The 72,089-nt window shown below is 36.2% G+C and overlaps 1 protein-coding gene and 1 pseudogene across 5 annotated transcripts; one reads left to right on the top strand and one right to left on the bottom strand.

Annotated features, from left to right (window-relative positions):
• Window positions 1-20,428: 20,428 nt before the first annotated feature.
• On the bottom strand, window positions 20,429-34,682 carry LOC101971953 (ETS-related transcription factor Elf-2-like; annotated as a pseudogene).
• Window positions 34,683-41,160: 6,478 nt separating this feature from the next.
• On the top strand, window positions 41,161-57,968 carry Lrif1 (ligand dependent nuclear receptor interacting factor 1). 5 transcript variants are annotated; one of them, XM_040287410.2, is made up of 4 exons: window positions 41,161-41,679; window positions 51,714-53,206; window positions 54,331-54,603; window positions 55,428-57,968. In XM_040287410.2, the coding sequence occupies exons 2-4, from the start codon at window positions 51,719-51,721 to the stop codon at window positions 55,863-55,865; spliced, it is 2,199 nt and encodes a 732-aa protein (XP_040143344.1). In that variant the 5' UTR covers window positions 41,161-41,679; window positions 51,714-51,718; the 3' UTR covers window positions 55,866-57,968. The 5 variants fall into 5 exon arrangements, with proteins under 5 accessions (XP_040143344.1, XP_005338183.2, XP_005338184.1 ...); XM_005338126.5 differs by having other exon boundaries at window positions 41,162-41,679; window positions 51,706-53,206; XM_040287409.2 differs by lacking the exon at window positions 41,161-41,679 and adding an exon at window positions 41,708-42,111 and having other exon boundaries at window positions 51,706-53,206.
• Window positions 57,969-72,089: the final 14,121 nt, after the last annotated feature.

Here is a 72,089-nt window from a genome sequence, read left to right as displayed (position 1 = left end):
GTTCCCAGAAAGGCTTCCGCTGGATCACTGGATAGATCCTAGCTGAGCACCACTATTCTGGTCTCTATCTTCAGGATCCACAGCCAGCATCAAGATCAACATGTCTGCTTAGAAGACTCAGGTAATCATATTGCCCACTGTGTCCCTGTATCAGTGGCTGAATTAATCTTGGGCCACTTCTTAGAGGGGCTGAGGTTGAGATTTAGAACCATTTCAAGATCCACTGTGGAAATGGTTTAAGGACTGCCAGGTCTGGCAAACACATCTTTCTATGGGTCCTTGGGCCTGAAGCTAATTCTCAGTGCTGCTTCAGGTCCACAGCCTTGGATGCCAGAAATCCTTCCATGATTACTCAAGTCAACAAGTCTCTCCTGGGTCCCTATTCTGCTAGTAGAACCAAGATCATAAATAATTTTAAAATCTCAGCCATTGCCTATAATTCATATTTCTAGAACCGGGACCATTTCCTATAAGGTTTCTTGCTTATGGTATTAATTATATATATGATGTCTTGAAAAGGGAGTGCTCTAAAAAAGGAAATCAAAGAAGATTTACATTCACTTTTACACTGTTTCCAAGAATAAGAGTACTCAACAAATAATTATATACAAAATCCAAGTTCTGTCAACCTCAGTCAAATTCTTGGGCATAATCTAATCTTCTGACAATAACAAAATACCTGCAGTTGGACATGATCTTTTACAGCTCTGCCCGCTTCCAAAGACTTTGTCATGCTCAAAGCTTGCTAAGGTTCTATGTGTTGGGGTGACAATACATTTCATACCTTTTAGTTTTACTTCAGTCTATTTACCAAGTTCATCAACTTCCACTAGGGGGAGCACCAGCAATAGGCACTGGAATTAATTCAGTAGACTACACAAAGCCAGGCAGCTGATTTTCTAGAAAACTGATTTTAGATTTGAATCATTAACCACCACTGGCTAAGTATTTTGTTGCATTTGGAATAAGCATGATAAAAAATGGCTTCTTGTGGGCTTTTGGACTGGAGGCTACTATCAACTGCTGCCTGGCACACAATAAATATTAGCTGCTCCCTGGACCCTTATAGTGACTAAAGTGTACATTATTCACCAGCAGATGAAACTACACCCAGATTCCTACCCTGACATGGGTAGGGGATTAGTTAGTCCCACTAATAACAACTCAACAGAGGCATAAAATCCTCCTTGCTTAAGTGGAAATGGTACCTCCAGTAGCAAGTTACCTTGAGCCAACAGGTTCTTTCTACCTTCTATGAGGTTGTATCTTCCTCCATGACAAGCCCTTGGCCCATGACAAGACATGAAACTATTGATAATGGCACCCCCTAGGCCTCATCTTCTGGAAAATGGGAGCCCCTTGGAATCATCTATCATATATGGAAATGGAGTTGAAGTACTTTACTGATAGTAGTGACAACATTTTATGCAATTCAGTCCACTGGAGAGCCATGACTTATCTCCTGGCTTAGAGTACCCCTTTGATAAGTGTCAGTATCTTTATGTTTTCCCAGATTGCAGAGTTATAAATGCTACAATTGGCCTTATAGGATGCTCTTGCTACACAATGTCTTCACGCCTGGAGTTTTATTGATTGACAGGTAGATGCTAACAACTTTGTATCCCAGCCAAGCAGGTGCATAATCCATTTCAGACTGCTGTATCCAAGGAAACAGGGATATTTTTTCTCCATAGCTACCACTAGAAGGCTTTCTTTCTGAGAGAATAAAGAAGTCAGAATTTCTTATCCTGACCCTAGTTACCTGTTGCCGAGTTACTAAGTTCTGCGAGAGCAGAGTTGAGAAGATAATCCTCCCTCCTGCTTCCTATCCCTGATTTATGGAACAGAATCTCTACCTTGAGTGTTGCCCTAACAAAAATAGTACTCTGAATACCCTTTCCAAAGCTCATGAAGTGGTTTGACAAGAGGAGAGACAAGCCAAGAAAATCTTAGCCAGATGCCCCCACCATCACAGAGTTTAATTCCCATGGAAGGTTGACATGTGGCAAGATTATTGCTATTGTTTTAAAGCTACATATAGATATTCCTGTCTTAGAAATTTTCATGGGGGAGAAACAGGAATAAAACAGATAACTTCTAAATTTTTCTCAAAGATACTAATTTTATTTACAAAAGAGGCTGGAGAAATTCAAGACTTAGAGCATCTTCAAGTTGAGAGTTGAAGACAATTTGGACAGATAAAGACATAGTAAATTGTAGATTGTGACTAGTTTTCAAAGGAGAACAGATCACAAGATAATTGGGAGAAGCCTTCCTATACTCTGAAAAATGTCATGTGTGGCATGTGTTGACCTTCTAAGGAGCCATGATTTTATTGGATTAGTTTGCAAAGCAATATGCACTTCAAGGCATCATGAAAACAACTGAACAATTGGTCAAAAATTAGTGGAGTTCAGCAGGTATATATGGTCATGGAAAGAATGGAAGAGAGCCCTGAAAGTCATATTATCATCTGTAATGGTTAATTTGAATTGTCAACTTGGTTGTATTAAGAGATGTTGAAGATTCAGAGGCTTCTGGGTATGTCAAAGAGGGTATGCCTAGGAATAATTGGCATGTGGGATAGCCAACTAAAGTGGAGATCCTCCCTAAGTATCGGCTACATCATTCAATAGTGTGGTGGCTTATATGGAATAAAGGTTGGAAGAACAAGGAAGCAGGAGAACATGCAAGCTCAATTCTTGAATGAGTTATTTATTGATTCTGTGATCACCTGCGGATATAAGACTCTTATTCCTTTACTCTTCCAAAGCAGACTCTGCCAGTGATTCTCTAGGGAGTTTCCAGAAACCTTCAATTTTGGACTAGGGTAGCATCATTTATCCCTCTTATTCTGAGGCTTCAGCCACTTGGACTGTGCAGTTATTGGTTCCTCCAGCTCTTCATTCTGCAGATAGCCATTGTGGACTATCCAGCTTCTGGTTGTGTAAACCAATATAATAAATCCTTTTTTTATAATCATACTTCCTATTGATTCTGTTCCTCTAGAAAATCCTGACTAATATAGAAGTTGGTAGCAGGAATGCTTAAAGAGAAACAGAATTGTAAGGATGCATTTTCTTAGTTGACTTTGGGGTTTCTGGAATTGACTGTCTAAATTGGTTAGGTCTAAAGTTGCTAAAGCCTCTCCTACTGGTACTGATTATACATGGCTGTGGACTGTTTAAAATAAAGAGACTCATGAAGTATACATTTGATGTGCTCAACCTGCCACTTGTAAAAGCAAGGAGTTTAGTGACTCTATACATGATGCCTTTGAAACATTCTGGAAAACTAAGAAATATTATGATGTTGGTTGGTTGGTTCTGGCTTCACTGGAAATGTAAGAAAGGAGGATGAACTAGGAAATTCAGTTTCTCCGCAGAAGATATGCATAACTGATCTGTGCTCTAAAGGAGAATCTTCTCTCTTGTAGTCACAGGGCTGAGGTTGCTGAAAACAAAACACAAATCCTCATCCTATGATCTGCTGCATTAAATGCAAGCTTAACTCTCAACCTCAAAAGAAGTCTGCAGTTCAAGTGAAGGCACTGCTTGGAAAAGAATGGGATCCTGTAAATTGAGATGGTGATGACTTATGGGGACTGACATATGGGACCCTGTAGGGGCTGGGGACACTGACCTCTCACTTTATGATGAATTTATTTTGCCAGAAGTTCTTGAGTTCTCAAGGTCTTGAGGCATCCCTACCCCCATCCTCTGTGGCATTGGCTTCTCCACCTCCCCTGGAGGGAACTAATCCTGCTTTGCCTGTGAAAATAGTAACAACCTTTCATGATTCAGTTGTTCAGCATGAAAATGTTGATACTCCTCAGGACCCACCCCTACCACCCAGTTTTGCCTCCAGTCTAATAACTAGATCCAAGTCTAAGCAGGTCTCTAGAAGTGAGGTACAGAATGTGACCCATGAGGATGTACACTACACTCTGAAGGAACTTCTTGAGTTTTCAAACTCATACAAGCAGAGGTCTGGGGAACATGTGTAGGGATGGACTTTAAGGGTATGGGATAATGGTGAAAGGAACATAAGATTAAATCAGGCTGAATTTATTGATATGGGCCCAATAAGCAGAGACTCTAGATTTAATGTAATAGCTTGCAGTGTAAAAAAAAAAGATACTAATAGCTTGGATGGTTGGCTGTAGTGTGGATCAAAAGATGGCCTACTGTGAATGAGCTGAAAATGCCTGACATCCCAGCCAAGCAGGTGAATAATCCATTTCAGACTGATGTATCCAAGGAAACAGGGATATTTTTCTCCATAGCTACCATCTGAGAGAATAAAGAAGTCAGAATTTCCAGCTCACTCACAATAGGCCATCTTTGGTTTACTGCTGATGAAGGAATTCAGAGGCTCAGAGAGATTGGGTTGCTGGCATGGATCTGTCATGTATGACCTTCTCCTCCACACTGGGAGGGAGAGTCCAGAACATGTACCTTTCACCAAAACTGAAAGAAACAGATTTGTGAGAGGAGCACCAGCATCCTTGAACACCTCTGTCATTGCTCTTCTCCGTATGCCAAACCTTTCTGTGGAAGCTGCAGTCAACCAACTGGAAGACTTACATATGATGGGAATAATTGGATCCTGGGGAGAAAGGGGCCAAGTGGTAGCCCTCAATCTCCAAAGACAGTTTGGTCATAGTTACCATAGTAGACATCAAAGGGGAAGAAATGGACAATATGTTCTGGCTTGTGTAGATCTCTGGCATTGGCTAATTAATCATGGTGTTTCTGTAAGGGTACGGCGAAACGTCGGAGACCACAAGAGACTCTCTTATGCAACAGCAGAAGGGTAGGTTTATTTGGAGACCAGCATGCTGGGGCTCCCTCTGTAGCAAAGAGAGATAGAGCCCTGAGAACCGCTTGAGCAGAGCTTATATACTTTTCTTGGAGAGGGCATGGAGGGAAGTTCATTGATGGGTCAGGGTGAGTGGGCAGTTTGCCTGCAACCGAGTGAGGGAGTGCATCCTGCAGTTTGGCAGTTGGGGACAGCACATTCTGGGAACAAGATTAGCAAAGAGTTCACAGTTGGGGACAACACATCCCGGGAACAAGATTTCAACAGTGTTTTGTTAAGCATATAGAAAAACAGAGTGACAAGTACCTATTTTATTAACCTTTCATTTCTAGAAGCCAAATAGATGGGAAACCCATCAAATTCTTAATTTGAGTTATGCAAGCAGAAAAATTCCAGGTAAAATGTACAAAAGTTTGCCCTAGATCATGACAGCAGAGAATCATGGCCCCTCAACCACTTCCCAAATTTGAGTCAATTTACAGATCAAGAATCTCATGAATGAAAGGGGAAGCCAGGTACCCTTGAAGAATGACCCTGGTATAGTACCAAAAATCTTTACTGTCAATCTTTCTTCCCCTCGTCATCAATTGTGTTCTTTCCTGTTCCCTGGCCAGTCACCCAAACCATTGGCTATGGCTCATGAATCAATATATACTCATACATCTGGCCATTTTTCCTTCCAGGCAAAACCAGAGGCACTGCTCAAAGTGCAGTCTTTAACTTTCTTTTTTTAAATATATTTTTTTAGTTGTTGATGGACATAATACCTTTATTTTATTTATTTTTTGTGTGGTGCTGAGGATCGAACCCAGTGCCTCACACATGCTAGGCAAGTGCTTCACCATTGAGCTGCAAACCCAGCCCTGGAGCTGATTCTAATAAGCTAAGATGTATGTGGAAAATTCTGGAGCAACCACTAAAATGCTGCAAATAAATACAATGAAAAACTCCTTAAAGATATTATAATGCTATCTTACAAAATATTTACTTAGTGAAAAAGAAAGCAATAATGGGAGAAAAGAGAAACAAAAGGGCATGAGACATATAGAAAGCAAAAAGTAAAATTATAGATGTAAAACCAAATCAATAATACCATTAAATATGAATAAGATATCTAGAGCAAAGACTGTTAAATTAGATAAAAATAATCCAACTATGTATTGTCTATAAGAGATATACTTTAAAGATACAAATAGGTTGAAAAGTTAAGGGCTACAAAAAGACATATTAAGCAAAGAGGAATCACAATAAAGTTAAAGTGCCTGTATTAATATCAGACAAAATAAATTTTAATAGAAAAAAGCTACTAAAGATAAAGGAGACCTTTTATAACTACAAGAGAATAAATACCCCTGAAAGATATAATGATCATAAATATATGCAGGCATTTACTAATATACCCGAAGTAAAACTTGAGAAAAATGAAAGGAAAAATAGACAATTCAACAATGTCAGTTAGAAACTTTAATACATTGTTTTAAAATAAAGGGGAAAACAACAATACTGAAAATCAACAAGGAAATAAAACACTTGGAAAACACTAAATCTCAATCAGAATTAATATAAATTTTTAAGAATACTATGCTTAACAACAAAAGAATAAATGCACCTTTCAAGTTCACATGGAACATTCTCTCGATACACCATATGCTGAGAAATAAACAAATGAAAAAATTTTAAATAATGAAAGTAATATGAACTATCTTCTTCCGCCAGAATGGAGTAAAATGTGAAGTTAATGTTAGAGGACAATTTGGGAAATTGCAAAAATGTGAAAATTAAACAATACAATAAGTTACACGTGGATCAAAGGAATAAAAATGGAAAAGGAAAATCAGAAAATACTTTAAGATTAATTAAAATCAACATATGATTTCAAAATCTAAATGATGAAGATTGAATTGCGCCCCAAAGAAATTTTATTGGTATGAATGACATTTAAGAAAAGAGAAATATTTTAAATTAATAACCTAAAGTTCTACCTTAAGACATTGGAAAAGGGATAGCAAAATAAACCTATATCAAAAAGAAATAATGAGAAAAGACAGATGAAAGAGAAACTATTGAAACAGAGAATAGAAAGCAACAGATAAAATCAATGAAGTCAAAAGGTGTTTCTTTGAATAAAAAAGAACAAAATTGACAATTTTGATAAAGAAAAAAAGAGAAAACAAATTACTATAACCATAGATGAAAGAGGAAATATTACTACCAACTTCAAAAATCAAACAGAATCAGAAAAAATAATGTGAACAATAGTATGTCAAACAATTACCTTCAATACAAAAAAATCCTTTGAAAGATACAATCTATCAAAACTAACCCAAGAAGAAATAATTTAGATAAGTCTAAAATAATAGATTATAATAGATTAATACCAATAATAAACTACTCACAAAGAAAATCTCTGGCCCAAATGGCTTCACCATTAAAGTCTATCAACCTCTTAAAGAGGAGTTTATAGAAATTCTTCTCAAATTCTTCCTAAAAATAGAAAATAGGGAACACTCTGACTTCATGAGTCCACCATTAATCCGTTAAATGTATTGTCTCAGATGCAGAACACCTATTAAAACCTAAATTTAGCAACAAATATAACACTTATGCTAGCTTTTAAAATAAATATTGTGTTTGTTTTTTTAGAATTCTGTTTTTGAGAAAAATGATAGGTGAATGATTAGAGCTTTTGAATATAAATGAAGTATATGTAAAAGATTATATATATATAATTATGTAATGTAAACTATAGATTATTAGATTATTGTTTTCAACCTTTTCCAATGTACCTGAAGCGAATTGCATTCTGCCATTATGTATAACAAATTATAATAAATAAATAATTTAATTTAAAAAAAGATTCAGAGGTGGAGCTTTTAGGCAGTGATTAGGATGGCAATCTCATCAATGGATTAATCCATTTGATTGATTAATAATTTCAATGTACTATGAGTGGTTTCTGTGCAGGTGGGCATGACTAGAGGAAGTAGCTCATATGGGGCATGGCCTTGGGCTGTACAGTCCTTGCCCCCCTCCTCCACTTCCTGACTGCCCCCCTCCTCCACTTCCTTCACCATGCCTTCTGCCAAGATGTTCTACTTCACCTTGGACCCAGAGCAATGCATATGGCTGACTATGGACTGAGACCTCTGAAACCTTGAGCCTGAGTCAAAATAAATTATTCCTTGTCTAAGTTATTCTTGTCAAGTATTTTGGTCCCAGCAATGAAAATATGACCAACACAGAAATTAGTACCAAGAAGTGGAGTTGTTGTGACTAACCTGAAAATGTAGTTCAGAAGTGTTTGGAACTACTTTGTGGGAGAAGTTTATAAAAGTTTGGAGATGAGAGCTGAGGAATCCTTATAATGTTGTAAGCAGAACTTAAAGAGCAATGCTGGTGTGAACTCAGAAGAACAGAGGCATGATACAACAGTGGACAATAAAATCTGTACTCATGAGGATCCTATTAAGAATTGAACTGGAAATGATTCATGTTCCATTATGACAACTTGTCTACATTATGTCCATGCCATGAAACTTTCTCTGAGGCTGAATTTAAGTGGATGGACTAATTAATCTTGTGGAGAACTTTTTAAGGCAGCATAGCATTGAGGAAGCAGGGTGAGTATTTCTTAGGACTTTTAGCTAGGTTCACTGCAAGAATTGGGAGAAAAGGCAAAGAGTAAAGATTTTTAAAAACTTGTAATTTGACCAGAGAAGAAGCACTTATAAAATTGGAGCCAAGGAAAGTATGCTTGCTGAAGAGACTATAACTAACTGAAGAGAAACTAATTAATTTTAACAGGAAAAAATGCCTTGAGGGCATCTCAGGAATCATCAAGACCACATGCATGGCAGGCTCAAGTGTGTGAAAGTGAACATGTGTTTGAGAAGAGGCCACAAGAGCATTCTAATTGCATAGGAGTTCCCAGAAAGTTGTTTCACCAGGATTTATTTCTTCATGCTCAGCCATTCAGGAACTCAGAGCCTGCTATCGCCATGGTCCAAGGGGGGGCCTGGATACTGCTCCAGCTGGTGTCAGATCTTGGCTTTGTCTGCATAATGTTGGTTCTGCAGGAATGCAAGATGCTGAAGGAATGCAAGGGCCACAGAGGCTTCCACTGAAATTTCAAAGGATGACCTGGAAGTACTGACAAAGTGTAGCAGGGTTAATATCCCTGTGGGCAGCCCCTGAAAGGGTAATTTATGAAGCTGTGAGAGTGAAGCCAAAGCTGCAATGGAGACCTCAGGAGTTAGGTTTTGCTGGGAGACCTCAGAAATTAGGTTGTGCTGGGAATGTAAAACATTTGTAGAGGAAAGCTACAGGCAGCAAGCAAAGTAGCCAGCCCAATAAAAAGTCCATATAAGCTGCAACTGGCAAGGCCATAGGGTTAGGACTACAAATCCCTTTGTGGTCCATAGTTCAACAACATGTGCTCCAGATTCCAAACATGGAGACACAGGGCTTAGTATTTTCCCCACTGGGTTTTTGTCTTACTTTTGACCCACCCCTTCTTCCTACCCATCCCTCTCTTTTATAGTGGGACTTTTTACTCTGTGTCAATGTACATTGGATGTATATTGGATGTATGCAACTTGCTTTTGATTTTTACAGAGGCTTGTAGATGATAAGTCTCAGAGGAGACTTTGGAATTGGGTTTTTGAGTTATGCTGGGACTGTGGGGATTCTTGGAGATGGATTGAATATATTTTGCATTCTGAAATGGACAAGAGTTTTAGGGACCAGGGGCAGAATGCTATGGTTTTGATCTATAAATCCTCCCCCCAAAAAAATCTCACGTCTTTAAAACATAATCTCAAGTTCAGCAAGGTTCAGAAGTGTATTTTAGGCAGCTGTTAGGGCTGTAACATCTCAGTGGATTTATCTATTTGATAAATTAATAATTTGAATGTAGGAAATGGGCATGGATGGAGGAAATAGCTTATTGTGGACATGGATTATATATGTCCCTATAGACTCTCTCTCTCTCTCTCTCTCTCTCTCTCTCTCTCTCTCTCTCTCATATTTGCTTATTGACTGCCATAAATTGAGCATATGTCCTTTGCTGGGCCCTTTGTTATGGTTTAGATGTGGTGTCCCCCAGAAGCTCCATATAAGACAATGCAAGGGTTAGAGGAGAAATGATTGGGTAATATCCTCACTTAATCAGCAAATGAACCCCCTGATGGGATTAACTGAGTGGTAACTGGAGGCAAGTGGTGTGTGGCTGGAAGAAATGCTTCATTGTGGATGTGGCTATGGGATATATATTTTGTATCTGAACAGTTGAGACTCTCTCTGCTTCCTGATCATCCTGTGAGCTTCTGTCCTCTGCCACACTCTTTCACATTGATGTTCTGCCACACTTCGAGCCCCGAGGAATAGAGCCAGCCTTCTATGGACTAAGACCTTTTAAAACTGAGATCCCTCAGTGAACTTTTCCTCCACTAAAATTGGTCTGGTCATATCTTTTACTCACAGCAGTGAAAACGCTGACTCATACACCCTTCTTCCATGTTATTCTTGTTTATCTCAAATTCATAGAAAAGGAAGTCAGCTAACCATGGGTGAACCTTTGAAACTAGGAGCCAAAATAAATATTTCCTCCTCCAAGTTGTTCTTGTTATGAATTTTTCTCAGTGGTAAAAAGTTGATGGACACAAACATCAACAACAACAACAAGTTAATCTAACACATTAATTAGTAGAATAAGAAACAAAGTTTACATTATCATCTAACTCAAAAGATGCAGACAAATCACTTGACAGTACCCCAATACTCTTATATAAAAATGCCTTAAATAGAAGAAAGTTCTACCACCTGATAAAGTTCTACCATCCACAACACAAATGAAAACTATGAAAACAGTTAACATCATATTGAATGGTGAGAGACTGTACGTTCTCTCTCTAAGATCTGGAGAAAGACGAGAAAGTCCTCTTTGGACTGTGAACAAACCAAAGTAAGCATTCAACATGTCATGAAGAAGATACTAGTTAGAAAATTAGGCAGGAAATGAAAATAAAATTCACCCAGATGAGACAAGATGAAGGAAAATAATTTCATTCAAGAGAACATGATCACAATCCTAATAAATCCACTAAAAACTATTAGAACTAATATATGATGTTAACAAGGTTACAGTACACAAGGTCCATATACAAAAATCAATTGGAGAGGTTTCTGGGAAGATGGAGGAGTAGGGAAACTGTAGAATTTTTCTCCTTGCCCAAACAACAATTACACTAGTAGAATCTAATATAATTATTTTATAATTCTGTTTATTGTAACTTCTCTTCGAAAGCTTGGATGATAAATAGTGGTTAAATTTGATTAATATATAAAAGTCTTTCCAAAGTAGCAGATTCCCATACCCCTACTCTTGAGCTCTAAGGCAGATAACAAAGCACAAGTTCATGGAGATCCAGAGTGGGCAAAAAAGAATCCTGTTGTCCAAATATCAATGATTTATGTGCTGGTTGCTGCTTCTGGTCACAGAGATGCAGACAAAAAATAGGAACAATCATTGTTATAAGATCCTTTCTCTCTGGCTGACCAAAGTTAGTTCCAGAAAGCACGAAAATCCAGTGTTTACTTTTCTCCCTTCATTTTCCTCTTTTACCCTTTTGGGAGCAAGGTATTGGAGACTTGGTCACTCACATTCAACTGCATGTACATAGAAAACTAAAAAGTCACTGTGCATGCCCAGAGGGAGATGTATGCTCACAGAACAGAGAAGTAAGTGCTGTGACTTGTATCCAAAATGTCCCTCAAGTGGCCATGTATTAAGGGCTTTGTCCCTAGGCAGTGTCACTGGGGGAACTTTTAATAGGTGGGGCCCTGTGGAAGGAAGTTAGGTCACTGGCGAAATTCCCTTGAAAAGGATACTGGGACCTAGGATCATTACCATCTGTCTCTATTTTTACTTACCAGTGCATCAGGAGAAAAGGCATCCTCTACCACATGCTCTTACCATAAGGTACTTGGCTACCACAGGCCCAAAGTAACAGGGCCAAGTGTCCGAAACCATAGCCAAAATGACCTATTATGGTTTAGATATGAGGTGTCACCCAAAAGCTTAGGTGTTAGAAAAGAATTCTCAGAGGCAAAATGATTGGGTTATGAGAACTTTAACCTAATCACTACTCTAATCCTCTGATATGGATTAGCTGGGTAGTGAGTTTAGGCAGGTAGGGAGTGGCTGGAGGAGGCTGGTCACTAAAGAAATGCCTTTGGAGTTTACATTTTTGCCTCCAGTGAGCTGAGCTCTTTCCTTCCTAATTGCCATGTCCTGAGTGTCTTTCTTCCTCCACACTCTGCCACCATGATATTCTGCCTCACCTTGGGTCCACAGCAATGGAGTTGACTATCTAAGGACTGAAATCTCCCAGAAATTGTGAGAAACAAATAATCTTTTCCTCCTCTAAAATTGTTCTTGTCAGATATTTGGTCACATCTGTGAAAAAGCTGACTAAAACGTGAAATTTTCTTCTTTTTAAGTTGATTTATCTTAGGTTTTTCTTAACTTTTTCTTTAATTTTTAAATTTGTTTTAATTAGTCATACATGACAGTAGGATGCATTTAAGCACTTTGATATATCATACATAGATGGGGTATAATTTGTCATTTTTCTGATAGTACATGTCATAGAATCACATCAGTCATGCAGTCATATATGTACACAAGGTAATAATGTCTATTTCGTTCTACTATTCTTCCTATCCCCATATCCTCTGAACCCCTTCACTCCCCTCAACCTAGTCTAAGGTAACTCTATTATTCCCTAGTGCCCCCTCCATTTCGAATTAGCATCTGCATTTCAGATAAATACTCAGCCTTTGGTTTGGGGGGAATGGTTTATTTCACTTAGCATGATATTCTCCAATTCCATCCATTTACCGACAAATGCGATAATTTTTCTTTAAAGCTGAGTAATATTCCACTGAATATATATACCACACTTTCTTTTTGTATTCATCTATTGAAGGACACCTAGGTTGTTTCCATAATTTAGCTATTGTGATTTGAGCTACTATAAACATTGACGTGGCTGCATCACTGTAGAATGCTGATTTTAAGTCCTATAAACCAAGGAGTAGGATAACTGGTCAAATGGTGGTTCCATTCCAAGTCTTCTAAGAAATCTATTTGCACCTACTTGCAGTTCCCCCAGCTATGTATGAGTGTACATTTTTTTCTCATATCCTTGCCAATATTTATTGTTGCCTGTATTCTTGATGACTGCCATTCTGACTGGAGTGAGATTAAATATTAGAATAATTTTGATTTGCATTTTTCTAATTGCTAGAGATGTTGAACATTTTTTTTTCATATACTTGTTGATTGATTGTATTTCTTCTGTGAAGTGTCTGTTCAGTCTTAGTTCCTTAGCCCATTTATTGATTGGGTTCTTTGCTTTTTTTTTTTGTTAAGTTTTTTGAGTTCTTTATATATCCTAGAGATTAATGCTTTATCTGAGGTGCATATTATGAAGATTTTCTCCCAATCTGCAGGTTCTTTCTTCACATTATTTATTGTTTCTTTTGCTGAAAAAAAAAAGCTTTTTAGTTTGAATCCAGCTCATTTATTGATTCTTGATTTTACTTCTTTCACTTTAGGGTTCTTGTTAAGGAAGTCAGATCCTATGCTGACATGGTGAAGATTTGGGCCTACTTTTTTTTTTTTTTAAGTGGGTGCAGGGTCTCTGTTCTAGTGCCTGTCTTTGGTCCATTTTTTGTTGAGTTTCATGAAGGGTGAGAGAGATTTAATTGTATTTTGTTACATGTGGTTTTCCATTTTTCCCAGCATCATTTGTTGAATAAGCTATCTTTTCTACAGTGAAGGTTTTTGGTACCTTTGTCTAGTATAATATAACTGTATTTGTGTGAGTTTATATGTGTCTCCTATTCTATACCACTGGTCTGCATGTCTGTTTTGGTGCCAATACCATGGCATTTTTGTTACTATGGCTCTGTAATATAGTTTAAGGTTTGGTATTGCGATGCCTCCTGCTTCACTTTCCTTGCTAAGGATTGCTTTGGCTATTCTGAGTCTTTTATCTTTCCAAATGAATTTCATGATTGCTTTTTCTAGTTCTATGAAAAATCTCATTGATATTTTAATAGGAATTGCATTAAATTCGTATAATACTTTTGGTAGTATGGACATTTTAACAATATTAATTCTGCCTATTCAGGAGCATGGGAGATCTTTCCATCTTCTAAAGTCTTCTTCAGTTTCTTCCTTTAGTGTTCTGTGATTTCCATTGTAGAGGTATTTCTCTTCTTTTTTTTTAGATTGATTCCCAATTATTTTATTTTATTTTACTTTTTAGGTTATTGTGAATGGGGTATCTTCCTTAATTTGCCTTTCAGTGGATGCACTGCTGATGTATAGAAATGCATTTGATTTATGGGTACTGATTTTATATACTGCTACTTTGCTTAATTCATTTATTAGTTCTAAAAGTTTTCTGGTGGAATTTTTTCTAAATATAAAATCATATCATCAGTAAATAGTGATAGTGTGTGTTCTTCTTTACCTATTCATATCCCTTTAATTTCTTTCTTTTGTCTAATTGCTCTAGCTAGAGTTTCAAGGACAATAGTGAATAAAAGTGGTGATAGAGGGAATCTTTGCCTTGTTCCAGCTTTTAAAGGGGATGCTTTTAATTTTTCTCCATTTAGAATGATGCTGTCCTTGGGTTTAGCATATATATCTTTTATGATGTTGATGTATCTTCCTACTAACCCTAGTTTTTCTAGTGTTTTTAATATGAAGGGGTACTGTGTTTTGTCAAATACTTCTTCTGCATCTATTGAGATGATCATATGATTCTTGATTTTAAGTCTATTGATATGATGAATTATGTTTATTGATTTCCATATGTTGAACCAACCCTGCAATTCTGGGATGAACGTCATTTGATTGTGGTGCACTATCTTTTTAATATGTTTTTGTATGAAATTTCCCAGAATTTTATTGAGAATTTTTATATCTATGTTCATCTGGAATATTGCTCTGTAGTTTTCTTTCTTTGATGTGTATTTGTCTGGTTTTGGTATCAGTGTGATACTAGACTCATAGAATGAGTTTGGAAGGGTTCCCTGCTTTTCTATTTTATGGAATACTTTGAGGAGTATTGGTGTTAATTCTTCTTTGAAGGTCTTGTAGAACTTGAAAATCTGTCTGGTCCTTGGCTTTTCTTGATTGGTAGGCTTTTAATAGTGTCTTGTACTCCATTATTTGAAATTTATCTGTTTAAATCATGTATGACCTCCTCATTCAGTTTGGGTAGACCATATATCTCTAGAAATTTGTTGATGTCTTTGATATTTTTTATTTTATTGGAGTATAAATTTTCAAAATAGCTTCTAATCATCTTCTGTATTTCAGACACATCTGTTGTGATAGTTCCTTCTTCATCATGTATTTTAGAAATTTGAGTTTTTTCTCACTCTTTGTTAGCATGGCTATGGGTTTATATACTTTATTTATTATTTCCAAAAACCAACTTTTCATTTTTTCATTTTTTTAGTTGTTTCTTTTGTTTCAATTTCATTGATTTCAGCTCTGATTCTAATTATTTCATGTCTTCTACTGCTTTTAAGGTTGATTTGTTATTCTTTTTCTAGGGTTTGGGATACAATATTAGGTCATTTACTTGTTGACTTTTTATTCTTTTAATGAATGAGCTCAGTGTGATAAACTTTCCTCTTAGTACTGCCTTCATAAGTGTCTCATAGATTTTGATATGTTTTATCAGTGTTCTCATTTACCTCTAAGAATATTTTTATTTATTTTATGTTTGATTTCTTCTACTATCCATTCATCATTCAATAGTATATTATTTAGACTCCATTTGTTAGAGTAACATATTTTTTATCATTTATTTCTAATTTCATTCCATTGTGATCTGATAGAATGATCAGTATTATTTCTAAGAGTTTCTTTGTGGAATAAGATATGGTCTATTTTAGAGATCCATGTGCTGCTGTGAAGAAAGTATATCTACTCACTGATGGGTGATAAATTCTATATGTCTTTTAAGTCTAATATTGATTGTATTATTTAGTTCTATAATTTATTTAGTTTTTGTTTGGAAGATCTACCCAGTGGTGAGAGAGTTATGTTAAAGGCACCCAGTGTTATTGTATTGTGGTCTACTTGATTCTTGAAATTGAGAAGGGTTTGTTTGATGTATGCAGATGCTCCATTAGGAGTATAAATATTTACAATTGTTATGTCTTGCTAATATAAAACTCCCTTAAGTAGTATGAAATGTCCATATTTGTCCCTTCTGATTAACTTTATCTTGAAGTCTACTTTATCTGAAATGAGGATGGAAACTCCTGCTTATTTACACAACCCACATGAGTGACATGTTTTTTCCCATCCTTTCACCTTCAGCCTGTGGATGTCTCTGCCCATGAGGTGAGTCTATTGAAGACAGCATATTGTTGGGTCTTGTTTTTAATCCAATCTGCTAGTCTATGTCTTCTGATTGAAAAGTTTAGGCTGTTAACATTAAAGGTTATTATTAAGACATGATTTGTATTCCCTGCCATTTTGATTTATTTCTTGTTTTTTATATTTGACTTAGTTTCTCCTTTTGTTGGCTATTCTTTAGTATAGTTCATCCCTTTGATGGTTTTTACTTTTATTTCACTTCATCCTCATGAAATGTTTTGCTGAGAATTTTCTGTAGCATAAGCTTTCTAGTTGTGAATTCTTTTAATTTTTGTTTTTCTCTTTATTCTCTGTGTTATTATCATTATAATGTGTCTTGGTGTGGGTCTGCTGTAATTTTGTATATCTGGGGTCCTGTAAGCCTCTTGTGTTTGATTTTATATTTTATCCTTTAGCTTGGAAACTTTTCTGATATATCATTGAAAAGATTGTGTATTCCTTTGGTTTGTATCTCTGCTCCTTCATCTATCCCAACAACTCTTAAAATTGATATTTTGATGTTTTCCCATAATTTTTGAATGTTCTGTTCATGGTTTCTTACCATATTCTCTGCATGGTCAACTTTATTTTCAAGTGTATATATTTTGTCTTAATTGTGTGAGATTCTGTCTTCCAAGTGGTCTAGTCTATTGGTGATGCTTTCTATTGAATTTATAATTTGGTTTATTGATTATTTCATTTAGGGGATTTTTGCTTATTTTTTCACAATATCTAACTCTTTATTGAAGTGAAATTTCACTTCCTGTATTTTTTCTTTTGATTTTACTCCTTACATTATCCTTTGCTTCACAGATCAGTTTAACTATGTACATTATAAACTTCTTGGATATTTCTTCTACTGTTTTGTCAGTGGATTTTGTCATTGGAGCATATTGGTTTGTTTAGGGTGCTTTATTCCCTTGTTTTTTCATGTTGTTTGTGTTTTAACATCTAGCAGTGTGGAGCTAAGGCAGCACAAATTCTGCCCTGCAGACCTATAATTTCCCTAAAGGGTTCTAGCACCTTGCCTTTAAGGGTGAGATCAATTTCAATAGCACCCAGTGTAAACAATAGATAACCTTAAACCTAATAGCTCCCACTAAGACATCCACTGCTTTCTTGCAATAAACCAAAATGATGAATTCAATAACAGTCTACAGGATAAACAGAAAATTTGCTAAAACAGTTTTCAATTTCAAATGGTGGATGAGAGAACAGAAGTAGCATAGTATGTGAGGTTCACGAGGGAGGAAGAGAGAAGCTAGAAAAATTCACAGAAAGAGTGGAAGAGGAACCAACAAAGAATGGCTATTGGTTAGAGAAAAGGTGGAAAGCGAATCCAGGAAAGCAGACAAGTGAAAGGAAGAATACAAACAAAGAAAAAATACTCAAAGATATAAGAGTAAAACAAAACTGCAAAATACCATTTATATATCATTGTCCTCCACACACTGATGCATAAAACACACACTGCTCCAAATATGGTAGAGATGTTAGCAAATAGAAAAATAAAATAAAATAAAACAAATCTCAACGGAAATCTGAACTGTCTCCATCATCAGCATTTAAAAGTTCCTCAGCCCTGTCTCTCATATCTCACAGAACTACCAGGCCCAGATCAGCCCTTGGAGACCTAGTCACTATCTGGACTTAAGATACCCCAGGCTTGGCCATGCTGCAGTGCCAAGATCTCAACACTGCTCCAACTTGCAGAGAGACCATCAGGGATACCCTCACACAAAGAAGAGACCCTAAGCAGCAGCAGCAAGATGGGGGCCACCAGCACTCCCAGCAGGAAGACCCCAGGTGCAGCCAAACCCACAGGCACCCCGTCACTGGGCCTTCAGGTCCTGGCCAGAGTCCCCAGACAGAGGCAGTTGTGTTTCCATACCTACTGGCACCCTGCTCCACCAGGCCCTGGAAGGTGTCCCAAGATGGATGCAGCCATGTGCAGCAAAACCTGGAGTCTCTCTGGCAGCAGACCTTTGGGTGGTGGTGGCACCAGTAGTGGCAGAGGTTCTTGGCAGCAGTTGGGGTTGTTGGTGTGTCAGTGGCTGATGTAGTGGGACAGTGGCAGTGGCAGCTGTGCAGCTGTGGAGCAGCCTCACCCAGAGGATTTCCACGGGGCAGCAGCGGGGTCAGTGACAGCAGTGTCAGGCAGCAGGTGGCATCGGCAGCAGCACCCAGAAAGAAGACCTCCAGGTGACCTGCAAGTGGCAGCATCAGTATCAGTGGCGTTGGCAGTGGTGGTATAGGTGGCAGCTGGCATGCTCGTAAAAAAGACCTCCAGGCTCAGTGGCAGGGGCCGAGGAGACAACAGCAGCTATACCCAGAGGAAAGACCTCTAGGTACGGCAGTGGTGTCTGCAGCAGCCTTAGGTGTTTTTTCTTAAAATTTTATTTCTGTAATTTAGAAAACCTACTTGAGTACACATTGAAACAAGAGCACAACAAATAGAATATATTTCAAATGTTGAATAGGCAAACCATTATAGTCCAAATTGGAACATTGGTACTTTCCATCCTAAACTTTTATTTATTTATTTTTATGTACTTTTATGTATTTTTACTATTTACTTGTTCTTTTTAGTTATATATGACAGTAGAGTCTATTTTAACGTATTTATACAAACACGGACTATACCTTAAAGAAAAAGAAAGAAAACAAAACTGTAGATGCTAGAGCTAACTGACAAAAATGTATGCTGCTCCTGAAATTCTAAGAAGCAGTAGAACAACATGTCTTTACACATGCCAGGGCTGAGTGAGTGACAATGGCATGTTATCGCAGAAGGCCAGAACCAACAGTTAATTTGTCCACAATTAAGAAATGGGCAGACTTAAACTGCTATCTAAAATGTTATGTGTAAATTCCATAACAATGCTGTACTAGGTACAATATTTTAAAATGTTTTCTTTTAACAAAAAAATCGTTAAGCAAGCTATTAGCTTATTGCAAGAAATAAAATATTAGTCTAAGGCCTTTGTTTTAAATTGCTTAAGCTATATGGTATTTTAAAACATTACTCTAGATCACTCTTGCTATCCTTTTTCTGAAGTTTTTGATCCATTCTTCAATTCACATTCTGTTAATATCAGAGTCTTCATATAGCACTAGTTGAGTAGTGTGCAAACATAGTAATAATTACTGGTATGCATATAAAATGCATCAAAAATTTGGCATGAACATACTTTATATTCAGAATTACGAAAAATGATGTTGTGAATGAATCATTATGTTTCAATGCATTCCACTATTGTCATGTATGTAAGAAATAAAAAAGAAGAAAATAAATGAATCTATAAATATATTTTCATATGGTAAAAAATTGCTACATGTAACAATAAGATCACCCATCCCAACCCCTCTATACTGAAAACTATAGATTTTAATCAGTTTTTGTTGTCGTTGCTGCTGCAACTGAAAGACCCAACCAGTCCCACCTAGAACAACTGCAGAGGAGGAAAGGTTTATTTAGGGGCTCACAGTTTCAGAGGTCTCAATCCATAAACAGGAGGCTACATTCCTTGGGGCTTGAAGTAAGGCAGGACCATCATGGTGGGAGAGTGTGGCAGGAGGAAACAGTTTACATGATGATCAGAAAGGAGAGAGAGAGAGAGAGAGAGAGAGAGAGAGAGAGAGAGAGAGAGAGAGAGAGAGAGAGAGAGAGATTCCACTCACCAGACACCCCAAAGCCACACTCCAATTCCTACCTCCTCCAACCACACCCTACCACTTCAATTATCACTCAATTATTTATCAGGGGATTAATTCACTGATTGGGTTAAGACTCTTACAATCTAATAATTTCTCCTCTGAACCTTCTTGCATTGTCCCTCACACAAGGTCTGGGGCGACACTTCACATCCAAACCCTAACCCTATATAACCTCTTAAAGATGTGAATTATCCAAGTCTTAGTGTGACTTGACATAATAGTGAGTTGCTTGATGGCCTTCAGTTCTTTTCCTTATTGACAGGTTCAGTTTCTTCCTACTGAAAGAGGCAGTTTTGTGTCAGCACCTCAATGTGTAGTTCATTTCCCACTGAAACATGGGGTGTGCAATTCACTTCCAGTAAGTTTGGTTTTTTTTCTTATGTACATTAAAATGGTTTAAAGTCTTCCCTTGATTTTCTTGATGACTTCTCCTGCAAATGTTTATGTCAGTACTACCATTAATAGTCTAAAGTCTACTATTGTTGATTTCTCAAATGTCACTGGTCCTTTGGTCTTTACAGTTACAGGAAGGTCAAGAGCTAAGGGGATGCTGACAAACCCTGACAACAGAGTTGAGGCATTGTCTTATTCCATCTTCCAGTTTTTCTTCTAGCAGCTGCACAAGTTTTCACATCATGTTCCTGCTTTCTTGCACCTGCTTCTAATTTAACCTCTGTCCCTTTATGATTGCACTAATAACCGGAGGCAGAGTCTGACCAGAAGCCTATTGAGCAGGCATTGATAGTCTTACTAATGCTGTGGCCTATTAAAACAGAAGTAAGTCTTTCACAGCCAGTGGTGTTCCGACAATGTGAATGCTTCCTGATCCAGCCAAATTTGGCTTTGTCTGCATTGACACTGCAAGTTCTGTAGCTTGGATGATGTTAATGTTGGCAGACTGTATGGTGATTTTTGTCTCATTTTCAGCAGAGGCTGGCATCGCAGTAGGGATTGTCTGAATGACTACACTTTGGAGATAATACTGCTTTTGGACTAGTGCTGGTTATTAATAGTGTACCCACATGAACTGACTCAACAGTCTCTGTTGAAATCTTCTGACTCAATGATGTCATTATGATCTATTGCCACATGAACTACCCTGGGAGCTGCTGCTGTCGCCACAGAATTGTGACACTAAAAGACTTGGAGGAGGCATCATGACCAGGGGAAATTGATATTTACAACTCTAGCCACACCCTTCTCTGCTCTAGAGCTATTTATAGAAGAGATTTTCCCACCATGAACAGAAGTTGATGCTTTCAGGAGATTAGATAGTGACCCTTGTTCTAATGATTTTTCATCAGCACCTGCTGCCAAATCTTTATTGCATTTTTTTTTCACTTTTGTCATCACCTAAGACCACTATGTTTTGGGGCATACTCTTGAGCTAATATAAAAACCTCTCTTGGGCTGGGGATGTGGCTCAAGCGGTAGTGCACTTGCCTGGCATGCGTGCGGCCTGGGTTCGATCCTCAGCACCACATACAAACAAAGATGTTGTGTCCAACGAAAACTAAAAAATAAATATTAAAACAAAAAATTCTCTCTCTCTCACTCTCTCTCTCTTTAAAAAAAACAAAACAACAAAACAACAACAACAACAAAAAAAACCTCTCTCCTTCAAACTTTGCAAGAATTTCCCTTTGGTAGTAGGATCTTAAAACGTGTCCCATAGGCTCATAGTTCATGTCTAGTTTGTTCTTATGCTTTCCACCAAAGCCTATAGACAACCTTCAAATCCGCAAGCTTGATATGCCCTTTTCTTTCTGAGTCCACTTCATACACCATGGAAAAGTATTTTTGTGTTGAAGTAGATCCAAAAAAAAAAATCGCACCAATAGGTTGTGATTCCTTTTCATTTTCTGGGTTTCTTCTTAATATCTAGCCCAGAAGACCCATTGAAAATTGAGTTTTGGGCTTACAGCCAACATTTTCTTTTTAACTGGTTCGTGGCTCTATGGTGATGTAGGAGAGATTATCTATTGGTTTAGACTCCTCAGTTGACACCTCCTGTAAGGTTTCTGTAATGACACCTGGCCTCATATCGGCTTGTTGATAAATTCTGGAGTTTTTACACAGGGAGGGACAAACACTTCCACAGGACTTCTTGAATTCCTCAAGCAAGTACGGATTCCATGCGAAGCAGGACTTCAGCCACTTTAATTGTCTTGTTTGTACAGTGTGCCTTATTGCCTTGAACTGGTATTTCTATCACCTGTGTTATATTTTAAATGTTAGTTGTCTCCCCAAATCTCATGTGTGAGACAATGCAAGAAGATTCAGAGGTGAAATGATTGAGTTATGAGAGCCTTAATGCAATCAGTAAATTATTCCCCTGAGAGGATTAGTTGAGTGGTAAATGAAGGCAGGTAAATTGTGGCTGGAGGAGATCGGTCCCTGGGGGAGTACCTTTGGGGTATATATTTTGTATCTGGCAAGTGGAGTCTCTCTCTGCTTCCTGGTGTGATGTCTTGAGCATATTTCCTCCACCACACTCTTCTACCATGATATTCTGCCTCATCTCAAGCCCTGAGGAATAGATCCAGCCTTATGTGGACAGAGAACTCTGAAACTGTGAGCCCCCAAATAAGCTTTTTTTTTTTCTCTCTCTGTAATTCATCGTTTTGTCACTGCAGCAAAAGAGCTGACTAAAGCACAAATTGGTGCTGAGAATGGAGTTGTTGCTGACTAATCTGACCATGTGGTTAAGAAATTTTTGGAACTTTGGCGGGGGTGGGGGTGGGGGGGTTGTAGGAAGAATTTTGGAAAGTTTCACAATGTAATCTAGAAAAACTTTATATCGTTGTAATTGAAGCTTACATAGTCATTTCAGGTTCAAGGGAGTAAAAGTAAAAATTCCTCTGAGAAGAGATTGGGTAAGCACTCTGCTTGCCCAAGGAATCCTAGGAAGGAGTTTCGCCATACTCAGCTACCCAGATACACAGAGGAGAGAGATGTGGCTACTGTTCAAGATGGCGGCAGACCTTGGTGGCAACCCCATGGTGCTGATTCTGCAGGAATGCATGATGCTGAGGCTAGGAAATCATGAAATCTTCCACCAAGATTTCAAAGGAAGAACTGAAAGGCCAGGCAAAGTGCAGCAGCATCAAAGCTCCTGCAGGCAGCCCCTGAGAGAGCACTGCATGGAGATGCAAGGAAGAATCCAAACCTGCATTGGTGACCCCCAAGATAAAGAAGTGCCAGTATCACAGAACATCTGCTGAGGAAAACTGCAGGAATCAAGCCAGAGACAAGCCAACCGAGAAGCCATGTGGGCAGAAACCAGAAAAGCCACAGGGGTGGAGTTATGTAACTCCTTCAAAGAGAATATTATGATGCCATGTGCTCCAGGTGCTGCATGTGGAGTCACAGGACTTGTTTTCCAAGGTTGCTTTTGGTCTTTCTTTGGTCCCGTCCCTTCTCTCTATGCCCTTATTTCTCTGAGAGGAAATCTTGACTATATGCCTTTATATATTGAACATATGTAACTTGCTTTTGATTTTTCAGGAGCTCATGATGCAAGTTTTGCTTTGAGTCTCAGAGGAAACTGGATTTGAGCTTTTGGACAATGTTTGAACTGTTAAAAACTATAAGAACTCTTAGAAATGAACTAAGTTGACCATTTTTCTTGTCTTATCTTTAAGTTCATTGATTCTTTCTTCTTAAACCTGACTTTTACTCCTCTAATGAAGTTTAAATTTTAAGTATTATAATTGTAGGTTTAGAATTTATTTTTGTTTTTTTTCCAGAGGTTTTATTTCTTTATTAATGGTTGCATTTTGTTCAGGCATCGTTTTCTTGACTTTCTAAACCTCTTCAGGTTTTTAAAGTATCTTTGAAACAGTTATTTTAAAGTCATTTTTATAGCATTTCTACTATTAGAGATTGTAGAGAGAAGTTAGGAAAAATTCCTTTTTTTTTCCCATGGGCCATAACTGTCTTTCTTATATGTCTTGAGACATTTTTGTCAACAGCTTGACATTTGAATGTAAAGGAGTAATTTTGAAAATCAGATTCTCCTCCTTCCCATGATTTGTTATTTTTTTTAGGCTATCTCTGTGCTGAGGACCAGCCAGAAGCGTGATCTTTATGTGTTACTCAGTTTTCATCACTGTAACAAAATACCTAGGACAGACCAGCCGGGCTGCTGCTGCCCTGCCTTTAAGTGGTAGGGTTTCTCAGTCCAGTGGCAGGAAGCAGGCTGGCCAGCTGTGGCTGCTTGTCAGAGGATGCACAAGGATCCGGGACACAGCGGGTGTATATGTGAGTGTGTCTTGGTCTCACAGTGTATGTTTCTGAAGGCAAGTCCAACTCCTCCTCTGCCGTAGCTGATCATGGTGTAAGTCAATGTGAAGCATCAGCTCCAGCCCCAGGATAAACATACCAATGTCTCTGCATGAAGAACCCGTGAAACAGCTGGATCTGCTCACACAGGTTGTTTAAGTCCGCTCTTTCATTCCTGTGACCAAAAGACCTGACAGGAACAATTTTAAGAAGGGAAAGTTTATTTTGGAACTCATGGTTTCAGAGGCCTCAGTTCATCGAAAACCCAGATCCCTTCCCTGGGGCTTTAGTTGAGGAAGAACATCATGGCAGAACAGTGTGGTGGAAGGTAGCGGTTAAAGACATCACACTTGGAAGCAGACTCTTGTCAAATACAAAATATAAACCCCAAAACTACTTCCCCAGGGACTCACCTCCTCCAGCCACACCCTACCCACCCTATGTCAACCACTCAACTAATCCTATCAGGGGAATAGTTCACGGATTGGGTTAAGGCTTTCGTAATCTGATCAAGCAAGTGGGGGCCTGTGGCAAGGCAGAACATAATTATAGGAAGGTTGCAAGGTAGAGGAGGCTGCTGCTAATCGAATGGCATCCAAGAGAGAGAGAGAGAGAGACAGGCAGATAAACACCATGGTCAATGTGAACCCTGCAAGGACATGGCCCGACCTCCTAAATTTCCAGGATCTCCCAAGAGCACCACCAGCTGGGAATCAATCTTTCAACATGAGCCTGCGTGGGAACTTCCAGATCCAAAACTAAAACATTCTTCCCCTGGCTCCAAAGATTCATGTATATCTTAATATAAAATGAATTTAGTTAGTCCAAGTCTATCGTCTCCTCCAACTCAAAGCAAATTGTTTTTCTGTGAGTCCCTATTTTTTTTTAAAAAAGTTACAAATTCTAATAACAGAGTAAACATTCCCATTTTAAAAGGGAGGGATAGGAAAATAGCAAAGAGGAATGGGACACAACCAAGACTGAAACCCAAACATTAAATCTTTAGCTCCATCTTTGAGGCACATGGTGGTGGGATGTGGGTCCCTTGGGCATCGATATCTGCTGACTGCAGCCCACATGGCCATTCTCTTGGGCTAACCCTACAAGTTGCCTGCAGCTTTCCTTAGATAACATTCTATTTTCCTAGCATGTCCAAATTACTGAGATCTCCAATGCATCTTTGACTTTATTCTCTCAGCATCATGTATCACTGTCTCAGGGGCTGCCCACAGAATTCACATGTTATTATACCCTACTACACATTTCCTAGCCTCCCAGGTCTTCTTAGAAATCTCAGTGGAGACCCCCACTGCTCCATGACTCTTGCATCATTAATGCCTGAAAACACGGCACATGTAGGATGTCAAGTTCTGCCACCAGCATGATTTGTAGCTGTGCCTGTTCAGCCCATGACTGCAGCAGCTGTGAGTGCCTGGACACGGTGACATTCCCTGAAATTTTCTCTGCCAGATAAACTACTATAACATATTTAAAGTAAGCCTTTCACAAAGTCTCAGGACAAAGACACAAGAAAACCAAATTCTTTGCAATAATGTAACATAGCTGAATTTTTAATCCAGTTCCTATAAAAATGGATGTACCTAACCAAGAACACCAACATATATGATGCAAAATTAATAGAATTGAGAGAGAAATAGTGCTAGAATAAAAACTGGAGACTTCAATACCCTATTTCTCACTAGTGGATAGAACAACCAGACAAGATAAGTAAAGAAATTGAAGAGTTGGAAAATATGATGAACCAAATAGATCTTAAATACATATACAGAATACTCCACCCAATGACAATAGTATACCCATTTTTCCTCAATTGTATGTTGGACATTTATCATGATAGATCATATTTTATGCCATTAATTAAATCTCAATTTATTTGATAATAAATATATTAAAGTATCTTTTCTGACTACATGATAAAACTAAGTTAGAAAGAAAAAAAAACTGTAAGAGTCCCAAATTTATGAAAATTAAACAACATATCTCTGAAAATCAAAGAACTGAAGAAGAAATCCACAAAAAAAATCATAAAATTCTTACAAACTAGTGACTATGAAAATAAAATATGGGAGACAGTAAAATTACTAAGAGGAGAAAAAGGAAAAAAGAAAATTTGTAGCTATGTTTACATTAAAATAAGAAAGATATGAATTTGTCAACTTTTCTTCTTAAGAAATAGTAAAAAGAAGAAAAAATATAGCTTTCAAACATAAGTAAATAATAAAGGTTACTACAGAGATGAGTAAAATAGAGAATAGAAAAATAAGAGAGAACATAAGCAAAACCAAAATTTCATTTTTTGAAAAGACCAAAAAAATTGACAAACCTCTAGCTGGAAGGACCAAGCATTAAAAAAGAGAAGACTCAAATTACTGAAATCAGGAATGGAAGTATAACTATTGCCATCAATTCTACAGAAATTAAAAAAAAAAGATTTTAAAAGAGTGTATGATCAACTTCACATCAAGAAATTGGACATCCAGGATGAAATGGACACATTACAAGAAAAAATAAAACCTGCCATGATAAAATCATAAAGACATAGAAAACACAGAAATATAATCATGATGCACTAAATCTGTTACTAAAATCTCCCCGGAAAGAAAAGTTCAGGACCAGATGTCTTCTGTGAATCTTACCAATCCTTTAAAGAATAAATAACAACAATCCCTTTCAAACGTTTTCGGGAAATTGAAGGGGAAGAAACATTCCCTAAGTCATTTTATGAGTCTATCATTATTATCCTTCTTCCAAAACCAAAGATGATATAATAAAAGCTCAGATCAATAAACTTGTGAATATTAAGGCAAAAATCCTTAACACAAGAGAGAGCAAATAACATATGGCATAATGCCAGGAGGGTTCAGCATACAGAAATCATCAAATGGACAACATTCACAAAATAAAAGAAGACACGTGATAGTCTCAATTAATGCAGAAAAATCATTTCATGAAGTTAACACTATTTAAAGGCTTAAAAATACTAGCTCATGAATTAGTAGAAGAGATTTGGTGTTTACTCTTAGGATGCTTTCAGGGAAAAAAAAGGAGCAGAAAAATAAGAATGAATTTGTCATTTTAAAGTGGAAAGACTATAAATTTATTTATTTTTATTTAATTAATAATTATTAATTAATATTTAATCAATCTATTTATTTATTTATTTTAAAAATTCATAAAAACTAAAAATAGAATGAAACTACCTTACTATAATAAAAACCTTCCATTAAAAAACCCACAGCAAATTTTATACTAAATAGTGAAAACCTGAGTGCTTTTCCTCTAACATCAGGAATAAGGCTTCAGATAAAATGTCTCATATCTGTAACCCCAGTGACTTGGGAGGCTGAGGCAGGAGGATCACAAGTTCAAGGCCAGCCTTAATAAGTTAGCAAGGCCCTAAGCAATTTAGTGAAACCCTGTCTCAAAATTTAAAAAATAAAAGGGCTGAGAATATAGCTCAGTGGTAATGCATCCCTGGATTCAATCCCAGTACTGGGGGTTGAGAGGACTAAGACAAGGATAACTTCCTTTGCCATTTCTATTTAGTCTTATTCTGGAAGTTCTAATCAGTGCTATTAGCAAGGAAAGAAGAGAACATCCAAATTGGAAATGAAAAAGTAATATCTCTGTTCACAGATGGTGTGAACCTAAAGATTCTGCAAACACAAAATGTTTGATCTAATAAACAAATTCAACAAAGTAGCAGGGTACCAAGTAAACACACAAAAATCAGAATAATTTCTATACATGAGCAATAAATAATCCAAAAGGAAATAAGAAATGACTTCCATTTAAAATAGCATCAACAAGAATAAAATATTTAGAAATTACCTTAATGAAGGAGTTAAGAGACTTGTCCAATGAAAACTGCAGAACATCTCCAAAGAAATTAAAGAATACAACAGTAAATGTAAAATACCTCATGTGTATGGATTTGAATGACTTAATATTGTTAAAATGTCAATGTTACACAAAGAAATCTATGAATTTAATGTAATCCCATCAATACTCCAAAAGCTTTTCTTCAGAAAGTAACAAAAAAAATGGTAAAATCACATGGATCAAAAAGGGCGCCTGATACCCACCAAAACAAACAAACAAACAAACAAACAAACAAAAAAACCCTAAGAATTAAGGAATAAACCCAGAGCTAATCATACTTTCTGACTTCAAAACTTACTACAAAGCTACAGTAATCCAAACAGTGTGGTACCAGCATTAAGACAAATATACAGACCAATGGAATATAAAATCAACAAATAACACCTCACATTTGCTCAAGTGATTTTCAATATGAGAGCCATCACTATTCAAAAGGGAAAAGAGGTTTGTTTTTTTTTTAACAAGAAGTGGTGAGGAAAGTGGATATCCACATGCAAAAGAATTAAGTTGAATCCTTATCTAGTGTGACATGCAAAAATCAAAGTGGGTAAAAAAATCTAAATATAAGACCTAAGTATCACCAACCAGATGATTAGACAAAGAAAAGTTTATTTTCTCAGTTATGTAGAAGAAGCACAAAAATCCAGATGTTTGAAGGTTTCGTTTCTTTGAGGTCTCTCTTCTTGGCTTGTAAATGATCATTTCCTCATTGTCTTCATAGGGTCTTTCCTCTATATGTGCACATCCCTAGTTCCTGTGTATCCAAGTTTCCTCTTCTTAGAGCCCAGTTAGATTGGATAAGCATCTGCCCTAGTAGCATTATTGTATTTTATTTTTTTTAATTTTTTAATATTTATTTTTTAGTTCTCGGCGGACACGACATCTTTGTATGTGGTGCTGAGGATCGAACCCGGGCCACACGCATGCCAGGCGAGCGCGCTACCACTTGAGCCACATCCCCAGCCCTAGTAGCATTATTTTAAATTAACCACCCTTTAAATGTTCTACTTTAAACTCTCTGATTACTGGCCCTCATGTCCTGAGCTGCTTTCCTCTGAATACTCTTCTGCCATCATGTTCTGCCTCACATTGGGCCCAGAGCTGTGAAGTTGGCCAACCACAGCCTAAGACCTCTGAAACTGCACATCCTACAGGATTCCAAAGAAGCAACACAATTGCTCCAGCCTTGCCTGCATAGTGCTCGAGGACAGATGATCCTTAGAAAATCAGAACTGCGCATTTTCTGAATTCTCAATCTGGGCTATGAGCATTTATCTGCCTGCAGGCTTCTAGAGAAAAGTTCAGGGCTGGGAAATCTCTTAGGGCAATGAGGCATATACACAAGAAGAAAAAAAAAACCTAAGTATGAGATGTCTGGAATTTATTGGTAATTCATGGGTGAAAAAAATTTTACCTTTTTAAATATTTTTATTTCCTCTTTTTCTTACCTGCATTTCTTTTTTTTTTCTTTTTCTTTTTTTATTATTAGTTGTTCAAAACCTTACATAGCTCTTGACATAACATATTTCATACATTTGATTCAAGTGGGTTATGAACTCCCATTTTTACCCCGTATACAGATTGCAGAATCACATCGGTTACACATCCACTTTTTTACATACTGCTATACTAGTGTCTGATGTGTTCTGCTGCCTTTCCTATCCTCTACTATCCCCCCTCCCCTCCACTCCCCTCCCATCTTCTCTCTCTACTCCATCTACTGTAATTCATTTCTCCCCCTTGTTTTTCCCTTTCCCCTCACTTCCTCTTGTATGTAATTTTGTATAACAATGAGGGTCTCTTTCCATTTCCATGCAGTTTCCCTTCTCTTTCCCTTTCCCTCTCACCTCTCATCCCTGTTTAATGTTAATCTTCTTCTCATGCTCTTCCTCCCTGCTCTGTTCTTAGCTGTTCTCCTTATACCAAAGAAGACATTTGGCATTTGTATTTTAGGGATTGGCTAGCTTCACTTATCATAATCTGCTCTAGTGCCATCTATTTCCCTGCAAATTCCATGATTTTGTCATTTTTTAGTGCAAAGTAATATTCCATTGTGTATAAATGCTACATTTTTTTAATCCATTCATCTATTGAAGGGCATCTAGGTTGGTTCCACAGTCTGCTATTGTGAATTGTGCTGCTATGAACATCGATGTAGCAGTATCCCTATAGTACGTTCTTTTAAGGTCTTTAGGGAATAGTCCAAGAAGGGGAATAGCTGGGTCAAATGGTGGTTCCATTCCCAGCTTTCCAAGGAATCTCCATACTGCTTTCCAAATTGGCTGCACCAATTTGCAGTCCCACCAGCAATGTACAAGTGTACCCTTTCCCCCACATCCTCGCCAGCACTTATTGTTGTTTGACTTCATAATGGCTGCCAATCTTACTGGAGTAAGATGGTATCTTAGAGTTACCTGCATTTCTTAATGGCTTGAATCTTCAATTAATAAATGGGCAAATGAATTAAACAGACACTTCTCAAAAGAAGAAATACAAATGCCTAACCATGATTAGGGAAATGCAAATCAAAACCGTATTAAGATTTTATCTCGAACCAGTCAGAATGGCAGTCATCAAGAATACAAACAAAAATAAATTCTGAAAAGACTATGGAGAAAAAGGAGCACTTTGACACTGTTGATGGCATTGTAGATTAGTATAATCCCTGTGGAAATCAGTATGGACATTCTTCAAAAAACTAGGCATGAAATCATCATATGACCTAGTTACACCACTCCTTGTTATTCATCCAAAAAAATTAAAGTCACTGTACTAGAGCAATACATGCATACCCATATTTATAGCAGCACAATCCACAATAGTCAAACTATGGAACCAACCTAAATGTCCATCAGTGGATGCATGGATAAAGAAAATATAGTATATACACACAATGTAGTCTTTTTATTCAGCCATAAATCAGAATGAAATTATGTCATTTGCAGGAAATTGGGTGGAATTTGAGAACGTTATGTTAAGGGAAATAAGCCGAGCTCAGAAGGTCAAGGGTCACATGTTTTCTCTCATATGTGGAAGCTAGAGAGGTAAAAAATGAATGAAAGAATGGGGTGGGGACGGGTCACGGAAATCAAAGGAAGATCAGAAGCTGAGTGGAAAGGGAACAGGGGTGGAATGGGGGAGAAAGGGAGGAAGAATTTGGGAATGATATTGGCTAAATTATATTATTATATTGTGTGCATGTGTGAATGTGTAACCACAAATTTCACCATCATGTGTAGCTATAAGGCACCAATAAAACTGTGGAAAAATAGAAATGAGTAAAATTTAAAAATTAAAAAAACAAATATTTTCATTTCCTTCTTTTCCTTATCTGCTTTTCCTCATGATTGCTCACATAATGCTAATAAAATAAAATTATATTTAAAAATAAATAAGTGTCCTATTTCCAAATACAGTCACATTCTGAGTTTGGGGGGGGGGATTGAGGATTCAACATATGAGTCTTTGAAGGACAAAATTAATCCATAAAAAGTCAGTTAGGGAATGGTAAGAAATAGATGAAATCTAGAACCAGTTCAAGGTAAGAATCTAAAAGGAGCACCCCACCCCCATTTTCTAGTATTAGGATCTCAGAGGAGTAGACCCCCTGTGTAAGTTTGTTCCCAAAGGTACACGTGGTGATATTTGGGAGTGGTAAGAAGTGGCGCCTAATGACTTAAGTCTTTAGGTTACCAAGAGCATGCCCTTGAAGAGAATTATGAAATCATGGTTCTCTCTTTAGTCTCCTTTGTTTCTGGATTACGAGGTCAGGGGTCTTGCTCTGCCACATGTTCCACCATGCTGTGTGCTGCCTCTCCACAGACCTCAAAGCAATCAATCACGGACTGAAATCTCCCAAACTGTGGACCAAGATGAACTTCCTCTCTTTATAAGTGGATTATCTTATGTATTTTGTTACAGTAATAGAAGCATAACCAAAAAGATGCAAACTCCCCAGAAAGCTGGCAAAATAAAATTCCAGTAGTCAAAAGAGAGAAACAAAGAGCAACGCCTCAACTCCTGATTGGCAGAAACATTTAGATAATAAGTGGTTTTAGCTACTAAATTCATATTCGTATTCTAAACTGCATTATATAGTAGTACTCCCTTATCTGAAGCCTTTCTTCTCATGGTTTTAGTCACTCCCAGTCAACTCGGGTCTGAAAGTATTAAAAGAAAATTTTCAGAAATAAACAACCTAAAAGTTTTAAATTGCACATCATTCTGAGTAGTATAAAAAAAAATCTTTTGCAATTTTTCCCTGTCCTTCTTGGGACATAAATCATCTCTTTGTTCAATGTATCCCACTATACACATGACCCACCCATTAGTCATTAAGTAGCTGTTTTGGTTACTAGATTAACTTTCAAGGGGTCTTATGTGTTCCAGTAACCTTTATTTTATTTAGTAATGACTTCAAAACACAAGGATATTGATGCTGGAAATTTTATTATACTATATAACAATCTATTTCAATATTATTTATGGTTACTGATATTTTACTTCACCTAATTCATAAATCCAATTTTATCATAGAATATATGTATAGAAACACATAGCACACGTAAGGTTCAGTACTATCTGGGGTTTTAGGTATCCTGGGGTCTTGGAATGCAATGGATAAGGGGGAGCTACTGTATAACTAATGTTTTCCTCTCTTTGAGCTTCAGTTTGATTCTCATTGATATACTTTTCTATTACAGATACTCCTCAACTTACAGTGGGTGGCACCCCTTCAAAACTATTGTAAGTTGCAAATAACATAAAAATGCATTTACGACTCAAGCCTACCAAACATCCTAGGCTAGCAACACAGTACACTGTAGAGTGTCGGTTGTTTACCCTTGTGATTGTGTGGCCAACTGGGAACCCTGCATATCGCGAAAGAGTATCATACTGTGCATTACCTGCCCAGGAAAAGATCAAAATTCAAAGTATAATTTCTACAGAATGGGTATTGCTTTCACACTATTACATAGTAAAAAATGTAAATTAAGTCATCATGAGTCAAGGACCATCTGTGCTTTAATTTTCTATGTAACTTGATTGCAATTTAAAATTTCTACTCTGTTTTAGTCTTTTTTTCAGATTATACTTTCTCAATAATGACTTCCATTTGTTTTCTCTTGAGATATTTGTAATCCTTAACTTATTTTTAGTTACTTTTGTTGGGATCACATATTCTGTTGTTTTGTCTGTTTTATATGGCTGTGTGTTTTGGGGAAAGCCCAAGGCCCTACCCTTATCTATTTTCCATTAGAATGAAGAGGATGACTTGAACTCTTTGACGCAGAGCTGCAGATATCCCTGAACCAGTCAGACATTCCGGCTTGCTACCTTCCCGCAAACCCCTTCTCTATTCGGGGTTTCACACAACATAAAGAAGATGGAATATTGGTGGAGGCTTTCACCCCAGTCTGTAATTGATGTCTTAGAATTTGGAGGACAGGAGAGACAGATACATGAATGCCTGGATCTCATTATATCTAGACTATATTAACTGAACTTGTACCTCCAGCAGTACTGTTCTGCTGACCTGATATTATGAAGACGAACACTTAAAGATCTAGGCTCTTTCCTTACACTTCTTCTGTTAGTGGACAGACATTGATTGTCCCACTGAAATTTGTGAGGGAAACAATAAAAATAACTCATCAAATACCTTTCCCCATTCCTCTTCTCAGACTATACCCCAAAGACCTAAAAACAGCATACTACAGGGACACAGCCACATCAATATTTATAGCAGCACAATTCACAATAGCTAGACTGTGGAGCCAACATAGATGCCCTTCAATGGATGAATGCATAAAAAAGTGGCATTTATACACAATGGAATACTACTCAGCACTAAAAAATAACAAGATCATGGCATTTGCAGGGAAATGGATGGCATTAGAGCAGATTACGATAAGTGAAGTTAGCCAATCCCAAAAAAACAAATGCCGAATGTCTTCTCTGATATAAGGGGGTGACTCAAAATGGAGTAGGGAGGAAGAGCATGAGAAGATTACCACTAAATAGGGAAGAGAGGTGGGAGGGAAGGGGAGGGAGAAGGGGAATTGCATGGAAGATGGGAGGAGACCCTCATCGTTATACAGAATACATGTATGATGTTGTGAGGAGAAAAAAAAAGAAGCGTGTCACATTAGATGGGGTAAAGAGAGGGGAGGGGAGGGGAAGGGAAGGGGGGATAGGAAAGATAGTAGAATGAAACAGACCATTATTACTTTATGGATATATGTGACTGCATGACCAATATGATTCTGCAACATGTACACTCAGAAAAATGAGAAATCATACCCCATCTGATTCAAATGTATGATATGTTGAGATCATTGTACTGTCATGTGTAACTAATTAAAACAAAACAAAACAAATGAACAAAAAACCAAATACCTTTCCCCACTCTCTCATTTGTGTTCAACCCAGGCTGTAGCTGCTCTCCTTCATTGCCAGGTGCGTTCAGCATTTTAAGGCAGCCTTCAGCCTCCTCGGGAGTTTTCATGATTTCTCTTAATAGAATTTTTTTGTTTTCCTTTTATAATTCAGAGAAGGAAACAGCAGTTCACAGTAGCTTATCATTGTAGCAGGATTTAGTAAGTACTCCCAAAGAAAACATTGCTGTATTTATAGTTATTTAAAATATATATTCTTTTCATCCCCAGACATTTAAAAAAAAAACATTTTATTTAGAGATAGGGTCTCACTAAGTTGTTTAGGGCCTTGCTGAGTTGCTAAGTGTGGCTTTGAACTGGAAATCCTCCTGTCTCAATCTCCAGAACAGCTGGGATTACAGGCAGACACCACTGCACAGGGCACAGCTATTTTTAAGTAGTTTTTTAAAAATTTTTTCTAACCCAATTATTCTGTTTCACAGGGTGTGGCACTTTGTTTTATTTCTTTTTAGAGTAACTGTACTCAATATGTTTACCTCTATTGCTTTGTTGGCTCATGGTTTTGCTTGACTATTCCCTCCTCTGTAATAATATCTTTTGGGCAAATGAAGAAATCTAAGCCCGGATTTGCCTTTCCCAACTTATCAGAAAATGTATATGTCCCAAGGATACCAAACAACGACTGTTAGTCATACCAACTCACTTCAATTACCACAAGGTAATTCCCCTAAGAAAAGCTTTATGTTTAAATTTCAGTGAAGAATCACATTGATATAATGCAAGACACTTATTGGTAAGCAGTTGGCAGTTTTGTGGAGTGGACCAAGGAGTGACCAAACATTTTCACCAATGCATTCATTGATCTCTAAAATCAAAACTTCTCTTTCACTTCTCCAGGAGACAGCAGTTTGTGCTAGTCCAGTAACTTGATTAGAGATTGAGTATTTTTTTTGCTGTATCTCAAAGCAATGGGAAAAATTAATGATTTTTTTAATGTAGTGAGACAACAGAACCCGATGTGTGGTTTCAGAAGGCATCTCTGGCTCCAGCAACGGAAGGAAACAGTTTTGGATATGGCAATATCGGTTAAAGTTTTACAAGTCCAGATAACCTTGATCCAGAGTAGTAGTGACAGAAATAAAAAAGATATTCAGATATTCAGAAGATGAAGCCTGCAAAACTTGGGGAAGAATTCTATATTTAAAAGAGGAAGTGTTAAGAATGATGCACCACCCCGCCCCGCCCTGCCCTGCCCGCTGCCGGCCTCAGTGGAATGCATCCGCCTCCTGGAGGCTGCACCACGATGTGGGAAGTGCCCAGAAAAAGGACAAGGCTTCTGAGCAAAGGGAAGCAAGGTTCCAGGTACATCTGGTCTTCAATCTGTGCTTGGAGCAGCCACTCCTTTGGTACCCAGCTACCTGTTGTGGGGCATTTTAGCAATATGGCATTATTTATGCACCCACAAACATGGTGGAGTTTGATCTTCTGAGGCTATGGCCAGGACCCACCATTGTGTGTTTGAACTGTTCTGTTTTCTTTAAGCCTTTTCCATTCTGTTCCAACAGGGCCAAGTTGCTCTCCCGCCCAGAACCTTCTTCATCCCTGTGTGTCAGTCAACCCCTGCTGCATCTCCTTATCCTCACCTGCTGCCCATGGGTTAGTACGGGGTGATGTGGTTTGTAAAACTCAGGGACAGGAAGTTTAGGACCAGAGAGAGTGCTGGATTCACAACTGAAATACTTAAGTTATGGTCTTCTGCTGCCACTGGTCTTGGTTGCACTTGATCTTATTTTCCTTTTCGCTGTAATAAAGATTGAACTAGAAGATGGCATATGGTCCTGCGTGTCCTGCTAGTTTTGTTTTGTTGCAGTGCTGGAGATCAAACCCAGGGCTCGTGCATGTCAGGCAAAAACTCTACAGCTGAGCTATACCCACAACCCCTACACGGCTGTCTTTCATTGTTGAAATTATTTAATGCATTTTCTTTTGTGTGTTATTTGCATTGTAATTTATTTGAGGGCAAAGATCATTTCTTGTATTTCTTCCATATGTCAAAAAATATTTTTCTTGTCATATATTGCATGCTCATGGTAGAAATTTTAGAGAATAATAAAAGCAGATGAATACTAAAAGTCAGTTTTTTCCTACTATACTCTTACAACATTCTTATGAAATAAGACTGGCAGGGCAGGGAGATTCCTCACCCACCGAGCAAGTAATGCTGCAGAATCAGACACTGGCTGGGTGTCCTTAAATTCAATTTATTTTTGACACTGTCTTCTTGGAGGTAACAACAGTTCCCACAGGTTGAGGGCTTAGCCCTGCAAGACACCAGCTATTAATTAGGGTTCCCTGTTTACCTCTTCCTTTATTAATTTGGTAGAGAGGTTCACGAAATTAAGGGAAACATTTACCAGCTTATTATAAAAGTTATCACCAAAACAATAAAAAATAATTTATCAGAAAGGATCCAGATAAAGAGGTGCATAGAATGAAGTATGGGTGTGCCACCCTCCAAGAACTTCTATGCATTCAGCTCCCAGACTCTTCAAAACTTTTCTTTTCAAGTTTTTATGACGGCTCTGCTAGCACAGGCATAATCTATTTATTTATATTTTTAAATTTTTATGCATTTATTTAGTTTTATGTGGTGCTGAGGATCAAACCCAGGGCTTCGCATGTGTTAGGTGAGAGCTCTACCGCTGAGCCACAACCCCAGCCTGATATATTATTTCATTGGCCAACTTCACCATCAGGCCCTACTCTTTGTCAGTTCTTAGCATATAAAAAGTCACTTGTCATTTATCACTTTGAAGATTTCATGGATTTTAGGAGATGTGTGCCAGGAAATGGGATGAAGACCAAAAGTTTATTTCACAATATCACAATATTTATAAAAAAAAAGAAAGTAAAATCACTTCTTTCAACATCTAGAGATAACCATTGACAGTTCTTTGATGTATATCCATAAGAATCCTTTTCTATGTTCTTTTATTTATGTACATGTGTATATGTATTTTATTTTTAAACTTTTATTCTAAAATGTTCATACTGTATAATTTTGACCATTTTGAGTATAATTCATGGCATTTTTAAGTATATACATGCACATTGTTAAAGAACCATCATCACTATCCATCTCCATTGTAAATGATGACATGAAATAATAAGACAGCTTACTCTGAACCAAGTATGAGTGGCATGGGAACATGGATTCAAGTTGCCTGAATGACTTGTTCTGATGTGGAAGAGGTTACATGAACTATTTTGTAGCCAAAGAACGAAAGTCATCAATCAATATGTTTAAGAAATAAATTGGTTGGGCCAGTAGGTAGGTAAGCTGTAGCAAAGAGGGAAAGTTTTTCCTATAGGTATTGACTGTTACAGCCTTCTTAGCTTTAGGATTGGCAGAGGCTAGAGGTCTATTAAGATGTTAATATATTTTGAGAGGTTTATCTAATAGGATAATGTTAGGTCAGATAAAAAAGTAAATGGCTTTTTTTTTTCTAAAGGTCTCAATGTAGCCCAAGCTAATTTTGCCTCTCAAGCTACAATTTGCCATCTCTCCACAATCACGATGTTCTCAGCTGACATCAGTCTGCATAATCTTTAATACAGATGTAGCACTGGGGAATAAAATTGATTTACATTATATGCATGTACAATTATGTCACAATAAATTCTATTATTATGTATACTTATAATGCACCAATAAAAATTAATTGAAAATTTTTTAAAAAAAGAATGATGCCTGACACTCACTTTGGCAGTACATATACTAGCAAGAAAAAAGTGTGACACCAGTAGTTCAGCAGTTTTAATAGAATACAGTGTGTTTTTCTTCCTAGAGATAGCATTGAAAAAAGAAAGTGTAATGTGGATAGGTGAAATTTATGTTTGGTTTTGAACATGTTTTATTTGAAGAAGCTTTAAAAACAATTTCAAAATATCTCAACAATTCACTTACATATAAAGCTACAAATATCAGAGAATAAGAAGTGGAGATATAAATTTATGAATCAAATTGTGGCATAACATATTAGTAAAGTACAAACACTCTTCACACAGACAACCTGGATTTGGAAATGTCTCCACCTCTCAAAAGCTGTATAATCTCTGGAAAGTTATTTGCCCTGTCTGTGGGTAGTTTCTTCATCTGTATATAATAATTTTTTATTAGTTGGAAGTAAATAAGTTAATATTTGTGAAGTAAATATTAGTATAGTATCTAGTACATATGGTTATTTTTGTGTTTTGTAGTATAATAATGGGTAGAGGTAGTAATTAATGCTTATAAGCATGTATGAAATCACCTGCGGAGACAGGACAGTTTGAGAAAATAAGATTAATGATCAAGATTTAAGGAACTCCCTTATTTAATGACTGAGAAGAGAAGGATGAAACTTCAAAAGATCTGAGGAGAAATCTATAAAAAGGTAGGAGGAAATCAATGAATGAAAATTGCCAATGGCTTTGAGTGAGGGAATAATTAATATTGCTGTTGAGTGAAGATTCTTAATAAGTGTGACACACACAGCATCAATTGCAATAAATGGATGTCTGAGTGGTTTAATGACTACAGCGATTGCTGTGATGCACATCCCAGAATACTCTTAAGGAATGAAGGTCATATTCTCCCAGATATTGGGAGTGCTGCCAGCAGACAAGCTTTATCAATCAGCCTCTTTGAATAACTGATTTTGACTAAAGAGATCCTTCTTATCCAAAGGCATAAACTCTTCATCACAGTCTTCAAACAGTAACCGATCATCATAAAGCTGTCACCCTGCTGGATAAAACATCTAAAGTTCATGCCAGTTTTGGACTTCTATGTGGGGCAGGCTAAGGCCTTGTCTGAGATTGGAGATCATAGCTTAGCTTCTCACTCTGCTTTTTGCTTCCTGTCCTTTATTTCCACAGATATTGACCTCTAATACACCTTCTGCATACCCAACTCCATCCTAAGAATCTGCTTCCCAGAAAACCCATCCTGAGATACTTAGTCTTATTTATAGGGAGTGGTGATGAATATGAGAAGCAAAGGGTAAGAAATGATAGATAAATGAAAAAATATAACAAGCAGGAATGGGAAACGCTTTCAAGTAATTTGCTTTCACAGATAGATGAAAAATTCACAGCAACATTAAGAACTCACCACTCTACCCCCTCTTCAGTAATGAGACAGATATAGGTAAATTCTATATAGTTGAAGTTAACCTTCAACCGAGTGAAGAGAAGTTAGTATTTTTTATTATATATGGACATGAAGTTTTTTAAACAAGTATTATTTCCTTATGGGGTTACAGAAAGAAATAACTCCATTTAATTTAAAAAAAATTTATCTTAATCAGTTATACATGACAATAGAATGCATTTATGCACTTTGATATAGCACACACAGATGGGATATAATTTCTCAATTTTCTGAGTGTACATGTTGTAGAATCACGTTGGCCATGGCAGACAACATACATAAAATAATAATGTCTGTTTCACTCTATTATCCTTCTTGTTTCCATCTCCCTTCCCCTCCCTTCACTTCCCTCTATCTAATCAAAGATAACTCAATTCTTCTCTAGTGCCCCCCCCCTTGTGAATTAACTTCCACATATCAGAGATAACATTCAGCTTTGGGTTTGATGAGCCACATCCATTCACAGTTGCTGAACTATGGAACTACTCTAGGTATCCTTCAATAGATGCGTGTATAAAGAAAATGTGGTATATATTCAATGGACTATTACTCAGCTTTAAAGAAGAATGAAATCATTCCATTTGCTGTACCTGTAAATGGATAATAAATAAATGGCGAATATCATGGGAAGCGAAATAAGCCCATCAAAAATAACTCCATTTGTAAATAATCAAAATAAATATTCAAATTGGCTACTTAACTGTCTCCTAAATTTGAGAAGTGCCAGTCAGTTTTTTCCAGGGATTGCCTACACTAGATAAAACTGGATTTGGGGAACTACCCCTCCCACATCATTTTGGAGCCAATTTAACTATAATGTCTACCCTTTAAACAGAGACCGAAGCCATTTCAGATATTTAACTTCAGTATTCCAGAAACTTCTGAAAAGCGTTTCTCTGGAGATTCAAACAAAGGTGTCAAAAAATGTTTTCATAAGGAATAATATTTTTCGGGACTTAACAAATCGTTTATATGGCAATAAATGACAGTTTTGACTGAGACATGAAAGTGTAAGTGGAAGAAGGGGTTAAATAAGTCTAGAGGAAAAAGCTCAAGAAGTGGGGGGAGACTTTCAGGGAACCAGTAACAAGACTTCTTTAGGAAGACATCTAAAACTTTTTCACACCACTAGTGTAGGAGTACTCCAAAAGGCCTGCCTTAGTCTTTTCAAACAAGGGCAAGGCATGAAAACTTAGGCTAGAAGCAAAACGACAAAAAATTTACGATTGACCCCGGAAATATTTTATTTTGCGTAGACGTCCGGAGAATTTTCTTTTGCGATTTGTTCCTTGATCCGGAAGAAGAGATGGCAAACTTCACTCGCGATTGGGTCGCATTGTAAGGGCGGAGCCTTAGCGAGCCACTCGCCTTAGTAACCGGACATGACGATGCCGGATGCCCCGGGTCTGAGCTTTGCTCTGGCAACCGGCTTCGGTGGGCGGGGCGGCAGAGCCAAGTGGACGCGCCGCCGTCTTCACCGATCAGGCCCTTGTTGGGGGCGGTATCATTAAGGCCACACCTCCCTCTCCGGCTTTGAGGGCTGCGGAGCGATGACGTAAATTCGGAGGCGGAGACTTACGCTGAATCTCCGAGAGGGTTTGGGAGGGTGCAGACGCCGCGCGGAGCCTTCCGGTTTGTGGGTGGCTGCGCCACCTCCCTCGGAAGCTTGGGGATACGCCCTCTTGAGAGCCTGGGGTCTTCCTCCGTTCCGCATCGAACCCCTCACAATTGCTGCGGGGCAACTGAAGCCCAATATTCTCTCGTTGTGACTTTCGCTTCCTTGAGAACCTCAGCCCCACATTCCCCACTTTGCTGGATGATCTGTCCCTTCCCCCACCCTCTAAAATGTCCAATAATCTACAGAGGGTCTTCCTGAAACCCGCAGAGGAAAATTCAGGCCACGCCTCACATTGGTAAGTACCGGTTTCGAACCCTCCACGCGCCCGCCCCTGGCCCGGTCTCTAGGCAGGCTGTCGAGGGGGCCGTCGTTTCCCGACGCTGCGCAGTGTACCGGAGTCGGACCCCCGCCGAGTGCGCCACTCCAGCGGAAAGCGCTCGTCGCCGGCGCTCCAGCGAGCGTCTCCCTCCCGGAAACGTAAAGGCTCTCCGGAGCCTGACGCACGCAGCCCTGCGCGGGCTCGGCAGGACTCCAGCAGCTCGAGTTTCATAGGCGCACTGAGTAGATCTCCACGGGCGAGGAGAATCAACATGGCCGACGCACTGTGTGACCAAACCCTTCTAGAAGATTCTCAGGCGCCGGCAGAAAAACACGCTGTGGGCGTGGATTAGCAAGTGCAGCCTTGGGGGCGCTGGACCTTCAGCTAGAATAGGCGCCTTTTCAGAGAGTAAGTGAGAAAGACGGGATATAAAATTGAAGAAAACTTGTGCTAGGACAAGGAAATAGACCATTTCAATTTTCAAATAATAGCTTTATGTAAAGAGGAGAGGAAAGAAAAATTCTCGTGTAAATCCAGTACTTAGGAGATTGTGACATCATTGAATGTCTAGAGAGCACAGTAGTTGACTGGAGGGGCGTTCAGTACGTGTATATGCGTTAGATCGTTTTTTTTTAGAAAGACATTCTTGTAAACTTTGGGAAATTGATTATCAGTAATTCTGAATTTTTAAAAAGTTTGTTATTCAAGATTAAATGGGAACAACAAAATATTAACAGGGATATATACCATAGTCGGTGTATTTTAGGTGCGAGAATAATATTAGGTCTCCAGACTGATTACAAAGAACGACATTAGATGCAAAACTCATAAAAGGGAATTTGTGTTTGAAGAAAATCAGGCCATCTGATGTTAATCCCAGCTTTATGGGTTGGTATTTATGAATTCTAGGGCTTTAGTTTCCAGTTTGTAAATAATAGCATCTAGAGATATTTTAAGATTTAAAAGAAAAAAAAAAATATATATATATATATATATATATATATGATAGTGTTAAGGAAAGAGTAAGGCACTATTAAAATATTAGCTGTTTTTGATATGTGAGTAACCCAGGACATAGGATTATTACCTGGCTTAAGGGTAATTCTTTAAAATTATGCATAGTATTATAAAAGGAAACGGTTATTAATAAGTACTAAGCTAGAACAATATTAAAGAACTACTTGGAAACAACCGTTGTATTGCACATCATAAAAAGAGCTTTTGTGTATATACAGTTTTTATTTCGTGGAAGTTTTGGGGAAGGTGCAGAGATAACGCTCTGTATGTAAATGCAATAGTAGAATTGTTTTCTATTGATTGTTTAATTTTTCGTACCTTGTTTTAGTATTTAGGTGTTTGGTAGCTCTGACTTAGCATAATTTGTAGACAGTTCATTTTAAGATTGCATTAATTTCCAAAATCAGGAATAAGATTTGAGATATTTTAAAGGTTATTTATTGTGTACTTGAATTTTTTTAATCCAGTTTCTAATCCTTTTGGTTATTTTTTTTTTTACTTTAAAAAAATCATTGTCAGTTAAATTGTTTTGGTTACATTCATAAATCACTTCAAGTTGTTAACTCATTGGTTTATGCATTGTTGTTTCTTCATATTTACATGCATTTATTTCTTTAAATTGTTGAGGTTTTTACGTCACATATTTTGAACATTCACCCAATGGTTTTCTGAAGCTATTTAGCACTTCAGTTATCACTTGCATATTTGCTTCTATTCTGTTTTGTGAGTAATAGCATGCATATGTCCAAATATAATTCTGTAAGTAATGATTAATGGCATCTATTTTAGTTTAATGCAAGTTTAGTTATTTTTATGATAATAATTTTGATGGTACTAAATCATTTGTTCATAAAATGATTGATTTTCTTAATTTCTGTAGTTTCAATTTTTCCTGAGTTATTGCTCTTTTCCTTTTTAGGAAAATTCAGTAACATGGTATGGAATGTTTATTGTAATTCATCCAGATTTAAAATGTAAAACCCAAATTTAATCTTACAAGTCCAAAGGGAAAATCTGGAAAATATTTGTGATAGTACCTATGTAGGTTTGCACTGAGTACCTACTATGTGCTAAATTGGGAGACTGAAGAATGGGCTATCAGCCATTGCCATGAAAAACCTTATAGTCTAATGAGAGGGTTGAGGACTATGTGCTAAATTGGGAGACTGAAGAATGGGCTATCAGCCATTGCCATGAAAAACCTTATAGTCTAATGAGAGGGTTGAGGAGAAGCAGATGTATAAATTTTATGATAGTGTTATTCATGAGGTGCTGTCAGGGCACAGAGCCAGGAAGTTATAGGAAAGGTTTCAGAAGCAACCAAGTTAGGAAACATAAGTGTCAACCATCCAGTTAAAGACAGATACATGATATGCCCAGAGAAAATTTGGTAAATAACCAATATGGTTAGTTTCTAACAATTTAGAATGTGCTTGATTTTTTTGTATTATGAACAGGATAAGTAGAGCACTCTTAAGAGTTGGCTTGCCCTGCTGAAGAGGTTATTTTTCATCTGTTGGAGATTGTTTAGAAGATTTTAGGAGAAGATTGACATGCTTAAGTGTATATTTTAGATAACTGATGTCAGTATAGATTTGAAAGTAAGATAGGTCTTTTCAGAGATCCTGAGGGTACCTGAACTAGAATGGTGTATAGGAGGCATTGGATTTAAAGTAGTAGTATGGAAAATAAGCAGACCTTGTTATTGATTGCCATGAAGAAAGTGAAATCAATGATAGTATGAGTTTTCTGGGTGTATATTGGTAAATTAACTGAGATAAAGAATACCCAAAGCAATCAGAAGGATATTTGAATCTGAAACCCCAGGATGAAAGCTGAAAATAGAAAATTGGGAGTCATTGAGTTTAGAGGTATTATAACATAAACCTCTGATTATACATTCTCCAGCAAGAGGAATTAGTTATGTGATTGGCAGTTAACGTCTGTCCTCCCTTAACCCTTTGTTTTCCAGCTATAATTAGTGTCCTCAACAGGGGTCTTGCTTTGGTTAGAAAGATAATGTTTCACTTTCAGTTTGGTGTACATTTGAATGTACAAGTTTCATTTTTACTTTTGAAATTTGTATGAGCATGTGAGATGGGGGAGGGAGAGAGGGAGAGTTAAACTGTATGTACATGCTAACAAATCTGTCATTAATCTGTGGGTTGATACATTTGAATTTTTGGGCTCTGTTTTGGTGGAGTTATGCTAAATACAGAAAGTGCATAGGATTGTTCAAGAAGAGCATGTATTCTGCAAAAGTTTACACTATTTCTAACCACCTTGCTTTTTCAACTATGAAGTGTTAATGACACTACCCACCTAGTAGGGCAAGTAGAAGTACAATTAATGACAGCTATTATATAATACATTTAATATGTGACATATGTTGTTATATGTAACAAGTACTTACATATATTATGTAACATTATGTACTTAATGTTGCATAATAGATAGTAAGATAGAAAAGGGACTCCTAGCAGTTGAAATGATGTATTTTATGGTAATATTTCAAAATTTTTTTCATCCTATTTGAATATGCATCTCATACCAGTATTAGAATACTCAAAAAAGTGTCCAAAGTTATATAATAATGTCAGTATGTTTAATAGGCTTTTTTTTTTTTCTTTTGGAGATGGAGTCGCACTAAGTTGCTCAGGATGGTCTTGAACTTGGCTCAAGTGATCCTCCCATCTCAACTTCCCAAATAGCTGGGATAGGTGTGCACCACAGTGCCCTGCTTAATAGGCCTTTTGGTTAGTTTTTATAATGTTTTCAAAAGACTTTATTTTTGGAGACCAATTGCAAAATTTAATGGAAGACTATATCTATCATGCTCCATGGCAGTTTATAACATTATAGCTATCCTTATTTTCTCCATATAACAGATGAATAAATAGAGATTTGAAGAGGACATGTAAATTTCTTTTTAAGTGACTAAGCCAGAACACAGGAAGTAGATTCTGATTCTAGTTTTAGTTCAGTCATCCAGCAGAATATGATCTTTAAGAAAATAGCATCTTTGTAGGATTTGATTAGTTAGTTAATCTTTTAAATGGAGTGTTAACTTCTAGATGTGGGGAAAAAAGAATATTGATTGAAAGAGTATGAATTTTACTATAATGTATCACTTTTTTCCTTAACTTTCTGCATTTCAGCTTAGTACTTAGAATCCATTCTATTTTATTGCCAGGAAATTAGGGATTTTTAAAATTATAGTTTGTAGGATTCAATCCAGCTAACTAAAGTTCATTTGCTCTATTATGTGCACAGGATGTAGGTGTTAATAGAGTAAACTACCCTTGAGGAATTTATAGTCTCTGGTAGATTATGTGTATCTTTACTGATATGTAGACTTGGAAGAAGCTGCATTTTCCCTCTTTGTGAAGGAAGCATGTGGGGATTTCATTAATTAGATTTCAAAATAATTTTTGCAATAATTTTTTTAAAGCAGAAATGTAGAGGCCATCTAATGTAGTATGTAAAGGATCAGAAATATATGTAATTTGTTGAAATACCATCTCAATTAAAACATGTTTACTCTTACACAAATACTTATAAAGGATGTGTTCTACTCACATGAAACTTCTAGTTGTTAGGCAGATTTTGCTGATAAATGAAGTATATAATTATATGAAAGGATACTAAACAATAAAAAGCATTGAGATAGTTGAGTTGAAATGGTGACTGGAAAGAACTGCATCATTTTTCATATAATATTTTTCAAGGGTCTGCTGTGCTTGGTAGTTGAAGAACAAATGCAAGTCATTGATATGGTGTCTTAAGGAATTCAGTGTTACTGGGGGAAATATCATTTTGTTTTATTTTTTAAAAATAGCTAGTAGATAAAAGGCAATAAAGAAGATATTACGTAACTTCCAGCTTCAGTTGCACCAGTGAAAGTGTTTCAGTGATTCCAAAGTTGAAAGAAACTGTGAGATTGAATGACTGGCAGGTGTTTTGTGAGGCAGATGAATTTTGAGCCTATTTTAAGTTGTTGGAAAATAAAAATTAAAGAATACTTAGAATGAATAAGTTGCATGGCATACTCCAGAATAGCAAAAAGGTCTCTTCATAGAGCAAAGATTTCATATAGAGAAGTTGTAGATAGTATTCTAAAGATTGATTGGGATTAGGTTGTAGATTTTCCTGTAAAACTGGGTTGGCGGTGATTAACATTGAAACTTTGAGCACAAAGCAACAGGATGAAAACAATTTATCCTAGTATACATACTAGTCAGTAGTAATTGCAACCAGAAAAACTAGCTTAAACATCAAAGCAAAAGAAACCAGATGGAAGAGCTCTAGACAAGATGATGAGGTTTAATCTAGATGGTAGAAGTTGGAATGGTGAAAAAAGAAAAGATGGATGCAGTCTGTTAAAAAATAGAAAACTATAGACTTGGTAATTTGTTCAGTATACATTTCTGTACTGTTTATTTTATAAGTATGAATGCAAAGTGCTACAGGGAATCTAAAGTGAATAAGAAGATAATAATGATACTTTAGAGATGACTTGGTGATTTATAGCCTTTATGACCTGGTGTATAGTGCTATCATATGGTTGGAAAGTAGGATAAAGTACTAGTTTTTAATAGAGATTAATTTTAACTTGTTGAATTTTAAATGATGGTATTAAAATGGAAGTGTTTTATAAGACATCACAACTATGAAACTGAGATCAATATTGGGTATAGGAATAAAAGCATGTACCCCTAGGAGTCAGTATTACGAAGGAAGTAGTTGAGGGGAATATTTGAAGCCATGAAAATTGGTGTACTCTTTAAGGAAGAATGTCTTAAAGAAGAAAAGCAGAATCAAGAACTATACTTTGAAGAATAGCCATGATTGAATACTTAAAATGCCGAAAAATGAATAAGGAAGGGAGGGCAAAGAAAATCAAGAGAAACAAATTGTACACACTAGAAACCACAAAAAGAATGAGACGAGTTTCAAGATGAAAGTATAATTGGCCATCAGTGTCACTTGGCAACAGACAGTACGAAGGGAATGAGGATGAAGACAGACTTAACTATGAAGACGTATTTGGTAATATCTGAGAATGAAGTTTTAATAGAATTGTAGGATAGAAAATAGACTGCAAAAAAGTGGGCTTCAAGACAACTTTCTGGAATATCAGTTCTTAATTGTGGCTCATTAAGAGTATCTACCATCTTCCTGCCATTGAACTAGGCATCTAGCTAACAGTCTTCTTTCTAATTCTGTATGACTTCAACATCTATATGGATAATATCTTTGTTGCCTGGTTCTTTGATATGAAGATCTTTTCCCCCAGTTTTTTTATTCTCCATTCTGTCATAGCCAGTTAATTTTGTAGTCCTTGTTATCAGATGAAATTGCTGCATCTACAGAATTATTGATTTAGGCATCCTGCTTTCTAAATATCAGGTCTTATATTTCTAGCTTACTTGTTAAATACTTTCATTGTGGTTTTTTGGGGTTGTTTTGTTTTATGCTGAGGATTGAGCATGCACGTGCTCTACCACTGAGCTATACCCTAGGCTTCACTATGACTTCTTTAACTTTATATGACTTTCCAGTCCTTTTTCTTTATATTTTAACCTTGATTCTTTCATTTTCTTTGTATCTGATTTAGATTCTGTTTTATCATTTTAATATCTCTTATCAATTTCCTTTTCAGTTTTCATTGTACCCTTCTGAAATCATCACCATCCTGTATGAATTCAGCAGTATGCTTTCTCTTTACTTGTATGTAGTGAGAGAAAGAAAATTTCACAAGAGTACAAGTTAGTAGCACTACAAATTCATAATTACTACCTGCCTCCCTCATCCATTAGTACACACCTGACAACTCTAATATTTTCTATGGTCAGCTTATTCTTTCACAAAGAGTGTTCCAAATTTTTGATCCTCCTCAAATCTCTCCCTATGTTTGCTCTTATTCCCAGTAGATGATGTCATATCCTTTTTCATGAAGAAAATAAATGCTATCAGATCAGAATTGCAGCTTTCTGACACCAAAGTTATGTACCTTACCTGCAAGTATACCTAACCTTCCTTTCAATTCCAATAGAAGAAGATATTTCTCCTGCTATAAGTTTTAATTCCTCTACTTGTCTTTTGGTTTCTATTTGATAACTCCTTATTGGTCATCTTTTTCTCTCTTAATTATTAATTTCTTTCTCTTAACTGGTTCATATGAGCATTTACATATGCCTTGGTTCATCTAACCTTAAAAAATGAATAAATAAAAAAGAAAGTTCCCTTCTTTAACTCCACTTTTCCTCTTCTAGCTTCTTGCCAGTCTTTCCTCCAGTGTGTATATATTTTTATTTTTTTAGATGTTGATGAACCTTTATTTTATTCACTTATTTATATGCAGTGATGAGTCTTGAACCCAGGGCCTTACACATTCTAGGCAAATGCTCCACCACTGAGCCACAATCCCAGCCCATCCAGTGTATATTTTTAATCCTCATTCTTTCTGGACTCTCAGAAGCTTTCCATATAATTGCCCAATTTTCTTTAAATCCTCTCTTCTTTTGGCTTCCATTGTATCAGAAGTAATGGTTTTCTTTCTGCCATTCGAAGAATAATGGGAAGCAACTAGAAATGTTGTAAGCCAGGAAGGACCAGTTTTAGTGTACTGAATGGAACTAAAAGGGAGAGGAATCTATGACCAAAGGGAAGAAGAAATTTTGAAGCTACTGGAGTACTCTTAAGTCAGAGATGATATTTACTTATCTTAGAGTGGCAATAGTTGATTTGGAAAGAATTGAACAGGTAACGGAAATTTAAACAATGATATCGATAGGATTTCTGATGGATTAGATACAAGGGATGAGAAAACAAGATTTACGCACTCTGACTTAGGTGCCTAAGAGATGAGATAGCAAGGAATTTTGAGTGTAATGATGGGCAGAGATAGTCTAGCCATGCAGTTTTAGGAGCCTTTAAGATTCTGAAAAAAATGTCAAGGGGAAGGTAGGGGTATATATAATAAGCCTGTATCTTAAAGAAGGTACAAATATAAATATGGGAATTGTTGACATATAAGTGGTATTTTAGTAATCAAAGTTATTTATATAAAAGAAATGTAGGAAAAAGTACAGAGTAGGAAGAAGAGTTCCGTCCTTCAGATTGGATGAGTTAGCAAAGAAACTGAAAGCCTTGGGAAGAGAATATTTTAACAAAAGGAATAAGCATTTTTGTATTCTTTCAAATACATCCTTTATCTTACTTAATGATAATTGTCTCTACATATCCACTTACACAGTAGTTTAAGAGATTACAAGTTGGTGTATCTGGGGAGCTACCAAACACTTTTCTGTATAGAACTAGGTAGTAAATATTTTAGTCTTTGAGAACCATATGATCTCTGCTGCAGCTATTCAACTCTATCATTTAGCATGAAAGTAGCCGTGTACAAAATACAAAGTGTAATTCATTTCCCTCCATGTTTGTTATCCCATTCCCCTCACAACCTCTTATATGTAATTTTGTATAACAATGAGGGTCTCCCTCCATTTCCATGCAATTTCCCTTTTTTTTCCTCCCTTTCCCTCCCACCTCATGTCTCTGTTTAATGTTAATCTTTTCTTCCTGCTCTTCCTCCCTGTTCTGTTCTTAGTTGCTCTCATTATATCAAAGAAGACATTTGGTATTTGTTTTTTAGGGATTGAAGAGCTTTGTAATGTTGTGAACAACCAATAAAAAAAAAAAAGAAAGATATATATATAGAAAAAAATACAAAGTGTGACTTTGGGTAATATTAAGAACCTATTTATAGATACTGAAATTTGGATTTTGTATAATTTTCACATCATAAAATGTCCTTTTGATTTTTTTTATTCATTGAGTATATGAAAACCATATGGACTCTTAATCATGTTGCTGTAATTTAGCATAGGAGACAGTCTATAGATATGAAAACAAACACTGTTATTATATAACATCCTGTGTCAAAGGGAATTAGTTGATATAATGTATAGATTAATTATGAAGGAAAGACATGGGAAGTTAAGTTGACCAGAGAATGTATCTCTTGAGAAATATTAATTATTCTGAGACTTGAGCTCTATGATGAACTATGTCTGGGAAGAGTACTTAGGTAGAGTGATAGCAGCATGTAAGATGGCCCTGGAGACCATGAGTGCTCAATATTTTTCAAGAACTGAAAGATAGTTTTAGTTATAAATAACTTAAGATGTCTGCATTTAAATAATCACCAAATAATTTATTATACAGAGATTTAGTATGTATTGACTTTTCTTAAAATCTAACAATCGATGAGCATCACAATTGGCTTACTTACAAAGAATGTGTTGATTTCCAGTCTGTTCTACCTTCATTGACAACTGTTCAGCTAAAATTGCCATAGTATTATACAGATGGGTTGATGAGACAATTGATAATTAAACTAACATAAGGACAAGAGACTATTTAGCACCAAACCTCAAATGTACTATAACAAAAATCACAAGAGGAAATGGTTCTTACATGAGAAACCCAGTTAACTCTATAGTATGAAATGTGGCATACTAGCATATCACCATGTGAGATGTCTTAAGGAAAATAAAAGTGGTTGACAACTGAACTTGTGATTCATTGTCAGTTGGAAGAGGATAGACTAGATTTGGAAGAAAAAAAGTGAGAATAAAAGAATAAACATAAGTAGAGGTGGGAATGAGAATCCTGTTAGTAAAAGTAAAGGAGAAAAGGAAAGAATTCAAGGAAATGGAGAAGGGATAATGCTGATAGTTTCAAGGAGTCTATTCTAGTGTCATATAGGGTAAAACCTTAGAAATCTCTACTGAGAAAAAATGTTAATATCTCATATCTATTGCCTAATTATGAGATATTTCTCTTTGCAAACTCAAAATAAGAAATTATGTATTATTATATTTTAATAGTTTAAAATAATTTTTGCAAATATTTGTTTAAAAATAAAATGTATATACCATGTAGTATGTTGTATTTATTTACTCAAAATGTTCTTTTAAGTGTTTCAGGCTGCATGTATCAAGTAGTTCAGACGATTGGCTCGGATGGAAAAAATCTTCTGCAATTACTTCCAATTCCTAATTCTTCTGGAAATCTTATCCCACTAGTTCAATCTTCAGTCATGTCTGATGCTTTGAAAGGGAATACAGGAAAACCAGTTCAAGTTACTTTTCAGACTCAGATTTCCAGCTCTTCCACAAGTGCATCAGTTCAATTGCCCATTTTTCAGCCAGCCAGTTCTTCAAAGTATTTTCTTACAAGAACAGTAGATACAGCAGAAAAAGGTAGAGTTACTTCTGTGGGAACTGAAAATTTTACCTCATCAGTTTCTAAAGTTAAGAGTCATGGTGTGAAAATTGATGGACTCACCATGCAAACATTTGCTGTTCCTCCCTCAACACAAAATGATTCATCTTATATTGTAGTCAAAACCCCGAATCTTCCAATGACTGTGAAGTCTCCAGTTTTGCCTTCCGGGCATCATTTACAAATTCCAGCCCATGCTGAAGTGAAATCCGTACCTGCATCATCATTGCCTCCTTCAGTTCAGCAAAAGATACTTGCAGCTGCAACCACAAGTACCTCAGGAGCAGTTGAGTCCTCCCAAATACCAACAGTTATTTATGTATCTCCTGTAAATACAGTGAAAAATGTAGTTACCAAGAACTTTCAAAATATCTATCCAAAACCTGTTAAAGAAATAGCAAAGCCATTGATACTAAATACCACCCAAATTCCATCGAAAGTTGCTGCAGAGACACAATTAAAAGGTGGTCAGCATTCTCAAGCTGCTCCAGTGAAATGGATTTTTCAAGAAAATCTACGGCCTTGTACTCCATCTCTTGTTCCTGTTAAATCTTCAAATAATGTGGCTTCAAAGATTTTAAAAACTTTCGTAGATAGGAAAAGTTTGGGAGATAATACTGTAAATATGCCACCATTGAGTACCATCAGTCCTAGTGGGACACAATCCATAAGTGTGCCAATTAAAGATAATGCTTTGGTTATGTTTAATGGGAAAGTCTATCTGTTGGCTAAAAAGGGGGCAGATATTTTGCCATCACAAATTGATCATCAGAATTCTGTTTCTCCTGATATTCCACTAAGAAAAAACACATCACAGGTAGTGAGTCCAGTCACAGAAATATCCAGAGAGGTTGTAAATATTGTTTTGGCTAAAAGTAAATCTTTACAGATGGAGACAAAATCACTTTCAAATACCCAGCTTGCTTCCATGATTAATCTAAGTGCAGAGAAGAATAAAATGTTCGAAAAATCATCTCTTTCTACCACAAACCCACATAACATGAATCAATCCAGTAACTACCTAAAACAGAGTAAGACTTTATTCACAAAGCCAGTTTTTCCAGATGGATTTAGTACAGGACAGAATGCCCCCAGAAAAGGAAATACGATCCAGAGCATAGAGAAAATAAATTCCTCTGTTGATGCAACAACTGTTACTTCACAACAGTATGTTTTCAGAGACCAAGAATCAAAGGTAATTTTCCCATGTCAGGGTATTCTTTTTATATATCTATATAGAAATTTTTTCTTTCTTAATTCTCAGTTATGATACCTCTTTTACCCACCCCCACTCCATCATGCATATACTTAATTAAATCAAAACTCTCATCTGAGTATTGTTTGAGAAGGAGTACAATTAGGCAAGTCCAAACAATATCTTGAATCATTTGGATACCAACTCTTCAAAACAAAAACAAACTAATAACAACAACAACCAAAAAAAAAAAAAAAAGCAGAACAGCAAGTTTTCTTAGAAGAGTTGGGGGAGGATTATATGACTTCAAAGATTAGTAAAATTGTATACATACATATATATATATAAAATAGTATGCTTTTAGTATATGAAGAAAGCAACATGTATATAGAGAACTGGGTTTTGGGGGGAGGTGTGTGTGTGAGAGAGAGAGAGAGAAGGTATTGGAGAAATATTCAGGGTTTTTTTTCTTTTTAATGTGGAAAGGGACTAGTCAGTATCTTTCAGTTGTTTGTGGAAATAAGATTTTATCATTATCTTTGGTGGTGGGTTTATTTATTTATTTTTGTTAAAACAGGTTTCTTTTTTCTTTTTTTTAGCCCTTCTCTCTTGACTCCTCATGCCCACCAGTTACCCTCTGTTCTTAAGATATGAATGTTTGTGTGCTTATTATATACTCATGTACCTACCTTTTCCTTGTTTTACTTAGAGGTCTGCTTTATAATGTCAGTATTTTTCCTCTTCAGTAATAATCCATTAAACTTTAGAGATCTAAGGAAGTGAATTCTGATAATTACACAATTGATTAAAGACATAATGTTTCAGAAGACTAATTTCTAAATAATGTTACATTTTTTTAAAAGTTGTTATTGGCCTCTATTCTCATTTCAGTTGTTTGAGAATGGACTGTTACCTTTCTAGTGCAACAAGCTAAAGGTAGAAATTGTAGGGGAATTATTTTAGATTTTAATTAAATTCAGTATTTTGAGTGTGGGTGGTAAGGTAAAGGTAATGCAAATCCTTAAAAGCATGATATCTTTTTTATGAAAGATTAAATAATCTCTTAGTTACTAGTCTGATAAATTGAGTAATTAGTAGTATTGTTTGTGTTTTCTTAATTCCAGATACAGAATGAGATGGCATCAACGTTAGGAAAAGTCTCTCAAGGAAGAAATGACAAGAAAGTCTCTCAAGGAAATAGTGTTAAGGCATCATGTCTGAAGAGCGATGCTGAATTTAAAAAGATATTTGGTCTCACTAAAGATTTGCGAGTGTGCCTTACTCGAATTCCTGATCATTTGCACTCTGGAAAAAGTTTTGATTCCTTTAGCAGTGAGATGAAGAGTAGTACTAACACAGAGACAGAGTTTGTGGTGAAGGAACAAGAGAGAAAACAGGTAATAGGTCTTAAAGTGTCCCTTGTAAATACTACAAAAATATATGAATATATTAGTTTTTTTTAATTTGATTTTTAGTTTTGTGCACTGGTATGAATGGTGATTGTTATCAAATTTGCAAGTATGTATTATACCAAAACAATGTTTAAAAGAAACATGCACAGATAAAAATCTATCCCCAGTTAAGACATTGTTTTAAGTGTTTTTATTCACCTATTATCTTTTTTTCCCCATTGTAATACAAGAATAGACCATAACATTTCAACTAATGATTATCCAAATGTGGAAAATATAAGCATGCAGATGTTCATTGCAATTTTACTATTAATACATTGTAAGCAACCTAAGTGGTCAGTAATAATGAAAAGATATGTCCCTGAAACTTTATCTATTGTCATTCTGGTTGTGACTATATCATCATCTATCATCTAGTATTCTGAACCTCAACCCTGCCCAATGAAAAGCTTCCTTCCACATATATCTTCTGTGCAAAGGAAAAGAAAAAAAAATTAAATCAGCTATTTCTCAGGTGCTTCACAAGTGCTATTGTATTTTGCTGGAATGTCCATAGAGCTTTTAATACATGAACAGGAATGGTGTGAATTAAGCAGTTTATTCTCAGTGACTATGATTATATACAATGCTATTTGTTTTGATACCACACAGTAGGATCCCGGTCTTTTTTGCTATTGTTGGCCCAAGTAAATTTCATTGAATTGAGTTTACTTGCTAAATATTTGTGTTTGCAAATTTTGTTAAATTTGAGAGCACGTTATATATATGACAATAACTTTTTTTCATGATCTTACTCAACATTGCAACAGGGTTTTAATAAGAAAAGAAAAGCAAAAAACATGAAGAAGATGGATCACACAAAGAAGAGAAAAACTGAGAGTACCTGCAACACAGTCATAAATGGGGTAACTATTGTCACCAGTTCCCAACCCCTATGCAGTGTTTTACCGACTTCAGACGTATCAAAAAATAACATTCCCACAAGCTGCAGCAAAACCAGAGAAGAAAAGATAACTGAAGTAGAACACTGTTCCCACAAGAAGGAGGAGAAAGGTGCATTGAGTTCATATGCAGCTTTTGAACAAAGTAATTTCTTTAGTAAAAAATATACTGAAGATATTTTTCCAGTGACACCACCAGAATTAGAAGAAACCGTCCGAGATGAAAAAATAAGAAGACTTAAACAAGTGCTAAGAGAGAAGGAAGCAGCTCTTGAAGAAATGCGTAAGAAGATGCAACAAAAATAATAAAAATGTTATGTACTGAAAGACTTTAATATGAAATAACTGTGTTTTTTAAATAGACTTTTGTATTAGTATATTATTCCACCCTTATGTACCAGGAATGCTTTTCAAATGGAAGGCTCGAAAGTGGAGATAGTACTGAACCCTGTATACAAGCACTGTAATACTGTTGACAGTCACTCTGATAACAGTTACATAAGTGAATCATTAATGGTCAAGTAGCAGATATAGAGTGGATACCCTGGACAAAGGGATGATTCATATCTTGAGCCAGGGGAATGTAAGATTTCATCACACTACTCAAAATGACAGAATTTTTAAAAAAGTTATAATAAATTATTTCTTTCTGGAATGTTCTGCTTTAATATTTCTGGATAGCAGTTGATGGTGAACAACTGAAATCACAGAAAGCAAAACTGCAGATAAACAGCACAGCGGGAGTATTGTTAAAATATATATGTGTTCTGAAAATGAAACCTGTTTTTTCATCAGTTTATTATAGAATTTAAGAAATACAGAAGAGGGTGATTCATGTATGACTTGTGAATAATATACATGAGGTGTCTGAACCATTTTCTTAGATACCTTTTTCTGGAAGGAAAAAAATTTATATTTTTCTATTATTTTAACTGAAAACTTCCCAAGTTTGAATATTTGTATATAAGGTTTTTGTTATTGTTGTATCTTTAGCTAAATTGCTCAGGTGTTACTCCAACAATAGATAATTAGTGTGTACTATTAAAATTTTACAGTCCAAGAGAGGAAATTAGCAGTAAATTTAAATTTACCTTAGACTTTAAAAGTACTATACTCTCTTGGTCTCTTTACCTATAAAATAATGATAACTTTTACCTACCATTGTTGATTTTAAAAATTTCTTTAAAAATTATAGCAGCATCATTTAAGTATTTAACCATTTTTCAAGAGGGAAGGACACCTGTTTTGTAATTTGTCAGTTATTTTATATAATCCAAAATAATATTTGGAATTCAGGCTATTTGATATATTGTTGGCTTAAAGTGATGTATCTTTAGACAGCAGAACCCCCTCTCCCTTTATTCCTTTGGTAATATGTACATATATTATATAGATGGTGTAAAAAGTATCAATACTTTTTACACAGTGAAATGTAGTTTTTCTTAATAGAGGAATACATTTTTCTTTCTTTTTTTTTTAATTTTGGAGAGTTTGAACGTAGTGTAGGGATAGAGATTAAGAAGAGAGAAGAATTAGAAAATGATTAGCAAATATGGGGGGATAAGATTTTTAAAAATGTGTCCTGGCAACAACAGAGAAAATACTAAATCAAAAAATACTGAATAGGATTGAAATAAGTACATCAACTAGACTTTGCTGCCTTTTTATTTTTGCAAATAGCTTTATTGAGATATATTTCACATAGCACTAAATTCTCCCTTTTTAAAGTGGTTTTTATTCTATTCAGAGGTGTGCAACCATCAATACACTTTGAACACAACAGGAACAAGTCCTATACCATAACCATCACCCCATTCATTATCCTTTCCTAAGTACCACTGTTTCTGTAAAACTAACTGTTGAAAACATTTCATCTGCATGGAGTCATACAATATATTTTAGTTTAGTTTAGTTTTATTTTTACTTGGCCTAATATTTTCAAGGTTCATCCATGTGGTAGGATGTAACATTAATTTTTGCTGAATAATATTTTCTTGTATGAATATATAGTCATCCCTCAAAATCTGTGACAGATTGGTACCAGAACCCTTCCCAGGGATATCAGAATCTTTGAATAATTAAGTTTCTTTTATAATATGGCATAGCATTTGCTAATAGGCTACTTATCTCCTCCTGTGTATTTTAAATGATTTCTATATTACTTGTAATGGCTAGTACAATGTAAATTCTGTGTAGATAATTGTCCTTATTGTTTAGGAAATATTAAAAAAAATAAAGTCTGTATGTGTTCAGTACAGACAAAAAAAAAAAATCCAAATTTTTGATGCATGGTTTGTTGTGGAACCTGCAGACAAAGAGGACCAATTGTATCACACTTTGTTTTTCCATTCATCTGTTATGGATATTTGGATTATTTCCACTTTGGGCTACTAAAAATGTTGCTATGAATGTTTGTGTGCAAATTTTTGTATGAACATATTTTCAATTACCTTGAGTATGTACCTAGGCATGTAATTGCTGGGTTATACAGTAACTCTGTGTTTAACATTATGTGGAACTGCTGAACAGTTCCATTCAGTTTTGCTCCCTCTACTTAAATAGATTTTGTCAAGGTCCTCAGTGATTTCCATGTTATTTAATCATAAGGTCACCTGTCAGTCTTCTTAATAATTTCATAAATCATTAATGACTTTGATAAATATTTAAAACATTTATTACAGAGTAATGCATGTTCATTGTGGAAAAAATTAGAAAATATAGCAAGCTAAAAATCAAATCTTCACAGTCCTATCATTGAGCATTCATCACTAAAGTTATACATTCACCTTAATCTTTTCCAGTCTTCTCTGTGTATGTATGTTTTTTACCAAAATAAGGTTTTTATTTTTTTATCCTGCTTTTAAAGTTAACAGTTTTCAGCCTTTCAATAAACTTTCATTTCTTTCAATATTCACACTACATTCACTTATTTGACCGCAGGATATCATTTTCAACTGTTTTTTTCCAAAGCAGAATCAAAGTTAGGACTATGTGTTTTATTTAGCCGTTGTATCAATTTCTTTTTATGATATTGATTTGTTGCAAAGAACAACCAAGTGTCCTGTTTCCTTTTACCTTGATATACATTGATTTCACTTCCAGTAGATGACACTTCTGTGTCAGTGTGTGGCTCATTTTCAGTCTTTCTGGTTCCTTCTCCCCAATTTCTTAATTCCTTTGGTTTGCTTCTCTGCTTTTGCTCACTTTCTCATCCAGTTTGTGGCTTTAAACACTAAATGTTAACAAGCAACAGATTTTCTTTACTTTGAAATCTCTGTCTTGGATCCAGAATTTTATAGCCAAATGCTTATTTAAATCTCTATTAGATATCTAAATAAACACCTCAGACTTTTGGCCAAAATAGGACTTGTGTTCTTTCCCCAAACCAACTTTACCCACAATTTTTTCCATTTTAGCTGATGACAATATCCTATCTGTTTCTAAAGCCAAAAAAACTTGTCATTCTTTACTTCTTTCTCACACCCTGCCTTTACTTCAAATTCGTTTGGTTTTGCTTTCAAAATACTTCAAATCTGACCACTTTTCATCTTCCATGTGCTAGGCCCTGGAGTGGATTATTAGTAGCCTCTTAAGCCCTCTCCCTCCTTTCTGCTCCTACAGCCTTGTCTCAGTACAACAACCAGTGATCCTTTTGAAACAAGTCATTCTTTATTACATGTCAGTGACTCCTATCACATGGAGTAAAAGTGATGAGGGCTAGAGATCCAACAGGAGCAAATTGAATTAAAGTACAGCTCTTTGAACATCCTTTCTACACAATTTCAGTCTCATGTCCTGTTTTTGTCTAGGTAGAGAAGTCAACTTTTCTTTAAAAATTATGAACTGAGATTTGAAAGGAAACAGGATTTAAATTATTGAAGGGATAAGAAGTAGATTTGGAAGAACTTTCCCATCAAAGGGAGACAGTGAACTGAAAGGTAGGGAGAGTATGGCCTATGTGAAGAGTAAAAGAATACCAGTGTAGCTGAAAGCTGAGTGAAATATTGTTGTGAAAACTGGAAGGACAAATTTAATTCCCAAAGAGTAGCTTGAGCCAATTGATCTTAGTTCCTTTGAAGACAATTTGGTTTTACTACCCAGATAATTATAGTATTTTCTCTTTATAATTTAAGTACTTTGTTACATTATTTTTTCTGCTTAGCTATTTATAGAGCACTTAGCTTCCCACAGTTCCAAACTTTCATTGAATTCCTTCCTCCAACACTGAATCTTCATAGGCCTTTCTTCAGTTCAGAAGTTTCAAGATAGAAGTTTTTATCTTGCTGCTTCAGATGCACTTATTATGGACTCTTCTTTGGGAAAAGGCATTGACCATTTCTCAAGTGCCATCAATTTTTTCTAATTCTTAATTGTCAAAAACAATATCAACTCATTCTATTTTTATTATATTCTGTTTTTAATTTCCTCCATTGCTAACTTTGTTCCTGTACTGTATTTAGTTTCATTGTATTATTATTTGTGTACATTTATGGGGCTTATTTTTCCTTCTGATTTGTCTAAGCCAAAGGCTCCCAGGCTTTCTTGATTTAGGGCGCTTTTAGTGTCTCAGACGTTTATTTATGGTACCAGTAGGTCAAAATAACTCATTAAGTGTTTTGGATTTTTTTCTATTATTGCATAACATATTAACAACTTGGCAGCTTAAAACAACATTATTTCTCAGTTCTATAGGTCAGAAGTCCAAGTGGGCTTGGTTGGGTTCTCTGTACAAAGTTTCAGAAAACCAAAATTAAGGTGTCAACCAGGATAGCTTTTTATCTAGAAGTTCTGGAAAAGAATACTTTCAGTCTCATTCTTATTTTTGACAGAATATAGTTCCCTATGGTTATGGGACTGAAGTTCTAATTTTTTTTCAAGTACTGGTGGGGGAACACTTAAACTCTTATCCTGTTACTTCCTGAACCTTCAAAGTTAGCAATGGTACATCAATCTTTCACGCTTCAAATCTTTCTGATTAATGCCACCACCCATATAAAATGAGGATTTTTAAAGGGTTTGTGTCATCACATCAGGCCCACCCCAATGATCTCTTTGCTATACAATTTAACATAAAAGTGATTCATGTTCTAGGCCTCACCCACAAAGGAATCATGGATGAGAATTATCTTAGAATTCTGTCTTCTGCATGTCGTAACATCATAGTAGCCATTTGAAGAAATAACATAGAAATTGAAGAAAAAATACTTAATCTTTAAAAACAAAACCTAAGTATTGAAATGGTATGACAATTGGGCACTGCACAACTTAGACCTCAGATGCTACTTCTGCCCTTAATTCCTGTTACGTATTAATTGTAATAACAGTGCTTGCTTTTTGTCACAGCAGTTTCCAAAAACATCAGTCTCAATTTGATATGCTGAAGTTTTGAACTACTTAAACTAACAGCTAATACAAAGTCAAATAGCTATTACCACCCTCAAAAAATTAGGATAATGAACTGCATGTGTTAGTCATTTTTCTGTCACTATAACAAATACTTGAGTTAATAAATTTATTAAAATTTTGGAGATTTGGCTCATGGTTTTAGAGATTTCAACCCGTGTTAGGTTGGCACTATTGCTCTTGGGCCTGTGGCAAGGCAGCATGACAGGGTGGGGAGTGCATAGTGGAGCTGATCTCACTTCATGGCTTGGGTCCTTTTTGAGGTGATCTGAAGACCTCCTGATAAGGTCCTCCACCTTCAGTTGCCACCACATTCCAATATTGCCACATTGGAGACCCAAGTGTCTCCTCATGGACCTATGAGGGACCCTTAAGATCCAAGTTATAGCATTACATCTCTTGGTCTTGGTGACTAGGGACTGTACAGTTTGTGATCTACTAAGTAATGTAGTTCCTTTGAAGAACTGTGGTAGTTCCTGGTATCCTTGCATCAGGGATCAACCAATTGAGGGACAGGTTTTCTTTTTTAGGCACTTACCTCCTGGGTTCCAAAAAAGGACTGTTGTAGCTATTTTGCCATTCATAGGGGAGTCAACACAAATATGAAACCAATAGCATGGGAGAGGGCAAGGCCAGTAGAATCATAAAGAACATAAAGCTAGAATCCTGATTGAATTGACTGAAGTGATAATGATTCCCACATCTGCCACTGATTTTTTAGTTATTCAAGATCGATATTGTACTAAGAATACAATGGTAAATAAAGCATGGATTAAGGAAGAAAGGGATCATAGGCAAATAATTATGGAGAATGAGAGTGGTGTAAAGAAAATAAAATCAGGATAAAGGACAGGAGAGTGGCAGGTAATTATTTTAGATAAGTAGAGAAACCTCTGAAGGGATGACACTTGAGACCTAATGATGGTTGATTTGTACAGGGTTGTCAGGGAAGAACATTGCAAATAGAAGGAACAGGAAACTATGGTTCTGTTGGAGGAAGGAGTTTGCCTTCTAATAGTAAGCAAAGGGAAATGTAGTGAGATAAATTTTGAAAGGCAGGTGATTACAGGGATTTATAGACGCATTTGGATTTTATTATAATTGTGAGAAGGAGCCATTGGAGGATTTTAAGCAGGAGGGTTACATAAGCTGATTTATGTATTTAAAGTAAACCAAAATGCAAATAAAACAATTAGAATATTTAATAATTCACTTTTTTCCCAGACACTTTTTTTTTGGTATTTTGCCTATAGTAATTCACTAATCTTATAGATAAGGAAGAGAAGACAACTGGTCCAAGGTCATTGTTTGCTGTAAGGTAAATGGATAAGTAGGCTAAAAATAAGTCAGTGGGCCATTTCAGTGGTTGAGGTAAAAGCAATCCACTTTGAGAGTGGTAAAAAAATTATATTTTTAATTTAATGGCTACTGGATTTATAGCCATATTGAATGTGGGTAAAGGGACAAAAGAATTAAGCATGACTAACAGATATGTTTACTTGAAGAATTGGATGGGTAGTAATACCATTAACAGAGAAGACTGAAGAGGAGCTGATTTATAGGAAATAGTGAACTCAACTTTGGACAATTGGTGTTAAAGAAGATAATAGAAGATAACAAAATTGTGGCTCCTTTTTGAGTATTTTTAAAGTTTGGAAAAGAATAATCTTAAAATTTTTTTAAAGACTGGAAAGTGATAACTTCCATTTTAGTTGATTTATAGATTCTTGGAATAGTGTCTTACATATAATAAGCATACTATCAGAGTTTGTTAAATAAATGCAATTAAAACCATAATAGACACCATTTTATTTCATTTTCATACCTGTTTATTTTTCTGTTCATATATTAAGACTTTGCAACTCATGAAAGTAATCAAGCACCAATGTTTCTTCTGATATTGTATTCCATGATACTGAAATGTGGCTTGACTCCTTTTTCATGATTTTTCATAATCCATATTTCTGATCTCAAATGTTAACACTCTCAATCTGAAATTCACCCTAACTAGAATTTTTTATTTCTCCTTTTACTTTTTTGGGGGAAGGTGAAGCATACTGGGGATTGAGCCTGGGGGCACTCTACTACTGAGCAATAGCCCTAGCCCTTTAAAAAAAATTATTTTTGAGACAGTCTCACTAAGTCGCTGAGGCTGGCCTTGAAGTTGTGATCTCCTGCTTCGGCCTTCTGAGTCACGGGGATATTTATTGAATAGATGTATGCCATCATACCAAGCCCTAATGTTGCTTTTGTCAAGAATCTTCAATATCTATCATATTGCTAAATCTAGTAGTCAATTTGTCCTAGTCAATAACATTTGACACCTTTGATCATTCTGTCCTTAATGAAATGTATTCTTCACTTTGCTTCCAGGACCCATTATTCTGTTTTCCTAATACCCCATTGACTCTTCTCAATCTGTTTAGCTGCTTCCTCCCCTTCTCAGATTTTCTCAATGTTGAAATTACTTAGAGCTCAATCCTTTTATGCCTTTATTTTATATCTATACTCATGTGGTGGTCTCATCTAGTTCTTGAGGATCAAAATATCTACTACTCTCTGGACCCTAAACTTCTGTATTTAGTTGCCTCCATGATATTTACACTTGGGAGTCTAATGGGCATTTTGAAATAATCTCAAACACAAACCAAATTTTGATTATCATTCATACTACAGTTTTTATTCTGTTTAATTATACATGACAGTAGAGTACATTTTGACCCATTTTTACAAACATGGAGTACATCTTATTCTAATCAAGATCCCCATGTTTTGGTTGTACATGATATAGACCATTCTGGAAAGCAGAAAGCATGGATTGGAACCACCATTTGACCAAATTTTTCCAGTCTTTTGTATACACCAAAAGGCCTTAAAAACAGCCTACCCAAAATTTGCCTCAATAAAGATCTTCCCTATTTATATTAGTGGCAAATCCAGTCTTCCATTTTAAAATAGAAATATTGGAGTTCACCTAGATTTTTCTCTTTGTTTTATGCTCTACAAACAGTCTTTTAGAAATTCTCTTGATTATTATATTATACCTGGAAGCTCACTAACTCGACTGTGATTATCTTTCTCATCTGGGTTTTTGAAATAACTACCTTTCAACTTCCGCCAGTGTTGTCCTACAACTTGGCATGAGCACAATAGCCAAATGATTTTATTAAAATGTAAATTAGGAAGAAGAAAGGGCAAAACCTAATTTAAAAAATGGAGAAAACGTATGAGCAGAAAACTCACCATAAAAGTGAACAGGTCATACAATTATAATCTCAGTGACCTGGGAGGCTGAGGCAGGAGGATTGCAAGTTCAAAGGCAGCCTAAGTAACAGAGTGAGATGCTTAGCAACTGTCAATAGTCTGTCTCAAAAAAGTAAAAAGGACTGGGGATATATAGCTAAGAGGTAAGGCATCCCTGAAATTTAATCCCCAGTACCAAAAATGGATATATGAGGAAGGGGAAGGAACAAGAAGAAGGAGAACAAGATGGGGGCTTATAAGAGAAAACAGGAATCAACCTGAAAGAGCTCCTAATGACCCAGGTTGAAATAATTTGCACAAAAAAGTATAGTATTTGACTTTAACTCTTAGAATTAAATATACTATGAATATATACCAATATGAAAATCAAGTACATAAATGGTGGGGGGGGGAAGGGGAAGACTTTTAGCTTGTGGTAATCTTTGACTAAACATTTATGTTCCCCTCCACCTTCCCCATTCAGATGTTGAAACTTTAATCCCTAGTGTGGGTATCCATTCATTCACATCTACTTTAATTTCTCTCAATAAAATGTTGTGGACTTCTCTCTATTATTCTCTTTCTAGAAGCAATTTATTTTTGATTTGATTTAAAAATATTTTGACACCTTATTTCAGTTTTACTTTTTGTATTTTTCTTTTTAGATATACATGACAGTAGAGTGTATTTTGACATATTATACACACATGGAGTATAACTTATTCTAATTGGGATCCCATTCTTGTGGTTATACGTGTTGTAGAGTTTCACTGATCATGTATTCACATATGAACACAAGAAAGTTAAATGTTTATAGCAGCTTAACTCACAATAGCTAAGCATTGGAGCCAATCTAGATGCCCTTCAACAGATGAATGGATAAAGAAAATGTGGTATATAGACCCAATGGAATATTACCATAAAGAAGAATGAAATTATGTCATTTGCAGGTAAATGGATGGAACTGGAGACTATTGTGCTAAGTGAAATAAGCCAGTCCTCCCAAACCAAAGGCTGAATGTTCTCTCTGATATGTGGATACTCACACTTGGTTTTACTTTCTATCTAATTATTGTTGTTATAACAAAATATGATTAACTTCTGTTTATCAACCATGTCCAGCAACCTTGCTAAGTTCTTTTTTATTAATTTTAACAGTTTATATATGGTTTTGAATTTCCTACATGCACAGCCACACATATGTAAATAATTGTGGTTTTGTTTCCTCCTTTCTCTCTTTCTTGCTTTAGTCTTTTACAAGAGAACCTGGTAGTAAAATACTAAATAATTATTTTTGTTACAATATTAAGGGAAATTGTTCAACATTTCCCCATAAAAAATAGTATTTATTGTAATTTTTGTAAATATATGCTCATTTTGGAGTATATTAATCAAAGATTTTCAGAGAAATAGAAATAAGGTATTGTGTGTGTATGTGTGGGGGGGGTGAGGGCGGGTGAGGGGACAAGGGGGAGAGATTTTAAGATATTGGTTCATGCACTGGCAAGTCTAAAATCTGCAGGGTTTGTCAGCAGGCTGAAGACCCAGGGAAGAATTGCAATTTCAGTCTAAAGGTAGTCTTAAGGAAGAATTCTCTATTCATAGGGGAAAGTCAAGCTTTTTCCTAAGGCCTTCAACTGACTGGATAAGTCTCATTCATTGTCTTGGTCTATTTTCTGTTGCTATGCTTCATAAAACTGTTTATTTGGACTAACAGTTCTGGAGATTAGATTGGGCAACTATATCTGGTGAGGGCATCATACTACATCATATCCCTGAGTTGCTAGGATTACAGGCATATTCCACTTTGCCAGGATAAGTTGTTGTTTTTTTTTAAAGGTAAAATCAATAATCATTTGGGTAGACTAACAAACAAATAAAAGAGGCAAGACCCAAAAACAAATGAAAGATGAGACATTACAGTTGTTACCACAAAAATACAAAGGGTCTTAAGAGACTAGAATAAACAACTATAAATAAAAAATTGTTTATCAAGAATAAATGGGTGAATTCCTAGAAACACAAAACTTACCAAGACTGGAATAAGTAAGAAATAGAAATTATTAACAGACAAATAAATAAATTAAATCAGTAATAAAAAAATCTATCATCAAAGAAAAGCCCCAGACTTAGTATCTTCACCATTGAATTCTACCCAATATTTCAAAAGATCTAATACTTATCCTTTTCAACTATTCCAAAAAGTTGAAGATAAGGAAATATTTTCAAACTTATGAGTCCAACCTTACCTTTATATTGAAGTCAAACAAGGACATCACAAGAAAAAATTGTAGGTCAATATCTTTGATAAATAAAAATGTAGGGGATCCAAGATAGCTATCTAGAGGGAGGCTTCGTTCCTTGTCACTCCTGACTAGGGATTCAAGCAGAGGAAATATTATTTTTCTGCAAGAAGCCCTTGCTGCCCACCGACCCCTGCTGTTTGTCCCATTGGTCTGCCATGATCACCAGCCCTTTATCAGTGTATCACCTGTCTTTTGCATGCAGATTGCTCACTGGCCCACTCACTGGTTGCCTGTTGGCTTGCCTTTGGCCTGTCCATAGCCCACCTTTATCCTGCATCACCCTCCTTTAGCCTGCTCTTTGCCTGCTGCCCCATGTCCACCCACCAAATGTCTGCCATTTGCCTGCAGACTGACCACAGATGGAGGATAGCTCCCCATTGCTGCCTAGATGTCCATTGTCAGGGTACCTGCAGGTTTGGTTACATGCAGCTGCTGCCATCTGGGGGGCACCTGCCAGGTCCTGGGAGTCCAGGGCCAACGGGCCTGCAGGTTTGCCACCACTACTGTTGCTGTCTTGGGGCATAGCTGCTTGAGTCTGGGGACACTGGCCAGGGCCTGAAGATATATTGTCAGGGTACTTGCAGGTCTGATTTCACCTGAGGTCTTCTAGCTGGGTGTGCTAATGGCCACCATCTGGCTGCCTCTTTGCAGGGTCACTTTTTTGTGTGAGCACATCCCTGGTGGTCTCTCTACAAGTTGGAATGGCATTGAGCTCTTGGGCCTGCCAAAAGGCAGTGCCTGGGGAATCTGAATCCCAATTTTATCAGATTGCTGCAAATTTGTCCTATAAAATCATGCAGTCCATGAGACTGCACAGGCCAGCCTGGGCCTGGCAAACCTGTAGAGAGCTATAGAGGCTTGGTGCAGTTCCCCAGGGGGATCACAGGTTGGAGAAACTGGAGAAAACTGGGCTCTCTCTAGCTTAATGAGTACTGAAGTGCACAGGTAGGGAAGGGGCTCGCTACAATGAGTGGGAAGACTGGAAGAGTGTGCGAGCGCGTCTTGCTATTGGCTCACCTAGCCAACAGGTCTGGAGCTACCATGAAACTTCAGACAACCCCATCTATCAGCAGAGAGGGAAGCTGAGAAAATTTTTGAGAGCCAATGGAAACTCAGTCAATTTTCCATAGAGACTTTCCTTTTTTTTTTCTGTCTCCCCTCCATCTCTACCACCTTTGAATCTAAATATTTTTCATGCATCAATTTATTGAGTGGGATGTCTGAATAGTATACTATAATTTGGTTGTGGATTACATTTTTTTGAAGGAAGGCACAGAGTTTCAAACCAAAGAATGCATAATCTCTTCAATGAGATAATATAAAAAATTACCAAGCATGAAGAACAAATTGGAAAACCAAATACAAGAGGCTTACAGAACACCAAATGTACAGTTAAAACAGATCTACACCAAGGCACATTATAATGAAAATGCCTAGCATACAGAATAAGGATAGAATCTTAAAAGCCACAAGAGAGAGGAATCAGATCACATATAGAAGAGACCAATCTATATCTCAGCAGATTTTTCAACCCAGACCCTCAAATGGATGCCAACCAAGAATCTTATATCCAGCAAAACTAAGATTTAGATTTGATGATTAAGCAAAAACATTCTATGATAAACAAAAGTTAAAGAATTTACAACTAGAAAACCTGGACTGCAAAATATCCTCAGCAAAATATTCCATAAAGAGGAAATGAAAAACAATGATGAAAATCAATAGAGGGAGGTATTACACCAAAGGAAAATCCAATCAGAGGAGAAACCAAGTCATGTTAACTACCAAAAATAAACAAAAATATATGGGAATACAAATCATGTCTCAATAATAACCCTGAAAGTTAATGGCCTAATGGCCTAAACTCACCAATCACAAGACATAGACTAGCAGATTGGATCAAAAAAAAAAAAAAAAAAAAAGACCCAACCATTTTCTGCCTCCAATATCTCATAGGAAAAGACATCCACAGACTGAAGGTGAAGGGCTGAGAGCATACCACTCACATGGACTGCAGGAGCAAGCAGGGGTTTCCATCCTCATATCAAATGAAGAAGACTTCAAACTAAAGTCAATCAAAAAGGATAAAGAAGGACAATACAGACTGCTCATGGGAACCATACACCAACAAGACTTAACAATTATAAATACATATGCCCCAAACACTGGAGTGTGTATGTTCATCAAACAAACTCTTCTCAAGTTCAAGAGTCAAATAGACCACAACACTATAATTTTGGATTACTTTAATACACCTCTTTCTCCACTGGATAGATCTTCCAAACAAAAGATGAACAAATAAACTGTAGAACTCAATAACACAATCAATAACTTAGACTTAACTGACACATAAAGAATATTTCATCCTTCAACAAGCAAATACACTTTATTCTCAGCAGCACATAGGTCCTTCTCAAAAAAGGACCATATATTATTCCACAAAGCGACTCTTAGCAAATGTAAAAAAGTAGAGATACTACCCTGCATTCTATCAGATCATAATGGAATAAAATTAGAAATCAATGTTAAAATAAGAAATAAAAGCTACTCCAACACCTGGAGACTAAATAATATGCTACTGAATGGACAATGCATTGCAGAAGACATCAAGGAAGAGATTTAAAAAATTTTAGAGGTGAATTAGAACACAGATACAACATATCAAAATCTCTGGGACACTATGAAAGCAGTTCTAAGAGGAAAATTCATTACATGAAGTTCATTCCTTAAAAGAAGAAAAAGTCAACAAATAAATGACTTAACATCTCAAAGCCCTAGAAAAAGAAGAACAAATAAACATCAAAAGCAGTAGAAGGCAGAAAAGATTTAAAGTCAGAGCTAAAAATCAATAAAAATGAAACAAAAGAAACAATTGAAAAAATTGACAGAACAAAAAGTTGGTTCTTTGAAAAAATAAATAAAATTGACAGACCATTAACCATGCTAAGAAAGAGAAGGAGACAGAAAACCCAAATTACTAACATACATGATGAGACAGGAAAATCACGACAGACACTACAGAAATACAGAAGATAATTAGAAATTATTTTGAAAACTTGTACTCCAATAAAATAGAAAGTTTGTCAAAGGAATTGACAAACTCCTAGAGTCATATAATTGGCCCAAATTGAATCAGGATCATATACACAATTTAAACAGATTAATTTCAAGTGAAGAAATAGAAGATGCTATTAGAAGTCTACCAACCAAGAAAAGCCCAGGACCAAATGTATATACAGCTGAGTTCTACAAGACCTTTAAAGAAGAAGTAACACCAATGCTCTTCAATTTATTTCAGGAAATAGGAAAAAGAGGGCACACATCCAAACTCATTCTATGAGGCCAATATCACCCTGATTCCAAAACCAGGCAAAGGCACATAAAAAAAAGGAAACCTCAGACCAATATTTCTAATGAACATAGATGCAAAAATTCTCAATAAAATTCTGGAAAATCAAATAAAAAATATATCAAAGGGATCATGCACCACGATAAAGTGGGGTTCATCCTAGGGATGCAAGGTTGGTTCAACATATGGAAATCAATAAATGTAATCCATCACATCAATAGACTTAAAGATAAGAATCATATGATCATCTCAATAGGTGCAGAAAAAGCATTTGACAAAATACACAAAAATTAGGGATAATAGGAATATACCTCAACATCATAAAGGCTATCTGCTAAGCTCCAGGCCAACATCATTCTAAATGGAGGACATCAAGATCACCAAAACAGCATTCCCTCTTAAATCTGAAACAAGACAGAAATGCCCTCTTTCACCACTTCTATTTAACATAGTTATTAAAACACTAGCTAGAGCAATTAGATGAAAGAAATGAAAGGGATTCACATGAGAAAAGGAGAACTCAAATTGGCACTATCTGCTGATAATACGATTCTATACCTAGAAGACCCTAAAAGTTCCACCAGAAAACTTCTAGAAATAGTAAATAAATTCAACAAAATACCAAGGTATAAAATCAAATGGATTTCTATATATTCATGAGAAATCCTCAGAAAGGGAAATGCAGAAAACTACCCCATTTACAATAGCCTCAGAAAAAAAAATAAAATACTTGGGAATCAACAAAAGAGGTGAAAGTTTTATATAATGAAAATTATAGAATCCTAAAGAAGGAAATCAAATAAGACCTTAGAAGATGAAAAGACCTACCTTGGTCTAGAATAGGCAGCGTTAATATTATCAAAATAACTATACTACCAAAAGCACAATACAGACTTAATGTAATTCCAATCAAAATCCCAATGACATGCCTCATAGAAATAGAAAAAGCTATCATGAAATTCATCTGGAAAAATAAGAGACCTAGAATAGCTAAAGCAATCCTTAGCAGGAAGAGTGAAGCAGGTGGCATCACTATGTCAGACTTTAAACTATACTACAGAACAATAGTAACAAAAACAGCATGGTATTGTCACCAAAACAGACTGATAGACCAATGGTATAGTACAGAGGACACAGAGACTAACCCACAAAACTACATTTATCTTATATTAGACAAAGGCACAAAAAACATGCATTGGAGAAAAGATAGCCTCTTAACAAATTGTCTGGGATAACTGGAAATCCATATGCAACAAAATTAAACTAAACCCATATCTCTCACCATGCACAAAACTCAACTCAAAATGGATCAAGGACCTAGGAATAAAAATAGAAATCCTGTGTCTAATAGAAGAAAAAGTAGGCCCTAATCTCCATCATGTGGGATTAGGCCCCAACTTTCTTAATAAGACTCCTGTGGTGCAATAATTAAAATCAAGAATCAATAAATAGGGGCTGGGGATGTGGCTCAAGCGGTAGCGCGCTTGCCAAGCATGTGTGTGGCCCGGGTTCAATCCTCAGCACCATATACAAAGATGTTGTGACCGCTGAAAAGTAAAAAAATAAATATTAAAATTCTCTCTCTCTCTCTCTCTCTTTCTTAAAAAAAAGAATCAATAAATAGGGATAGACTCAAACTAAAATGTTTATTTTCAGAAAACAACAACAATCTGTGAGGTTAATAGAGAGCAAATCTTTACCCCTCACATATCACATAGAGCACTAATCTCTATCTAATCACCAAATATCTAATCACCAAAAACCCCAAATAACCCAATAAATAAATATGCCATGGACTTGAACAGACACTTCTCAGAAGAGGATATACAATTAATCAACAAATATATGAAAAAATATTCACCATCACTAGCGATTACAGAAATGCAAATCAAATCTACTCTTAAGATTTCATCTCATAACAATAAGTGTTGGCGAGGATGTGGGGGGAAATGTACACTCATACATTGCTAGTGGGGCTGCAAATTGGTGCAGCCAATATGGAAAGCAGTATGCAGATTTCTTGGAAAATTGGGAATGGAACCACCATTTTGACCCAGCTATCCTTCTCCTCAGTCCATACCCAAAGGACTTAAAAACAGCTGTCCTTACACAGCCCCATCAATGTTTATAGCAGCACAATTCACAATAGCTAAACTCCATAGTTTAGGAATCAGCCTAGATGCCCTTCAATAGATGAATGGGTTAAAAAAAAGGTGGCATATATGCACA

The sequence above is a fragment of the Ictidomys tridecemlineatus genome, chromosome 11, assembly GCF_052094955.1.
Source record: "Ictidomys tridecemlineatus isolate mIctTri1 chromosome 11, mIctTri1.hap1, whole genome shotgun sequence".
In the NCBI taxonomy this organism is placed as follows: Eukaryota; Metazoa; Chordata; class Mammalia; order Rodentia; family Sciuridae; genus Ictidomys; species Ictidomys tridecemlineatus.
This window is presented reverse-complemented; position numbering and strand designations above follow the sequence as displayed.

What these genes read in the sequence shown, in the direction of transcription:
- Lrif1 (XM_005338126.5), top strand. Translation starts at nt 41,612, where the DNA reads ATGTCCAATAATCTACAGAGGGTCTTCCTGAAACCCGCAGAGGAAAAT. An exon ending in TCAGAGACCAAGAATCAAAG is followed by an intron (nt 53,207 to 54,330) that starts GTAATTTTCCCA and finishes TCTTAATTCCAG; the next exon opens with ATACAGAATGAGATGGCATC. An exon ending in AGGAACAAGAGAGAAAACAG is followed by an intron (nt 54,604 to 55,427) that starts GTAATAGGTCTT and finishes ACATTGCAACAG; the next exon opens with GGTTTTAATAAGAAAAGAAA.